We start from the raw sequence: 72,089 nt of genomic DNA on the forward strand, positions 1-72,089 counted from the left end.
TACATTCACCAGTCATTAAAATACTCAAACTATTAATCCACCACCACTATTTCTTCTTATCGCCATGTGTACAAAGGAAGGACTGGACTTGAGTCTGTAGGGGCTGATTTATAAGGCCCTTGCGGCTCTTTTGCTCCATTGTTGCGTGACTTTTGTGACGCAGCGACAGCACAAAAGAGGCGCAATGGTGCGGCGTATATTAACAACGTGACGCATCTGGGAGATGCATCACGTTGTAAAGCCCTGCGCCAATAGGGGTGTTCCGGCGCAAGGGAGGGCGTTCCTGCGCAGGAACGCATCCTAAAAGTGGCTGAGGGAAATCTACAAGATTTCAATCAGTCACTTTGAGGACAATGATGCGTGACTCAAACCCTGCGCCTGCTTGAAGCAGACGTACGGCTTGACGCAGCATTGGGGAGATAGGGCACCCCAGAGAATTGATGGAGCTGCACCATCGTTGCGACGCAACTCCAGCAATGCGCCACCTTTACGGCACAGATGCGTAACGCTTTGGTGACGTTTTGGGCCCATGGCGCGCCGCATTGTAAATACGGCGCACCATGGGTGATGGTGGCGTGACGCACAATTACTGGCGCATCCCTGCAACTTTGCAGGGATGCGCCGGTAATTAAAAATCTGAACCTTAGTGTGTAGCATTGCGCAGTTCTTTCAACTACACTCATACATAATTTCACAGGCCAATGAAATGAACACAAAATCTAAAACAAATAAGCATAGTAGCAACACTACGAGAAGGAGAGCAGTGTACCTGAAATGCACAGAAGATTTTGAAATAAAATGTACCTACAATGTAATGAGCAGCATTATTGCTCTTGGTAAAAAACAAAAATTTGCAATATAATAACACAGCAGGAGAAAACATAGTAGTAAAGACATAGCTACTACTACTCACCAAGCCCGGGGATCTCAAGGCCAAGGAGGTCGAGCAGATCTCGCTCACGGGTCAGGACATCCGTCCAGCGGTGGGTGGCCTGGTTGTAGGTGCGCCAGACCCGAGAGTGGTGGTAAATGGCCTGGCACACCTTCTCCCACCGCTTCCGGCGCTCCCGGGCCCCGTACCCGGCACTGATCTTGCCGCCTCCCATGATGGTCCTGGGGAGGCGGCGCTGAACATAAAAAATGAGTTGGGCCACCTCCTCCGGGGTAAAGATCTCCCGTGGCATCACTAGCTCCCCCCTCAAACGCCCGCACGGGAGCCGGACACGGGGTGCGGGACCCTTCCCCTTCTCGGGATGCTTCCCGGCTCCCTTCACCATGGTCTGGGCGGAAAGGAATAAAGAAAATAGAATAGGGAAGAGAAGAAAAGAAAAGAGTTTACAAAAGTAGTTTAAAATTAACCAAAAGTAGCAGTAAACACAAAAATATAGGGCTAGAAAAATAGAGGGATAGATAATAAGTAAAATAGATAAAAAAAAACTTCAAACAAGCAAAGGATGGCAGAGATTGACAGAGGATACAAAGACCATGCCCAGAACCATAGCAATGAATGAGAAACAAGATGGCCGCGCCCGTTCACGACCGCGCGGGTAAGTTCGCGCGAGATTTTCCTTGCGAACACGCGCGAGACTGTACTGGCAAGCCGCAAACTTTGCGAGATTACACTTCGCGCCCGGAAACGGAAATACGTCAGGCAAACAAGATGGCTGCGCCCTTGAACGACCGCGAGGGTAACTTCGCGTCTTGCGCTACGAGCGGCTCGCAAAAACGCACAAAACCTTGCCAACTAACACGCCGCAAAAAAAACAAATAGCATATTCGCACGAATTTGCGGCTTCCGAATCCGATCTTGCGAGTGTTCGCACCCCGCGAACCCCGCGAAATTGCAGAAAAACGAGTTTTTCAAAAGTGAAAGCACTCGGCAGGGGCAAGAGTTCAAACTCATCATTAGTAACAATTCCCGGTAGTGCTTCCTGACTGGGGCCCCTCCAGAATTCAGTTGCTAGTTGCAACAATTGTATGACCCTGCTCTGACCCTCACAGCAGGCTCATACAATAGCTACAAGTAGGCCACAAAGAAGGTCCTGGGGAAAAAAAATGCACTGCAACAGAAAGCAAAATTACAGATAAGGAAGCAGGTGCCAGACAGTGACACATTAATAAACTAACCCCAAATTAATTCATCTCAGTTGAAGCAGGGCTGGTGTGCTTGCTTTTCCCCCCCATAATCTACAGTAATGATGAACCAGAGGGTGGCATTGATGTAACAGAGGGTTGCAGTGGTGAAACAGAGGGTGCTGGGAACCTGTGATGATGAACCAGACGTAGAAACAACATAATTCGCGACCGTTGCGCGACGAAATGTAAGTTCGCAATTGCGAACTGGTACGAAACCCTCGCGAACTGGCAGAAATCCTTGCGAACACAAAAAAAATAAAAAATCCGCAAATTCGCAAGAATTCGCGGATTTTGCGGATTGCGAGTTCGCAAATCCGCAAATTCACGAACGCGAGATTCGCAAAATTCGCCCATGCTTAGTCCGGAGGTGGCTGGAGAGCGGCCGTGACTCAGGAGAGTTACGGCGGAGCCAGGTTAGGGATTGTAAACTGGGAACAGTCGGGAGAGGGTGGTAACGCATGGGTGGAGGTAGCGTTCAACAAAGTAGTAATTTATGCGTTCTTTGTGAAAATAACACTGCCTTAGGTTGAGTCTTATGTTATTGCCAGCCCATCCTGATAATCGAACCTTAGAACTAAAATAATCGGAGACTATCATTTTGAGGGTGATAAAACCTATCGTGTTTAATTTTTAGTTCTTACTGTGTGCAGGACTGTGCACCAAAACGCTGAGATTGTAACGTTAGGATGGTATGACATTTTTTACGGACCTAATACTACTTAATTCTAACGGCTCCTTTTCATTTCTTTCTTTCCTATGAGCCTCCGGGGAAAACATCACGATCCCGGACACACCGAAGGTCGAACTTCCACATCCTCGTCGGACTCGGACGACGCCGTACAATCTCAAAAGCCTATAACTCAACAACCTTCAACTTCTTTACCAATTCTTAATAAACCTTCTTTTAAACCCATTCTGCAGCCTCCTCGCCTGTTTATCAAGCCTGCCTCCCACACGTATGTCGATGACATCTATCTTACAGATGATGACTTGGACAGGCACTTGAACAGGGTGAACACCATAATACTTGGCTTTGTCTCTGAAGGGTATAAATTCAACTTTAAAAGATCAAGAATTGCCCACCTCAACGTCCAATTTTTGGGATACAAACTTTGAAGTGAAGGCAAAAGCCTGGCAGCAAACTTTTTAGGAAAATGTGCGCTGTTCCAACCTCCAAAAACGGTGAAAAACTTGCAGTCAGTTCTAGGATTCCTGAATTTCGGAAGAACTTACATTCCAAACTACGCAGAAAGGGTTAAACCTCTCTACGAATTAATCAAACCTGATTTCAAACCTACTAATTGGACTCAGAAACACACAGAAAATTTGCGTTCAGTGCAAGCAGACATGTTAGCAACAACACATTTACAGATACGCGTAAATGAACGCAACCTTGTAATCCGAATCATCCCAGGGAGATGTGGTTTCACATGCCTAACCTTTAATGAAGGTGAAAAGGTACGAATAGCTTAAAAATCACACTTGTGCACACAAGCTGAAATGAAATTCACTTCAACAGAAAAAATTCTGACAGCGGTTCAGACTGCAGTAGCAAAAGAGAGAGCCCTTGCGCAGGGAAAACGCATAAAAGTCGTTACTCCTGTACCTTCCTTAGTGGCAGTGACAAAGGCAAGCATTCCAAATGCAAAAGCTCTACATCCAAGATGGATACAATGGGTTAATTCTCTTGCTGCGACAGACGTTGAATACGTTTTTGACCCGTACTTGAAGACACAAGAATTTCTACAATACAAACAAGAATGTCCTCTGCCCACTGAAATTCTGCCTCTAGAACATTATGGCTGTATAATATATACAGACGGATCAGCACAGCCCGCGATTGGGGGAAAACAAGCTTTTTTTTTTTTTAAGTTTCCAAAACCTTTATTGTAGATAAGAAGGTACAGTACATTAGTGCAATAAGGACATCCAATACAAAGACGGATATTCACAAAGGCGAAGGGCACCTTCCCGTACATGTTGGTTTGCATCCGTAGAAACAAGAAATTACAAATTCAAACGCAGTTAACAAATTCCCTCCTTCCCCCACATAATTTGTGCATGCATTATACCAAGGTGTCCTAGGACTATAGATAGCAATCTAGAGAAGAACAGTACGACAGGTGTAGCAGTGCCCGATACTGGTGTCACTTGTGGTGCGCCCGGGTGGCTCAGCTATGGTAGGCCTGCGTCAAGTACCGGTTCAGGTTCATCCCCTGATCGGTCCAATCCATTCTAGTGTATGAGGTGCAACTTGCGGTGTAGTCAGTCCGTGTGTGTCACGCTCAATATACAGCAGTGTGTGTGTAGACGAGATCTGGGAAGATCAGTGAGCTGTCTGGGTGTCTACTGCTGGTGTATCTCCTGCCTCACCGATCCCGCGTCCTCATCTTCCTGCCATCTGAGAAGGTAGGTGGTGAGGGATCCCCAGACATCTTTTAGGCGTATTTTTGTGGCAGTAGTTCCGCATAATTGTGCAGCTGGTCTTGCCACGTAGTCATAGTGGATATCCAGGCCTTGAATTTGGGGGTGCTACCCCGACCCCATCTACACGCCACCTAGCGCTTGACCAAGAGCAGACTCAATGCCAGAAACATTTTGTGTGTAGTCGTAATGGTGTGCACTAGGCCTAGTAGCGCCACTAGTGGGAACGGTGTGAGCCCCGCCCCTATCATATCTGACAGGCCCTCAAAGACCTCAGTCCAGTACTTGGCTACCGCGGGACAGGTCCATGCCAGGTGAAAAAAATCTGCTCCTTCTCTCCCACAGCGATAGCAACAATCATTATCTTGTTGGTGGAACCTATGCAGTTTGGCAGGGGTGTAGTATAGGCGGTGTAAAAATTTGAAATGTACCAAGCGCAGCCGAGCATTGCCGTCACTGCATTTGTTTGAGTGCAGCTGACCTCCCATTGCTCGTCCGTCAGTGGTATGTCAAAATCTCCGTCCCAGTCAGCGCGTGCTCGCAGTGTGGTAGTCATTGGTGCGTTCTGCACGTGTTTGTAAAGCAGTGACACAACGTGCTGTGGAGCGTCTTTCTGCAGGAGAGCGTGCAAGGGTGCCAGTGTGTCGGGTTCGTCAGGGAAGTTGGGGGTGACGGCTTGTACGTTTTGGCGGAGCCGGGTGTATAGGAACGTGTCCATTATTGTGGACATGTGGTCCCCAAAGAATTGGTGAGATGTGCAGAACTGTTATGTTATGTTATGTTAGCCAGCATTTCAAAAGCGCGCAGTTACTCAGAGTATCCCGGCGCTGAAACTGCCACTGGATATATAAGTCTCCCCAAGTGTGGTATGCTAGCTTAGTTAACATTTTGCGCCCGATTTCTTCACGGGTTACCTGCAATCGGGGGTCATTCATCAGAGTCATGCAAGGCGAATACAGGAACGAAGTTCCCATGGCGCTGGCCAGGCGTTTCCACGCCGTCACCGTGCAGTCCACCGTGGACGGATCGCGTTCTCTCTCACGTACTTTCGTGTAAATATATCCAGAGGCTTTCTCGGGTCTCATGTACCCATCCTCAACCGCTAGATGCGCCATATATGGCGGTGGGTGGAACCAATAGGTGACAAAGTGACTCTGAGCACAGTCCTAATACCGCTCGAAGTTAGGGACCTCAAATCCACCTTGGTGGTACGGCAGCATTAGCGTAGCCAGACTAATCCTCGCCTGCTTTCCACCCCATATGAGCCTCGTCAATTGAGCCGTCGGGGCACGGAAAAAGTGTTGCCTCGGGTTGTGTGGGATGTTAGTGAATAAATATAGAAGTTTAGGCAGCACCATCATCTTGATGAGGGAGATGCGGCCCGCCATTGAGAGCGAGAGGCGTATCCACTTGGTGATGTTATCAGTGATTTTATCCAAGGCCGTCCCATAATTGGCCCTGATCAGGGTGTCTCACTGTCTGGTAATTCGGATGCCGAGGTATTTTAGTTCCTCAGTTTCCCACACAAGGGGCTAGTCTAGTTGGTACAGTTGTGTTTTTTCCGTTAGAGGAAACACCTCCGATTTGGTCCAGTTTATTTGTACACCAACGATGCCCCCAAATTTAGTAATTTCGCGTAATATGGGATTAAGATTGTCGTGAGTTCTCTTGACATAAAGCGCCATATCATCCGCGTCTAGCGAGATGAGTAACTGTCTCTCGGGGTAGATTAGCGCCCGATGGTTAGGGTGCTGTCTGAGTTTAGCTGCCAATGGCTCAATGATCAGCGCGATGAGGACCGGGGATAGCCTGGTGAGTTCCTCTGTGAATGTTGAATGGGGTAGAACGAGACCCGTTCAGTAACACGGTCGCGATCGGCTGGCAAAATAGCAGCCACACCCAGTCCAGAAAGCTAAAAGGCACCCCCATGCGCTCCAGAATGCCTATCAGGTAGTCCCATTCTAGCGAGTCGAACGCCTTTGTGGCGCCAAGAAATATGGCGGCTGCTTCAAAATTGGGGTCTATATCCTGTAATACTGCATGAAGCGTGCATAAGTTGTGGGCCGTCGCACGATTGGGGACAAACCCTGCCTGGTCCAGTAGGACCAGTCGTTCCAGCGCCGGGATACTCCGTGGAGTGGCCGTGCGCTATAGAAGTATAAAAATAACATAACATAACATAACAAAATATTGAGGCGCGTGGCCAGGACTTTCGCCAAGATTTTGATATCGCTATTTAATAGCGACAGGGGACGGTATGAATCGCACTGTTCGGGGGGCTTGCCTGGTTTAAGCAGGGATGTGATCAGGGCTTCAGGCATGGAGCCGGGCAAACTGCCTTCCTCCAATGCTGCATAATTAACCTGCTTAAGGATAGGGGCAAGTAAATGGGCGTATGTTTTATAAAAATCGTTCAGAAGACCGTCCGAACCGGGGGCTCGTCCGGACTTCGTCGCCATGATCGCTTCGGTTATTTCATCAAGTTCTAGTTCCAGGTTAAGGAATTTTTGTTGAGTTGGTCCCAGCCAGGCTATGGCGTTGTCTCCTAAGTAAGTGCTTAAGTCCAGCAGCGTGCTCCTATGTGTGATGTAAAGTGCAGTGTAATACTCTCTGAGGATTAGGAGTTGGTCTAGGAGGTTTCTGTACACGGTACCCTGTTCGTCTTGTAATGCAGTAACATAGTTAGCAAACAGAGGAGGCCTAACTTAGGATTCTAAAGCCTTCCCCGGGTGGTCCCCTTCTCCGTAAATGCGTGCTGTGTGCGGCTTCCCACGGAATTTACACTCCCTATCAGCTACCGTCTCGTATTCGGTTAACTTGTGCCTCATTTGGGCTTTAATCTTGTGGCCTCGCGAGTTATTTTCCAGTGAATGTTCTAGGTCGCGCAGCTCAGTTTCCAGCTTCCTAAGGTCTCCCCGCAGAGATTTAAGGATCCCTCCCCCTTTGGCGATACACCAACCCCGCACGGTGACTTTGAATGCCTCCCATACTGTTGTGACGCTGGACACTGACGTTAGGTTGCGGTCAAAAAAATCTTGAATGCCCTGCTCTAATTCGGCCTTAAAGGCAGAGTCACTAAGGTGAGAGGTATTGAGTCGCCAGTTCAGATATGGGGACCAATCTACGATGATCTGGAGCTCCACAAGGACTGGGGAGTGGTCCGAGAACGTGTGGGGCAGGTGGAATGGAATGGAATGGAATGGAATGGAATGAGGATTTGTAAAGCGCGTTGGCTACCCAGGGGTGTCCCAGCGCTGATAGGAGCTTGAGCTGAGTCGGAGAGGCTGGAATAGGAGAGGTTGAGTGAAGTTTTAAGCCGAAGTTTTGCCGAATAGCCAGGTTTTAAGAGTCTTCCGGAAGGTGACGAGGTTGGGTTTAGATCTAATATGGAGAGGGAGGGAGTTCCAGATCCTGGCTAAGTTGTAGGAGATCGAGCGGCCTCCACATCTGGCCTTCCTAATGCGTGGTACTGAGGCGAGGTGGGAGGTCGCGGATCTGAGGGAACGGGTGGGCTGGTAGACTTTCACGAGGGGGAAATTGATGGAGGGGCCTGTTCCCCAGAAAGAGCGATGTGCAATGTACATGCTCTTAAATTCGATTCTGGATCTCACCGGGTGTACCGCTTGTGTCAACCAGTGTGTAAGTCCTACCGTCAGAAAAACATACTCAATGCACGCCCAGGTGGAGTGTACCGCCGAGTAATGAGTGCCTTGTTTGAGTGTGGGGTGTTTGTGTCTCCAAGTGTCCAGCAGGTAGTGATCTCCTACTATATCCGTTAGCGTTCTTTGTGTGTTCGTATAGTGTGCCGAGAGGGGGTGAGACCTGTTTGCCTTTGGGTGCAGTGCCGTGTTAAAGTCGCCCTCTAATATGACATGCGTGATGTCCAGTGTCTGTATCCTACTCTACAGCAAAAGTAGGGCATTAGGATTGTCAATGTTGGGTCCATAGTAGCACGCAAAGAGGATGTTGTGAGATAGGAGTCGCCCCCAAACTATGCAGAATCTGCCGTCTGCGTCGGTGTTCGTTCCCAGTGGCGTAAACTCCACTCCCTGCTTAATTAAAATAGTTACCCCTCTGGAATAGGTGGGACAGGAGGCAAACACTCGGCATGAAGCCCAGCGGGATGCAAATTGGGGGGCGCCCCCCGGCGCTAGGTGTGTTTCTTGCAGCATGGCAACAGTCACCCCGTGCCTATCTTGATAATCCAGTATTTGTCGTTTCTTCCTGGGGTCATTAAGTCCCCGGACATTCCACGAGGCCACCTTAATATGTCGGATTGCCTGTGTGTCACCTGTAGTCCCCATGTCGATGCATAAAAGTCAACATACAGTAAAAAATATGCGTCCCATCCTTGGTTCCTAGCAGTGCATTAGTGAAGGCTAAGTGTCCTCCCACCCACTCCGGCGTCCCCAACTTGCCGGGTACATAATCCCCACCCAACAACATTAACCACATTTCAAAATGAAGGTTAGCCCCCGCCAAAAGGGGGGGGTTCCAGGGGTTCACCCTCAGGGGGAAAGAGCCGCTAGGGGCGCTCGACCTGCCCATACACCTCCCTACTTGCACCCACAGGCCCCTGTGCTAGTAGCCAGGTAGCCAGCCGTGGGACGAAGGTGGGTGGCCGAGCAGTATGTATTTTGTAGACCATAAATTCATGCCCCCATATATACGTCACCAGAAGTGGAGTAGTCCATCAACACATTAGAGTTCGTGGGAGTGTTCCGTACAGCGATCACCTAGTCTGTATGTTAGTCTTGTTGGGACATGGGTGACTGCGATCTGGAGCGGTTCCGGTCCACTTCCTCTCTGGAGGTCGCCTTCCTGTGCTGCTTAAGGTAGTCCTCAGCCTGCTGCGGATTATTGAAGAAGTGTTGTTTCCCCTGATGGTTGATTTTCAGCTTGGCGGGGTAGAGCATTGCATAGGGGATTTCCTGGGTCTGGTGTTTCTTTTTGACCCCTTCGAATTTGCGTCGTGCCTTCTGCACCGACGGTGTAAAATCCGGAAAGAATGACAGTGTTGTGTTTTCATATCGGACTTGACCCTTCTCACGGGCCAGGCGGAGGACAGCATCGCGGTCACGGTAATTCAAAAACCGGGCTATGATGGGCCTTGACGCTGCTCCTGGGGAAGGGCGGGCAGCAGGGGATCTGTGCGCGCGTTCCACAGTGAGGTGTGCCGATAAGAATTCTCTCCCAAAGAGTTCTGCCACCAGATTTTCTACAAAGTCTTCCATTCTGCCCGTATTGGTGGATTCCACCAGGCCCAGGATACGCACGTTATTCCTTCGAGACCTAGCTTCTAGGTCTTTGTTTTTGCCTGCAATGATCTTGAGTAGTTTGTCCATTTGCATGATGTTTTGCCCGCTAGAGGTGGCGCCGTCCTCCAGGTCCGAGATTCTGCTCTCTGCTTCCTTGATGCGCGTGTCATGTTGTCCTAGTTTTGTAACCACAGTGTCCATTCTCATATTGAGAGTATCTATCATGGAGTCGATGGCTGTGAGGCTCTGTTTCATACTTAGAAGAAGTGCTCTCCAGTCCTCCTCCGGAGGGGTGCACGTCACGGACTCCCCGCTCTCCACCGATTGGGACCTGGGGGCCTTGTGGGATTCGAAAGGGATCTTGGATTGTTTAGCCTTGGTCCGACCCATTGCGAGGTAAGCAGGCCGGACTCTCAGCTCACCTCTTTCCGGGGTTGGAATTTGTTGTGGCCGCGTCCCGAGGAGTACGAGGGGTCTTCTCCAGGGGGAGGGGGGGGGGGGGGGCAGAGGAGATGCAAAGGACTTCACAGGTTCTGCCCAGCGCCCAGCAAGGTGTATTCCTGCCGAGGTTGTGGAGGCGTGCAGGAGGGTAATCTGTGAGTGTCTCCTTGGGCTCTTGGTGACAGGCAAGCGAGAGTATGCGGGAAGCTCTCTCCATAAGTATCTTCGAAGGATGCGTTTCGGGGGGCCGGCCTCCTCCGGCCCATGGGTTTCAGGCGCTCTACAGGTATAGGCTGTGGGAGACAAAATGGCGGTGCAACAGGGGTTGGCGTAGCAGCGAGATGGCATTCCAGTCTTCACTCAGGGCCTGTATCTCTCCCAGAGTCCCTTATGCCTTTATGCACTCAGTCCCTGAGGTTGCTTCCTGAGGAGCCCCACGAGTGTTGCCAGAAAGGAACAAAATGGCGGCGTGTAATAGTTAGGCGCAGTAGTGCCCCGGTCCGTCAAGCTCCACAACGGGCCCTTCAGCACCTCGCCACAACAATCCCCGTGATTTCTCTCCTCTGGGGCAGGTCAACTGTCTCTCCGCAGTATGCCGCAGCGGTCTACTTTGTATGTAGTACCGTGATGTGAGCGCGGCCTGTGTTGCCACAGCTTCCCACCGGGGGCCGAATGCATTGGCCTCAGACGATTGTTCCACTGGGGGGGGGGAGCCTAGGGGGGTTAATTGCCCTTCGCGGGGGTTTAGGAGAGTCTCTTCCCCGCGGCTCCGTAGTTATGCGAATCGAGGGCCAAATCTCGGGCACCTCGGTGGTATGACTGTGTGGTGTCGGACGTGCTGTCAGGGATAGGCACCTGTTGTTTTGGCCACCGGGAAGCTTCTCTTTGGTTCAAGACGCGGCACCTCCACAGGCCGCCGATCCCCGGTCTCGCCTAGCAGGTCTCCATGTTTCAGTGCAGGAGTCCGCGGGCAGGCATCGGCGCTGGTAACACGCACTCCGCCGGCAGCAGGCAGGCAAGCGCAGTATCGCCAAGTTCCCTACAGCATCACGGTTTCATTTGTGTCGGTTACAGGGAACCTAATCAGGTCAGGATGTCATTAAAGGATGTTTGAAGGCTCGGCCAGGCAAGAGCCTCGCTAACGCTCAGCCATCTTGGTCTGGCGCCACCTAACGCCCCCGGGAAAACAAGCTTACAGTGCTGCGTGCACGATTGTTAAAGGTCGCTGGCGCGATGGTAAATTCATACCTATGGTCACACAAACTCATTCTCTCGGAGACTGCACAGCTTAGCGAGCTGAACTACAGGCTTTCAAGATGGCACTTGAAAATTTTGATCACGAATATCCCCACACTCATAGTGCGCGATTCGTATTACTGCGTCCAGTCTTACAATGAATATCATAAGTCAAATAAAGTGTCCCCCTTGGGTAAAATTACATATCAAACATTACAAACTTAACATAACATACATTAATGACTCAGTCCATACAGCCCCACAAGAGCAAAAATGATGCAGGTAGTTAAAATTAAAAATTGTGTACAATTTATTACAACATACATAAGATAGGAGAAATTACAAAACATTAATTGTGTATATCTACCAACATAATAAAGCAATCCTGTTAAAAATTCTAACACAGTGGGAATCAGGACATAGAAAATGATTCTAATTAAAAAAGAAAAGGACACAAAAGTCAGACATAATTAAAGCAACCTCCAAATTGTACAAATATCTTAGATGGAGAAGTTATTTGGTCCAATAACTTTATGTGTCACAGTTCTAAAATAGCATCGATGCGTTTCGGTTTTGGCAACTTCATTAAAAGCCAGCACCTTCTTCAGGATTAAAATATAGTTTCCCACAAATTACGATAAATCTTCTTTGGGACAACAAAAGCCCTCCTAAATATTCAGTCGCTCAATCAAACGCTCCTTGTTGTATAGGTCGCGCTGAGTGGATAGATCTTTTAGGTATTCCTAGATCGTAAATTATGTTTCCTTTAATTCCATCACAAGACGAACCAACCATAATGGAGCGTTATTAATTCTAAAAACACGGCTAGTATGCGTGGTGTTTATAGCACCATAGCAATCTTGGCTCTAGTGTCCAAATATTATCGGGGTTAGGAATCACACTCCCGTAGACTATTAAACCGCACGCCGTCTCATTTAAAGTAGAGCGAAGCGACGTACGATGGTGTCTGTGCTTTGTTTCAAAGTGCGGGTGGTCTAATAGTCTACGGGAGTGTGATTCCTGATGACCTGAGTGACAACATGCCAAGTGTGTAGGCCCAATATCTGTAAAGCATTAAGGTAACTCAGCTGATTAGAAGAGGCAGGTGACCCATTGACTCTGCACTGCTCACGTGATGACTATTGCTAAAAATACAACCGATTTGTGTGTTCATCTGTATTGTACACAACTAGTCATTGGAATGGTCAAATACACAAGTTACCTCTTCACTGTGTTGCTTTAAATGTTTGGGAGATGTCATGTTCATTCCTTAATCCAAACTGTAACATATCAGCACATCTAATGAGCTGCTCAATTCTAGTACATGTATTGAATGTCTCAAAATGTCTTCCTAACAAGTGCTATACCAGGGAAATATGTCACAATAGTAATCTCTACCCATTTTGTTTTTCCTAAGTCTCTGCTTACTGTGACACAAAACATTTGGATGTATATACCACACTTCCACCAATAACAATGTTCTCTATTTCACAACAGGTCCATCTGGCACAGCACCTGGACAGAGCTTGGCCACCGAACAGATTCCCACTCCACCTCGGGATGAACCCTCTGTGATGACAACACTCCTGAAGATGTGGACGTGGATGATCATCCCAGCACATCTGGTTAGCATGGGCAACTGGCAGCAGTGAGTCTCACTTTGTCCACAACACCTTCCACCCCAACTGCAACACCTCAGCCAACCCCAGTCCCCCCAACCTGTGTACCGGGCAAAGTCAACACTATCCTGTACCCCCCAGTCCTGGATCCGGAGGTGAAAACAGCCACCTAGTCACAGAGGAACCAGGAGCCAGTGGAAGAGGACACCATGGGCCAAGGCTTTGTGGGGGAGTAGCTGTGGGTCTGCTGAGTGAGGCCACTCACACCCAGTCCACCATCAACCAAGTCTTGGGAGCCTATCAGAAATCTCAAGGCGTAATGGGCCAGGTATTGATGGAAATCTGAGAGCTGAAGCAGCTGCAGAGGGACATACACCAGAATCTGGCCATCCACAACACCAAGATGGGCCAGCTCATTGGGGAGCTGCAGGACATCAACACCACCCTCTGCAGAGCTTTTTCACCACCATCTACCTCTTCCTAAGCTCCAACTACATCCGGCCCATCTACATCTACAGATGCCACAGGAGGGGAGTCTGTCAGAGGACGACCCATCTGCTGACACTCCTGTCTCAGCAGCAGCGAATGCCCCCCACGATCGTAAGCAGGGATGTCCATGCAAAAATCCATGAGGGGCGGATGGCAAGACATCAACCTCTGCCAGTAAGAGACCTTGATCTTAACTTCCTACAGTGTGTTTAACACATTCACTTTGTGGACTATTTCTGGACACTTTCCCTTTTCTGATGGGAGTAGTATTTTGGACTTTAGACTTCAAACAATTTGGATCTACAACTATGGTTTCATCCACCATTACTGACTTCTTCACTTTTGGTTTTCCCTGTTTGGTTTTACATGATGTTTATTTTCTCCTTGTTCACTGCAATAAATACACTATTCACAAACCCATTGCCTGATGTAGCATATTACACATGTAGGAATGTATATATATACTCCCATGTGAACTTTACAATGCTAAAATAAGCTACTTGTGTAAGCATGGATATATTGCATGTACACAATGTTTAGCTCAGGATCACAATCATGTCACACAAACACATACATACAAGTGTCTTGTCTTATAACATCTTTATTTCATTGTTCCAATCATAGGCTGACATAATGTCAGAAACATAGCAAATCATATACAACTCAAATAGTCTGTGTCAGTGATCACATTTTCAGGTGCAGACCTCAGCAACATGGATAGATTAGACTATTTCCAACAGAATGGGCAAATTCAATTGGTCTATGTCATCAGCTGGAGCCCTATCGCCTACCTCATAAAAGGAATCCCACATCATTTAAAACAATAAACAAACGCATGGCAGTACAACAGATTCTGATCACAGGCTTACTCCAATCTGGTGTTGCACCATCTGATAGAATGTCACAAACAGTTGTCAGTGATGTGCCACAAACACTTTGGCCTACGATGAGGATATACATCAACAGCTACATACAGTTTCTATACAATGAGGATTTCTCCAATGAGTAGGGAGGCTAGCATGATTTTGTCCCAGAAAAACATTTTGTTGGTGCACAGGATGCCACAAATACTGCATTAAGACCACCACACAAAGAACACATCCAATGGATTACTTCCATCCTATTGCGGTGCAAGCTGCCTTGGTACAGGATTTGTACACACAAAGTCTGTGACAGTCAATCTCAGGAACAATCCATGTCCAATTTGTATGTCCAAAAAGCATTATATACCTGCTAATGTCACAGCTCCGAAATGTCCATATGAAGATGAAATGGTGAAGCTACCTAAAAAAGAACAAAACAAAGTGATCTGCTGTGAAACCATACATATGACACAATTCACCTAGTCATCTTCTGGAGAATATAGTCCATGACAAAAATCGAAGCTAAAAAAATCAGCACCAGCAAAGTGAGCATGTGTCAAAACCTTCCTCTACAAACACATTTCACCAGAATTTGTCAGAGCTTTAGCTTGCTCATATTTTCCATAAACATACTCCTCGCATCAAGAGTTGCTTTAATAGTCAAAGTCATGATATCTCACAGCATATTTACACTAATGAGAAGTTGTCGATGAGGTCTTGATGCAAGTCAGCTCCATCCTCTTCACCACTATCATCATCATTTGCATTTCAGGATCCTCCTTTAGTGGCACATCATGGTCCCCATTCTCTGTGATACAAGGGATGTTGTGTTGCAGGGCGATGTTTTGGAGCAAGCAGCAGGCCACGGTGATTTGCCACAACTTCACAGGTGAATTGAGGAGGGCTCCCCAGTCTTTTCCAGACATCTGAATCTGGCCTTCAGGAGCCCAAAAGCCCGCTCCACTTTACTCCATGTTCTTTCATGTGCCTCATTGAAGCAGACTTCCCCTTGAATAGTTGGATTCCTCAGAGATGCCAACAACCATGGACGGTTGGGATACGTTGAGTCTCCTAGAAAGAAGAATGACATATGTGCACAATAAGTTACATACTTTGTCATTACACAACCTGATATACCCACACAAAGTTAGGACAGATCATACTTACCAACAAGCCAGGCCCTCTCCGGTAGTAGTTGTGACGTCAGCTGGTGTATTGTGCTGTTCTGCAGTATGAGGGAATCATGGGCTGATCCTGGGAACCAGGCACAGACATTTGAGATATACAAATCCTGTAAGTTGACAACTTGCACATTAATTGAATGGAAGTTCTTCCTGTTCCAATAAACGTGTTCATTAGCTTGTGGTGGCACTAAAGAAATATTGGTGCCTTCAATGGCTTCAACAAAATGTGATATGTGGCCAAATCTATAGAAATCCCCCTTCACATTTGCTAAATCCTCATGTCTGAGGAGCTGGATGTGGCAGTCAATGTGTTTCATCATTGCTGAAAGCACACCTTGTAGTACAGCACTGGACATTGGTTGTGACATACCACCAGATATACCCACAGTGTATTGGAAGGAACCTCTGGCCAGAAAATGCAATACTGCCAGAAGCCTTACAAAATGGGGGATACATGTGGGATTAGTTTGTTGAGGACGGAGCTCAGGCTACAACTGATGACATAAATCTTGCATTGTTTTCCTATTTAAATAAAACCTCTTGACAACATGCCTTTCTTCCATGGTATGAAGGTCTGGAAATGGGTGGTACACTGGAGGCTGTTGTCTCTTCCCTCTCCCAGCGTACTTATCTGTGGAGTTAGAATAATTTTGAACATTGATCACAGTGTCTAGAGTAACATAAATGTAGAGTAAGCCAAAAGTCATGTAACAAAACATAACTGGTTCAGATAGCATTACACATAATTCACATAATAATTGTCTACTGTCCAACATCCACCTATAATCCCCATTGTGGTCTTCACTTGTATCTGTTACAGAAATGTACACATTTTACATCCAAACATGTGTCACGAAAATGCTAATATTGTACATTTTGAATTATACTCACAAAATACCATCACATATATTATTATGCGGGATTGATGTAAATGGAAAATTTTTCTAAACAAATGCCTTTTTCCAGAGGTTAAACAAATCAAGTTACATTTGAATAACATAAAAGGCTGTATAATGCAGCAGGCAGAAAACTAGTATCGTTGTGATTTACGCAACGTTGTGTGCAGCGTATTTCACACTATTTCTGAGATGTGGGCCACTCTCGGCTTCTGGAACTTCACAATGTCCACAAACATTTTTGCCCATGTTAGAACTGGCTATTTCTGGTAGGCTAAGGCTGACGCCAAAGCCAGGCAGAAACCACCATTCTAGTCAGGGCAAGGAAGTCACACGCCAAGATAACCCCTGCTCACCCCCTTGGTAGCTTGGCACAAGCAGTAAGGCTAAACTCGGAGGCAATGTGTAAAGCATTTGCGTCAGCGCACAACAGCAAGAACATACTAGGCACACCACAAAAGAGACTCCACACAAGGTTATTATAAAATAACTTTTGTATTGTAAAAACACATATCAGATAAACATCACACATGTACATTGTGCCAACTGGCACGGGCAACATTCATAAGGGATTATTTACAAGACAGGGCCACATGGGCCACTGTCAGATTCAGATATAGCACTTCTAGAATAAGAAATAATAAACCTAAAATGGTAATCACAAAGATCACAACCAGTATCCACTGGTAACAGGAACCAGGACCTTACTAGGACCACCTGTACTAAAAAGGACAACCACCTAAGAATAACATACATTTAGGGGTATACCAGAACACATTACCCATGATGCATGAACCACATTCAGAGGAGTAATAACGAGAAACACATGATGCCTAAAACATTCAGAGGTGTTAAGGATAAAGCACATGATGCAATAAAATACATTCAGGGGTGCAGCGCAAGAAGACACATGATGCCTAAAACATTCAGAGGTGCAGCGCATGGAAAGAAAGACACATGATGCATAAACCTACACATTCAGAGGTGCCAGAACATAATTCAATAGCGCAAAAACACACAGTAGGCAATTACTATTAAAAACATAGGAATCACATTGCGCATAACTTACATAAGCCACCACCTGTGGCAGTCCCTAGGCCAACTGGCCTTGTGGGGCAAGGATGCCATGAGTCCAATGTCAGAGCGCGCTGCCATGCAGCGCCAGTCACAAAGTACAAAAGCCTAAACGTGGCAGCTGCCCACAAAGTGCTGGGCAGCTGGGGAATCACAAACTGTGGCAGGGGCTCTGAAATAAAGGGGTGCCCCTTGACCACAAACTGCAACACATTGAGCCACACAGGCTCTGAAACTACTGTGCACCCAGCGTTGAAGCCTCTCAGGGCTCTAAATACAATGGTGCCCCCATGAGCCTCACCGGACTCTAACCCTAACACTCGGAGGCAGGAGGGGGCGGGCACCGGCAATGTGCCCCGACGCCCCCTCGTAACTAAAATGGCCCCCCAAGAGCCAAACAGGCTCTTAAACAAAATAGGGCCCCTCTGAGCCTCTCTGGGCTCATACACGTTGGGGCGACCCACTGCCAACCGGGGCCGCCCTTGAAGCCTTCATGGCTTCATACTGCCAAAGAGCGCGGGCTTGCGCTACTGGGGGGGGGCGGACACCGACAATGTGTCCCGGCGCCCCACCCCTTTGTCTGCCCCACTCACGGGGCAGCTCCCTTTGATCTCGCCGGTCTTCGGTGCGGCGGGGGCAGCTCGGAAGCATCTGAGGAGCTCCTGCTCCTCGCAGACTCTCTTTGCTTTGCCCGGTCCCCCGTCTCGGGACCGGGACTCAGGGTGGAGCCAGCAAGGCTCCCGGCGGCAGTCTCTTCTCTCTGCGGCGGGGGCAGGCACCGGCAATGTGCCTCGCGCCCCCTCCGCGGCCGCTCCGCTCCTCCAGGGTTCCCTCAGCAATGGGAGCCCTGCACCGGCGACACCAGCCGCCATCTATCGGGCGCCTTCTTCCTGCGGCGTCCTCCTCACCCGGCAGCTTCTTTCCTCCTCTCTGCTGCAGGGGCGGGACTTCCGGCCGGCCGCGCTGGGATTGGCCGGCCAGCCAACCACTTCCGGGTCACCGCGGGCAGCGCGGCGGCCCTTTCCTTAGACAGGCAGGCGCAGGCACAGTTTCCCGAGGAGTGGGCTCCCTCGTGGAAAGTAAACAATATCGCGGCAAGGTCCCTGGCAGGGTAGGCACCTGCCAGAGGTCAATAAATCCAAAATAAAAGAGGTGGGCACTCGCAGGATAGATAATCCAAATAAGGGCAACATCGCAGGGTAGGCACCTGCCAAGTCTCACGCATCGGGCGTGAGACGCCAAAACGCCCGTAATATCGCAAAGAGCGCTCTCAAGGCGCTAGGGGCATAGACAATCCCACAGGAACGACCCCTGCATCAAGAAGGGTCCCAGGGACACAGCAAGTCCATCAATAAAGTCTCCCCTGGAACAAAGGGGGCAGAGTCCAGTCAGCCCCCAGCAAGGACAGCACACAGCAGGTCCCAGCAATAAGTCCTTCAGGAGTCCAGTAAGCAGGGGGACAGTCAGGAAGAGTCCCCCATCAGTCCATCAGGTGTCCAGGAGCTGGGCAGGGCCCAGGGATTCCCCTGGACCCCGGCAGCAGCATGCCCCTGCCAGATTCAAGTTAGAAACAAGAACATTTTGGAAGGGGGCACGACCCCTTCCTATACAGTGAAAAGTCTTTGAAGTCCTTTGAAGTCCTTTGAAGCAGGCAGTGTGAGAACCAGCTAGAACTGGTTATAGGGAAGTCCCTTCAGTATCAGGGACAGAGGTGACAGTCGCCCAGTGGGAGGTGGAGCCAGCTTTGTAGTTAGGCAGGCACAGCCCTTCACTATCAGGTGCCATCTCCTCCCACTTCCCTGGCAGCAGATGCTGCCTTTCATCCATGGGCTGACTTCAGACAACCTCCTGGGCTCTCCAGCCCCTGTCATCCTCAAACCAGACAGTTAATCCACAAGCAGGCCCAGGCACTCTGGGCCAGGCTCACCAGCCAATCACACGCCAGCAACAACTTACACAAATATGCCAACTTCCAAAAGTAGTACTTCTAGACTAGACACAGTCATGCCGCATATATCATTTTGCAGCATTCATTCTCACGAGTTCATACATACCAAACTCGCCCCTGCACTCCCCACGCATCAGGAACTACCATGGGCATACATATTCCCCATTCATTCCTATGGGAGGGCAGGTCACTCACCATACATACACAGAGAGCTCCAGCACTTTACACTGTACCACAGTGAAAAAGTGCGTAGAGGCCTAAAATCACCAACACCAGGTTCCAGAAACAGGCTAGGAAAAAGCAAAAAGTCTAGGGGTGAACCTGCCTAAAGGGCCGGGTCCAACAGCCCCAAATATGGTTTCTCTCCTGAATACCCTCTACTAAGGTCTTGCCTTTTCCATATGCCAATATCTCCCCCGCTCTCTCCACAGCTTCTCTCTTAAGTGATGTCAACACTTTCTCTTCCAATCTTGCCACTGCAGCAGAACAAAAGCCTCATCATCTCTGTGTTGATGTTATAGGCTTAATCATGTCAAGCAACAGGATATGCTCCACATTTTGTGCTCGTTCCTGTTAACATGTACCTTTATTTGGTTACATTTTTCAGATTAACATCGAATTACAGCAATAACCAATGTAAAAGTGACGAGTCAATGTTTGTGATGGGCTTTCCACAGTGCAGTGACACATGTTGTTCCCCTTTTAGTAACGTTTTATTTGTTTGAGCTAGAATCAACTTTTTTTTGTTAAACTCTGCAGTTTATGCAGCAGATGACGGATTATAGGGAAAACTCTGCAGCTGTAGAATCTCATTATTCCAGTGGCTCTGTATATAAGTCACATGCATGCACACGATCTTTCACCAATGCCTACACAATATGCCATTTGAAGAAAGAGCTTCATAAAAATGCCAACGGTGATGTTGCAAGCTCCTGCGTCATGTTGGAAGCATAGCAATGCTGCATTATGCTTTGATTTCTACCTTCCACTGTGGTCTCGATGATCTCCCAGGCCATTGCCATTAGGCAGTAGGGGAGAAAAATATTGGGCGACAGGGTTAATTGAATTATGCGAAAAGAAAAGGCAAATTATGCAGCACAATGCTTCACATTTTGTGATAATATTACTTCATTGTTTTATCATGTTTTACTCATTCTAATGCTGTGTGGGCAAATATTTATCTCTTGTACCAGTTTAAATATTAATATAGTGATAAGCAATAGAAAAATGACCATTCGTCCTTTGCGTAGGACTTTCCACTGTGCACCAAGACACATGTTGCCACAGTATGAGGCCATGGAGCACTCCATTGATGATAGGGATCTTTTGTGACCTGGATGTGACCTTGTGAACAAACTGGTGTTGGTTTGAAAGGTAGGAAGAGAACCAGTTAAGGACATTGCTGGTGAATCTAATTCGGGACTCCAGGGTGCATATGAGGGCGGGATGTCGACTGTCAAACACTGCTGAGCGGTCCAGTAATATCAAAATGCAAGGGTCATTTTCATCTATGGTAAAGATGTCATCGTCTATGATGTGTAAAGTAGCAGTTTTCGTGCTGTAGTATTATCTGAAGCCAAACTGGTAACTGCAGGAAATGGTTAGAATTGATGTGATCTTGGGGTTGAACATAAACTGCTTGTTAGGTGCCACCTAAGACAGTGCATGCGCTGTCGTTTGTGAGACATTTTGTTTACTTATCGGTGCCGTGCCATCTAACTTCACACTTAGCCATGTGCAACAAAACTCATCTGTTCACATGCTAACAGCACCTTCCACTTCCTTTTAATTCCACTCATATAACTGTATCACAATACTAATCACTTATCTTACTAATTCACTATAACACCCTCACAAAGCACCATTCAGCCACTTGCAGTACTACACAACAATATCAGCTAACACTGATTACTCACTCACAGATACGACCAGGCCAACATTGTAATGTGTAAGCAGATTCCTACTAGCAGTGGAAGTGAGAAGGATGTTTTGCGGCTCGCAAAATAGAATGTACAACAGTGTCTCAGACACTGTTTGAGATTCCTAATGAGGTCGCAAATTACTTGCCTCATCAATATTAATGAGGCAGGTCCCAATTTGTGACCCATTGGGAATGGCCAGCACTCGCAGGGAAGGTGGGCTGCTGGGTTCAGCAGTCCACCAATTCTGTGACTGCTTTTTCAATAAAGCAGATTTTTTTTAAATGCAGACCATTTCCTTTAGAGGAAAATGGGCTGCATTTAAAAAAGAAAAATTAAACGTTTCTGTTTCAATTTTGAAGAGTTGACAGTGGTCCATGGGACCACTGCCTGCTCTTCAAAAATATTTTTGCATCCATCCACAAAGGGGAAGGGATCACGTTTGCAAGTGGCTTACCACCTACTTGTAGTAGGTGATAAACTGCAGGTGTTTTGCGACCAGTGTGTACCAAAACAAAATGGCACATACCATTAAGACTCGGTATTGGGAAGGCAAGCTCCTTCTTAATAGCGACTCCCAAACACTAATTTGCGAGTCACTGACTAGGAAAATATCATTTGTACAACACCCTTTTTTTGCGGCCGCAAATGAGCTGACTTTCCATTTGCAACCCCAAAAAACGGTTGTACATCTGGCCCTTACACTTTACTAATATGGTTGACTGGTGAAACTTGCTGGATATACCCTTTATATTGCATGGGGATGCATGTGAATAGTTCTCTGTAAACTGCATTGGGCAGTGTGATTGTTAGAAATGGGATCTCTGGTTGGCTGAGGCTCGCGCCAAAGCCAGGCAGAGACCACCATTCTAGTCAGGGCAAGGGAGTTACACGCCAAGAATAACCCCTGCTCACCCCCTTGGCAACGTGACACGAGCAGTAAGGCTTATCCAGGAGGCAATGTGTAAAGCATTTGCACATGCACCCACCAGCAACAACCTCCCAGGCTGTCCACAAAAGGAACTCCACACAAGGTTATATCAAAAATAGCCTTTGTAGTCTCAAAACACATCAGATAGTAATCACACCATATACATTGTGCCAACTGGAATGGCCAATATTTACAAGGGATTATGTACACCTGACAGGGCCACATGAATCACTGTCAGGATCATCACAAAATGAACTTGGTAAAAGTGAACTAAATCATAAACATACAAGTAAAATAGGTCGTAGAATGTACAGCCAGTAAACACTGATAATCACTATACTTTGCAACAGTCTGTGACATGAAATCCATCATGCACAGTATCCCAAAAGTCTAACTATATTAGACCCTAGCCACCTAAGTAAACATTACACTAGGGGCGTAAATCACACAGGGAAGTATAATCTCCCTAACACAAACCAAAACAGGTAAAACAACCTCCTATGAATAAACCATATCTAGAGGTATCAAAACAGGGTGCGCAAAACATACTATACACAATACATTTCCTAACACCCAAAGCATTAGCACATAAATCACCATAGCACATAAACACACTAGGGCCTGCGCCCTACAAATGTAACAATCCCCCCTGGCCAACTGGCCAGCTCAAATAAGGGGGCTTAAACGCCCTATGTCCATAAAGTCAGGGCTGCTGCCTAAGCAGCGAAGGTCAAGGTTGCGCCACTGCGCCAAGCCTAAACGTTGCAGCTGCCAACTACTTGCTGGGCAGCTGAGAACAATGCACTGGGGCCTAAACGCTGCAGCTGGCACTAAGTTCTGCACAGCTGTGGAAGGCCAATTTAGCGCGAAGGGAGTTTGACTCACTCCTAGGTTCACAAAGACCTGTCCACTGAAAGAAATGCCTAACCGGTGCAGCTGCCCACTACTTGCTGGGCAGCTGGAAAATAAACTGCGGCATGGGCCCTCAGTGGCCCTTTAGAACAAAACTGCACCAAATGCTGGAGCCCTCAAGGCTCTGGAAATAAGTACCGCGCGCATTGGAGCCCTCTAGGCTCTTAAAACAAATGTACCCCAAAAGGTAGGAGCCACAGGACCCAGCACGGGCTTCTCTGGCCCCTCACGGGCTCTAAAACAACTTCTGTGGGGCGTGGGAGCCATCTGGCTCTGAGAACGCTGTGCCCCCACGGAGCACACTGGCTCCTAAAATCATTATGCCGCCATCACTGAGCAGCCCCACTATCAATCGGGGGCTGCTTGAAAAGAAGCAATCCCATGTGGTGCCTTCTCTGGCACGCACACAGGGGAGGCAGGATGGAGCGGCCCACTGTCAAGCGGGGCCGCTCAGTACTGCTCCAGGATCGCTCAGGTACTCTCCCCCCTCCCCTCCGGGTAGCTCTACTCACTGGATGCTCTCCGGAGGCCGCGAGGACGCTGTCTTCTTCCGGCAGTCTGCCGGGGCTCTCCCTCACTCATGGGAGCCCCGGCGGAGGTCATCACGGCAGCGAACGGGGTTCTCTCCCCCTCCCGAGAGCCTCGCTGATGGCGGCTGCATTTTTTTGTGGCGCGGGGCTTCCCTTTACCTCTGGGAGCCCCGCGCTGCCATCCGTCATCGCTGCGGCATAGCACGGCTTTCCACCGGCAGGGGGAAGCGGAAGTTGAACTCCACAGGCCCCGCCCACAGTCAGGCAGCGCAGGCCTGGCTTCCTGTTTTCCACGAGGGCCGCGGCGGTGAATTTCCCGGCAAAAATGAGGGGTGGGCTCCCTCGTAGTTAAAAACATAAAGCAGGGTGGGCTCCTGCTATATCTAAGCAACCAGCAGCGGGGTAGGCACCCGCCATACGCAAGCAGGTCAGGGAAATCCCTACGAAGGGGATGGCAGCCCGGCGCTGCGAATGAGAGGCAGGAGCGCCCCCCCCCCCATCAAGCATAAAGCAAACACAAAGCGCTCATGAGGCGCTGGTGGGCACAACGGCCACAAAGACCATGATGTTTCCAGGGGCAATGCAGGAGGAGCTAGGTGCCCCAAAAACGAGGTCAGCACTCACAAGTTGCTGGTGTTGCCCCCAAAAGTCTCCAAAGGACCTGAAGGTAATGCAGCAAAGGTGGAGGGTCCCACCAGGTCTCCAGGGCATCCAGGGGCTGGGCAGGGCCCAGGGAGGCAAGCCTTCCCCTGGGCCCCAGCAGCAGAATGCCCCTGGTAGGTTTGAGTACAGGACAAGAACATTTTCATGGGGTCACAACCCCTCTTTTATACACAGAAAGACTTTGTTTCCAAAGGTGCAAGCAAGGGGCAAACCAGATGCAACTGGTTCTGGAGCACTTTGTTTTGCTCAGTTCCTCTGCCTATTCACTGGATGAGTCAGGGGCATCAGACACACCACAGGGGGTTGAGCCAACATTGTGGAGAAAAGGCCCAGTCCTATTCAGGACCCAGGTGTACTCCTCCCTCCCATCAACATGCAGATCTCTCCATTCACCACCAGGCAGACCCATCTTGACTCCTGGAATCCGGCACACCAGCCAGCTCCAGCCAATCCCAAGCCAGACAGTCAATTCATATTCACTGCACAGACATGCCAACTTCTGAAAGTGGCACTTCCACACTAGACACAATAAATCTGCGCACATCATAGCGCAGCATTTAAACTCACGAGTTATCACATACCAAACACAACCCTGCACTCCCCATCCATCAGGAACTACCATGGACACACATATTCCCCATGCATTCCTATGGGAGGGCAGGTCAATCTCACCAGACGCACTCAGACTGCGCACGCACTTTACACTGGAACACAGAGTTAAAGTACACAAAGACCAGAAATCACTATAATGATGTAATATTAAAAAGCAACATGTCCAGGGGTGAACCTGCCAAAAGGGCCAAGTCCAACAGTGATGCACTAGTTTTTATCTTTATTTTTTATCCTTGCTTTTTAAATTTTGAGCAATTGGCTGACTTATAATGATGTATTTATGTATTTGCTTTTATGGTCCTAGTGACCGAAATAAAGTGTTTGACTGACTGAAGCACAGCACTAATAATTTGCATCATAGACTACCATCATCCCATTACACCTGTTGAGACACTAAACACATGAGACTCAGTAACACTTCCCTCTATCATCTGTTAAGACACTTCACAACACACATTGAGCTGCGTTCAATACCAGTCATCCCTTCAGAACACCACTTTGACACACACTCTCAGCACCATCAATCACTCACTCCACTCTCTAGCCTTCAGTCATTTGAAGCAGTACTTAATTTTTGCACCAACCACTCATGCTATCACACAAACACATGATAACTTGTCCACACAACTACCTCTCACCTCCACCACTAACTTCCCCACTCACCACCTTACTCTGGCATTTGTATAATTTGACTATTAAAACAAATACTTTCACTTGAAGAGGGACTTGACCCCCTTTTAAAAAAGAACAAATTCTTTCCCTCATGCTATTTTTTACTGTTTGTTATCATAATTATTTTAATTACGCCAGTATTCACCCACCTACAAGGGAAGCCTTGCTGATAGGTTCGGGGCTGCTGGGCTCCCATTTATTTTCTTTGCTCTTCCCAAGCCACACTCATTGGAAAGCAGGCTATTGGTTCATGGCCAGTGCGCAGATACGCTGGACTGCTCAAAGTAGGAGTGTTATATCTATCAGATTAATTCAACTGTTTGCTGAGCATCTGTGTGCATTTCTGTGTTTTTAAAATTACTTTCCTTGTATGCGCTTACCGCATACAAGGAGGTACCTGGCTTCGGTGGAGGGCTTGGTGGCCTCTCTTGGAGAGCGCCTTGGCCCTCTTTTAAAAAATAAAAACAAATTTCCCTCACTTTAATTTTTACTGTTTCTTATTCTAATTATGTCAGTATTCACCCAACAGCAAGGGAAGCCTTGCAGAAACGTGCAGAGTCCTGGGCTCCGGTTTCTTTTTTTTGTCCCGCCCAGGTCTTATGGCATCATGGCCATACCCCTTGGAAGTGGGCTATCAATTCGTGGTCGGTGAGCAGACGCACAGCGCATGATCCGCTGGGGGCACCTAAGGCAAGCCTATCTTCGCCGGTCCGTGCCTGGATGGCACCAGCAGCCAGGACCCCTTCCCATATATACCCCCACGTCAGACGGTTCACAGCCACAGAACTCCTTCGACTGATGCCCACTCACCCCACTGACTGTTATCACTCTCTAGACAGCTCCTCGCTAACAGACAAGGGATCTGTGTGGTGCGGTAGGTGTGGGTTCACCTTAACAGGCAAGTCTGCAACAATGTCTACAAACTACGCAGAGGCTAGCACTCATGTGTTGGCACGCTGCTTCTTTATGGTCCGGGATGCCCGCCATCCCTTCCACCACCAATCCCAATGGTAGGAGACAGACACAGTTTGAACTTTTGGAAGGCATTGGGGCCTCGCGACCCCCCTGGCCGTATTTATTAAAATATGAAACAAAATGTAAAACTTTAAATTAAAACGTTTCATTTATCATGTACAAAATTCAACTTTCATTACACTTGATGAAGACAGGTATCCAGGCTAACCTTAACAAATCTCTAATACAAAGATTTTCCTAACCGAGTCTAACATCATTTCATAATGCATTGTATACGAATTTTGTACATCCTATCGTTAGGGGCCAACGGCACGGTCTTAACCGGTGTCAGATCCCTATCACCAAATTTCCGCCCTCTCCTGTGAGTTGCAAACAAAACAGGTGATGGACCGAATGTGGATCAATGTCACACATTCCACCCAGTCCAAAGATCTGGGCCCAAATCCATCGTTTTTTTGCACTCCACACCACCCTGGGTTAGACAATGGCGATATGCAAATCAGCACTGACCCTGTGCCCCATGGGAACAGTCCAGTCTGAACTACAAAAGCCATGTCCTTCCCAGAACGGAATCAAGCATCCGAGGACCGGACCGGTTTTGAGGTAACACCTCTCATCAGCCCGGCTAGCTTGACTCCAGTGGTGTGGAGTGCCTGGGGCCCACGTCTGAGCATCCCCAGCACACTTGTGGCGGCAGTTGCAAACAAAACAGGTGATGGACCGAATGTGGATCAATGTCACACATTCCACCCAGTCCAAAGATCTGGGCCCAAATCCATCGTTTTTTTGCACTCCACACCACCCTGGGTTAGACAATGGCGATATGCAAATCAGCACTGACCCTGTGCCCCATGGGAACAGTCCAGTCCGAACTACAAAAGCCATGTCCTTCCCAGAACGGAATCAAGCATCCGAGGACCGGACCGGTTTCGAGGTAACACCTCTCATCAGCCCGGCTAGCTTGACTCCAGTGGTGTGGAGTGCCTGGGACCCACGTCTGAGCATCCCCAGCACACTTGTGGCGGCAGTTGCAAACAAAACAGGTGATGGACCGAATGTGGATCAATGTCACACATTCCACCCCGTCCAAAGATCTGGGCCAAAATCCATCGTTTTTTTGCACTCCACACCACCCTGGGTTAGGCAATGGCGATATGCTAATCAGCACTGACCCTGTGCCCCATGGGAACAGTCCAGTCCGAACTACAAAAGCCATGTCCTTCCCAGAACGGAATCAAGCATCCGAGGACCGGCCCGGTTTCGAAGTAACACCTCTCATCAGCCCGGCTAGCTTGACTCCAGTGGTGTGGAGTGCCTGGGACCCACGTCTGAGCATCCCCAGCACACTTGTGGCGGCAGTTGCAAACAAAACAGGTGATGGACCGAATGTGGATCAATGTCACACATTCCACCCAGTCCAAAGATCTGGGCCCAAATCCATCGTTTTTTTACACTCCACACCACCCTGGGTTAGACAATGGCGATATGCAAATCAACACTGACCCTGTGCCCCATGGGAACAGTCCAGTCCGAACTACAAAAGCCATGTCCTTCCCAGAACGGAATCAAGCATCCGAGGACCGGACCGGTTTCGAGGTAACACCTCTCATCAGCCCGGCTACCTTGACTCCAGTGGTGTGGAGTGCCTGGGACCCACGTCTGAGCATCCCCAGCACACTTGTGGTGGCAGTTGCAAACAAAACAGGTGATGGACCGAATGTGGATCAATGTCACACATTCCACCCAGTCCAAAGATCTGGGCCCAAATCCATCGTTTTTTTGCACTCCACACCACCCTGGGTTAGACAATGGCAATATGCAAATCAGCACTGACCCTGTGCCCCATGGGAACAGTCCAGTCCGAACTACAAAAGCCATGTCCTTCCCAGAACGGAATCAAGCATCCGAGGACCGGACCGGTTTCGAGGTAACACCTCTCATCAGCCCGGCTAGCTTGACTCCAGTGGTGTGGAGAGCCTGGGACCCACGTCTGAGCATCCCCAGCACACTTGTGGCGGCAGTTGCAAACAAAACAGGTGATGGACCGAATGTGGATCAATGTCACACATTCCACCCAGTCCAAAGATCTGGGCCCAAATCCATCGTTTTTTTGCACTCCACACCACCCTGGGTTAGACAATGGCGATATGCAAATCAGCACTGACCCTGTGCCCCTGGGAACAGTCCAGTCCGAACTAAAAAAGCCATGTCCTTCCCAGAACGGAATCAAGCATCCGAGGACCGGACCGGTTTCGAGGTAACACCTCTCATCAGCCCGGCTAGCTTGACTCCAGTGGTGTGGAGTGCCTGGGACCCACGTCTGGGCATCCCCAGCACACTTGTGGCGGCAGTTGCAAACAAAACAGGTGATGGACCGAATGTGGATCAATGTCACACATTCCACCCAGAACAAAGATCTGGGCCCAAATCCATCGTTTTTTTGCACTCCACACCACCCTGGGTTAGACAATGGCGATATGCAAATCAGCACTGACCCTGTGCCCCATGGGAACAGTCCAGTCCGAACTACAAAAGCCATGTCCTTCCCAGAACGGAATCAAGCATCCGAGGACCGGACCGGTTTCGAGGTAACACCTCTCATCAGCCCGGCTAGCTTGACTCCAGTGGTGTGGAGTGCCTGGGACCCACGTCTGAGCATCCCCAGCACAATTGTGGCGGCAATTGCAAACAAAACAGGTGATGGACCGAATGTGGATCAATGTCACACATTCCACTCAGTCCAAAGATCTGGGCCCAAATCCATTGTTTTTTTGCACTCCACACCACCCTGGGTTAGACAATGGCGATATGCAAATCAGCACTGACCCTGTGCCCCATGGGAACAGTCCAGTCCGAACTACAAAAGCCATGTCCTTCCCAGAACGGAATCAAGCATCCGAGGACCGGACCGGTTTCGAGGTAACACCTCTCATCAGCCCGGCTAGCTTGACTCCAGTGGTGTGGAGTGCCTGGGACCCACGTCTGAGCATCCCCAGCACACTTTTGGCGGCAGTTGCAAACAAAACAGGTGATGGACCGAATGTGGATCAATGTCACACATTCCACCCAGTCCAAAGATCTGGGCCCAAATCCATCGTTTTTTTGCACTCCACACCACCCTGGGTTAGACAATGGCGATATGCAAATCAGCACTGACCCTGTGCCCCATGGGAACAGTCCAGTCCGAACTACAAAAGCCATGTCCTTCCCAGAACGGAATCAAGCATCCGAGGACCGGACCGGTTTCGAGGTAACACCTCTCATCAGCCCGGCTAGCTTGACTCCAGTGGTTTGGAGTGCCTGGGACCCATGTCTGAGCATCCCCAGCACACTTGTGGCGGCAGTTGCAAACAAAACAGGTGATGGACCGAATGTGGATCAATGTAACACATTCCACCCAGTCCAAAGATCCATAGACAATGGCGATATGCAAATCAGCACTGACCCTGTGCCCCATGGGAACAGTCCAGTCCGAACTACAAAAGCCATGCTACAAAAGCATCCGAGGACCGGACCGGTTTCGAGGACCGGACAGTTGTTTTTGCAATTGCCGCCCTAAGTGCGCTGGGGATGCCCAGACGTGGGTCCCAGGCACTCCACACCACTTGGAGTCAAGCTAGCCGGGCTGATGAGAGGTGTTACCTCGAAACCAGTCCGGTCCTCGGATGCTTGATTCCGTTCTGGGAAGGACATGGCTTTTGTAGTTCGGACTGGACTGTTCCCATGGGGCAACAGGGTCAGAGCTGATTTGCATATCCCCATTGTCTAACCCAGGGTGGTGTGGAGTGCAAAAAAACGATGGATTTGGGCCCAGATCTTTTGACTGGGGGAATGTGTGACATTGCTCCACATTCGGTCCATCACTTGTTGTTTTTGCAATTGCCGCCCTAAGTGCGCTGGGGATGCCCAGACGTGGGTCCCAGGCACTCCACACCACTTGGAGTCAAGCTAGCCGGGCTGATGAGAGGTGTTACCTCGAAACCGGTCCGGTCCTCGGATGCTTGATTCCGTTCTGGGAAGGACATGGCTTTTGTAGTTCGGACTGGACTGTTCCCATGGGGCAACAGGGTCAGAGCTGATTTGCATATCGCCATTGTCTAACCCAGGGTGGTGTGGAGTGCAAAAAAACGATGGATTTGGGCCCAGATCTTTTGACTGGAGGAATGTGTGACATTGCTCCACATTCGGTCCATCACTTGTTGTTTTTGCAATTGCCGCCCTAAGTGCGCTGGGGATGCCCAGACGTGGGTCCCAGGCACTCCACACCACTTGGAGTCAAGCTAGCCGGGCTGATGAGAGGTGTTACCTCGAAACCGGTCCGGTCCTCGGATGCTTGATTCCGTTCTGGGAAGGACATGGCTTTTGTAGTTCGGACTGGACTGTTCCCATGGGGCAACAGGGTCAGAGCTGATTTGCATATCGCCATTGTCTAACCCAGGGTGGTGTGGAGTGCAAAAAAACGATGGATTTGGGCCCAGATCTTTTGACTGGGGGAATGTGTGACATTTCTCCACATTCGGTCCATCACTTGTTGTTTTTGCAATTGCCGCCCTAAGTGCGCTGGGGATGCCCAGACGTGGGTCCCAGGCACTCCACACCACTTGGAGTCAAGCTAGCCGGGCTGATGAGAGGTGTTACCTCGAAACCGGTCCGGTCCTCGGATGCTTGATTCTGTTCTGGGAAGGACATGGCTTTTGTAGTTCGGACTGGACTGTTCCCATGAGGCAACAGGGTCAGAGCTGATTTGCATATCGCCATTGTCTAACCCAGGGTGGTGTGGAGTGCAAAAAAACGATGGATTTGGGCCCAGATCTTTTGACTGGGGGAATGTGTGACATTGCTCCACATTCGGTCCATCACTTGTTGTTTTTGCAATTGCCGCCCTAAGTGCGCTGGGGATGCCCAGACGTGGGTCCCAGGCACTCCACACCACTTGGAGTCAAGCTAGCCGGGCTGATGAGAGGTGTTACCTCGAAACCGGTCCGGTCCTCGGATGCTTGATTCCGTTCTGGGAAGGACATGGCTTTTGTAGTTCGGACTGGACTGTTCCCATGGGGCAACGGGGTCAGAGCTGATTTGCATATCGCCATTGTCTAACCCAGGGTGGTGTGGAGTGCAAAAAAACGATGGATTTGGGCCCAGATCTTTTGACTGGGGGAATGTGTGACATTGCTCCACATTCGGTCCATCACTTGTTGTTTTTGCAATTGCCGCCCTAAGTGCGCTGGGGATGCCCAGACGTGGGTCCCAGGCACTCCACACCACTTGGAGTCAAGCTAGCCGGGCTGATGAGAGGTGTTACCTCGAAACCGGTCCGGTCCTCGGATGCTTGATTCCGTTCTGGGAAGGACATGGCTTTTGTAGTTCGGACTGGACTGTTCCCATGAGGCAACAGGGTCAGAGCTGATTTGCATATCGCCATTGTCTAACCCAGGGTGGTGTGGAGTGCAAAAAAACGATGGATTTGGGACCAGATCTTTTGACTGGGGGAATGTGTGACATTGCTCCACATTCGGTCCATCACTTGTTGTTTTTGCAATTGCCGCCCTAAGTGCGCTGGGGATGCCCAGACGTGGGTCCCAGGCACTCCACACCACTTGGAGTCAAGCTAGCCGGGCTGATGAGAGGTGTTACCTCGAAACCTGTCCGGTCCTCGGATGCTTGATTCCGTTCTGGGAAGGACATGGCTTTTGTAGTTCGGACTGGACTGTTCCCATGGGGCAACGGGGTCAGAGCTGATTTGCATATCGCCATTGTCTAACCCAGGGTGGTGTGGAGTGCAAAAAAATGATGGATTTGGGCCCAGATCTTTTAACTGGGGGAATGTGTGACATTGCTCCACATTCGGTCCATCACTTGTTGTTTTTGCAATTGCCGCCCTAAGTGCCCTGGGGATGCCCAGACGTGGGTCCCAGGCACTCCACACCACTTGGAGTCAAGCTAGCCGGGCTGATGAGAGGTGTTACCTCGAAACCGGTCCGGTCCTCGGATGCTTGATTCCGTTCTGGGAAGGACATGGCTTTTGTAGTTCGGACTGGACTGTTCCCATGGGGCAACAGGGTCAGAGCTGATTTGCATATCGCCATTGTCTAACCCAGGGTGGTGTGGAGTGCAAAAAAACGATGGATTTGGGCCCAGATCTTTAGACTGGGGGAATGTGTGACATTGCTCCACATTCGGTCCATCACTTGTTGTTTTTGCAATTGCTCTCCTATGAGTGGCGCATGCGCAAAGGGCTTTACCCTCGTAGCCAACCTTAACTTCCCTTGTAATGGGGGCCCCCTTCCACTCGGCACCATATTAAGGTCGTCCGAGTTCCCGTGCGGGGTAACCGTAAGAAGGACAGCGATGACTCCCCCCCTTTCCCTGCACTCTCTTCCGCCGGAGCGGATATCTGGCCCCCGGGAAATTCGTGGGAGGGGCATATAGCCATCTCCCCCTGGGAGGGACCTATGGCCGTCTCCCCCTGGGCGATCCCATCCGTAATGGGTGCCGCCCCCCCCGTGGGAGGGGCCAATGGCCACCTTCCCCCGGGCGCTCCCATCCATAATGGGTGGCGCCCCCCAACTAGGGACCTTGAAATCACTGCTCACCGATCATGACCTTACCGCCCGACCGAAGACTAAATAAATACGACAGTTAGTTACCTACTAATGGGGAAAATTAAACAAAACAAACTTATGCCTAATCATAGCTAGATATATCCCTCCCTGCCACCCCGCCCTTGTAGAGCGGATGTCCCAGAATAGTATCCAATTTACTATAAACATTGCTACAAAGGAGGAAAGGTCATATAACAGAGAAACCATTTTTTTTTGCATACAGTTCATCACACTTCTACAATGTAAAAAAGGCCTATAGACAAGTGTTCAGTTGCATACACAATCTTGGAATCAGTCTACAATGGGGAAAAAAACGGCCTAAACAAGACGTTTTATGCATCACAATCAATTGCAAATCACAACTTTGTTTACTCCCAAACTATTGCAACAGGGGCTGGTGGGTGGGTCAAAAAACTGCAGCTTGTTCCCTTGAGGGCTCACGAGCGACGAGTAGTGCAGCCTTCAGAGCGCGGGAACAAGAGGACGCCTGCCTGGACCCCCGCGCCTTTTAACTTGTAGCGGGGAGGCGGGGCAGCATCCCCCTCCCGCCCAAAAGTGTACGGACTTCCGGGCGGGTGTTAGGACAACCCTCTTAGGTGGCAGGGGCGTGCTCCAACCATGCCACTTTGGGCATACCGGCCGGGAAAACACGCCCCCGCCTGCAAAGGTTTCCCGGGCGGTCAGGGCACCCAGCCATACGTACGGGGTGACCGAGAGGTCTCCCCTTTCCATATGGTCCGGGATGCCCGCCACCCCTTCCACCACCAATCCCAATGGTAGGAGACAGACACAGTTTGAACTTTTGGAAGGCAGGGGGGGCCTCGCGACCCCCCGGCCATACTTATTAAAATATGAAACAAAATTTAAAACTTTAAATTAAAACGTTTCATTTATCATGTACAAAATTCAACTTTCATTACACTTGATGAAGACAGGTATCCAGGCTAACCTTAACAAATCTCTAATACAAAGATTTTCCTAACCAAGTCTAACATCATGTCATAATGCATTGCATACGAATTTTGTGCATCCTATCGTTACAGGCCAATGGCAAGATCTTAACCGGTGTCAGATCCCTATCACCAAATTTCCGCCCTCTCGTGTGGGTGGCGCATGCGCAGAGGGCTTTACCCTCGTAGCCAACCATAACTTCCCTTGTCATGGGGGCCCCCTTCCACTCGGCGCCATCTTAAGGTCGCCCGAGTTCCCGTGCGGGGTAACTGTAAGAAGGACGGCGTGGACTCCCCCCCTTTCCCCGCACTCTTTTCCGCCGGAGCGGATATCCGGCCCCCGGGAAATTCGTGGGAGGGGCATATAGCCATCTCCCCCTGGGAGGGGCCTATGGCCGTCTCCCCCATGGCGATCCCATCCGTAATGGGTGCCGCCCCCCCCGGCGCTCCCATCCATAATGGGTGGGCACCCCCACTAGGGACCTTGAAATCACTGCTTCGATCATGACCTTACCGCCACAGGCCAGATAGTTGACCGACTATCTGGCCCCCCCACAACTCCTATAGGTCATGTCTCCTCAATCCCACTAGCCAAGCTATCATGTCTCATATCAATATGTCATTCCACACCCTGGACAGGTGTACCCCATCCTCTGAATAACAGTGGTCTCCCCAGATGCACCCGCGAGGTATACTTTGAAGGTGGGTAGAACGAAACAATTTCTCCATTTTATTGTTGAACCTCTTTACCGAATGGTTCAACGCTGTCGTGGACCACCCAACCCCTCCATACCCTCCTCGGAATCATGTGTGACCAAGCTATCGTGCACCCCGGGAGTGTCTTTGCTAACCAACTAACTGCTGAAAGTATGCGTTCGATTAAAGCCCGTCTGCCCAACTTCACCAAGTCATTGTCCCCAATGTGCACTATGACTACTGATGGCGGTGACCTGTGCCGCCCTAACAATTCTTCCACAAAACTTTGCAGTCGGTCAATACACAAACCGCCTTTCCCATGGAAGGACACCCTGAAACCATATTCCTCAGATGTGTGGATCGCATCACCTGCCCTGAATATTTCTGCGGCACGCCTCACGTATGAGTGGCCCACGACCCAGACCACTCGTCTTCCATTCCTTGTTCCTGAAGTGGTGGTTAGCTGTACTGGGCCGGTCCCAATTTCCGCCCTGCGTCACAGGCTCGGGAAACTGTAATCCAAACAAAAAACAACAAGCGTGAGTGCACTTCTTCAGTAAATTACAACATGTGCAACCGCACGTATCGTTTGAAACAGTTTGAAGACCAGCGCCCCAACCGTTTAACATTGTCTGCCTGCAGACCGGCGGCCGTCGCTTCTGTAGCCGCCCCTATCCTGAACGATTGAGTTCCAAAATCACTCGGGTTCAAGCCCGCAGCTGCAATCGTGATCGCCAGCACCCTCTGGAACTGAAACTTTGTTAACGGGGTGCCGTCAGCATGCCGCAGCAAGGTCCCCCCCGCCCATGTCGACACCCTTTGTTTTAGGTAGGCCTCAACGTGCCTCACTGGACAACAGGGACTACCCGGAGTGCGCTGCAACACAATGCTACTCCCCTGGGCCTCCTGGTCTGTCTTTGACCTGGCAATCGTGATCAGCAGGGAATCCCCCCTCACTTGCGTGTGGCCCCTGCGCAGACCCCCCTCGGTATCCCTTTTACTGGCAGCCACTAGTTCGCCTACCCGCAGGGCCCCATAGAATGCCAACGCAAATGCTGCCCAGAATAAGACAACCTCACTAGGTGAGGAGCATGTCATGTCTAGTTTAGCCAGCAAAGCGGTCAACCTGTCAAATCCTATCGGATGCCTGGTATCCTTTTTGCGCCCCTCTAGGTGCCGCCAGCCGCGCAGCGCCTTTCTGACTATAAAGGAGTCCGTCGGGTCTCTGATCCCCTGGAGCTGAGCCATAAACGATATGGCGGCCTTATACCGACTGGCGGTTGCCGCCGACCGGCCCTCCTCATGAAGTGCCACTAAAAATTGGGTAAAGGACACCTCCTGACCCCATCTATGCTCCCATGCAGGGCCCAAAAAGGCGCAGTACGAGCGGAACGTCCCTTCATAAGCTTTTCTTGTCCTGGGCACTAAACTGGCTGCCACGAGGTTTTGTAGTACGGGGCGCCGATTTGCCATAATGCTTCGGGAAATGACGCTGCCACTAGCTCCGCTGAGCGTAAATAATCCCTGAATGCCTGCATTTTAAAACGAGAGAGCGCATCAGCTGCATTATTCAGTACTCCCGGCACATGTTTTGCCCTTCAAGCATTTTAACACAATTTCTTTCAGCAATCGCAATATCCACTTACAGCGTGCTGCCTGCTAGTTAATGCACTCAACCACAGTCATGTTATCAGACCAAAATATGACTCAGCGGTTTCAGAACTCCTCTGGCCAGGCCGACAACGCTACCCAGATGGGGAATAACTCTAGGAAACCAATGTTGCTCGTCAAGACACTTGTTTCCCACCATGCTGGTCATTTCTGGGCCGACCATCGGTTACCAAGGATCGCGCCAAACCCCACACTGCCCGCAGAGTCGGTCCATAAACCTAATTCTTCTGACGAGGCCGGGGCTTTGCTCCAGACTACCCGGCCATTGAAATCCACCAGGAATGCCAGCCAAATGAGCATGTCCTGGCGAACCTCTGCCGACAGCCTCGTACGATGGTGCCCCTCTTTGAGGCCAACCATGGCCTGGGCAATGGATCGGGAGAAAGAGCGAGCCATCGGTATAACCCTCAGTGCAAAATTCAGCTGTCCCACTGTTTGCTGTAGTTGATGCAGTGTCACCTTGTCGTTCCGAAGACATTGCAACAAGGAGGCCCTGAATTTGGCGATCTTCTCCGCCGGCAGACGGAAGCAACCCTCCACGGAGTCTAGTTCAATACCCAGAAACTCCAGGGAGGTAGTTGGACTGTCTTACCTGGTGCCAACGGAACCCCGAAACCCCGCATGAGCACGCAGAATTCTTGCAACGCCCGTGCACAGTCCCGAGAGCCCGCCGGGCCGAGAAACAGGAAATCATCAAGATAATGCATCACATGTTGGTGCCCTGAGGCCTTCGAGAATGCCCACTCCAGAAATGAGCTAAACATTTCAAAATAGGCACAAGAAATTGAACAACCCATCGGCATGCACATATCCATGTAGTACTTCCCCTGAAATGCGAAACCCAACAAGTGCTGATCCTGGGGATGCACCGGTAGTAACCTAAATGCGGATTCAATATCCGATTTTGCTAACAATGCTCCGGGGCCTAGGCTATTCAACATTACCACTGCGTCATCAAATGATGCATACCTTACACTGCAAATGCCTGCATTGATTGCCTCATTCACGGAAGCCCCCCTTGGTGCAGATAGATTATGAATGAGCCTGAATTCTCCCAGCTCCTTCTTGGGAACTACACCTAATGGGGAACACACAAAATTGGCCGTTGGTAGTTCACCGAACGGTCCCGCAACCCCCCCCCAAGCGAACCTCTTTTGCAATTTTTGTGGCGACCACCTTCGGGTTGTGCGTAACAGACAGTTGGTTTTTGCATAAGGGGGCCCCCGAAAATCACCCGCCGGGATCCTGAAGCCATACGAGAAGCCATCTCGCAGGATCCCGGCAGACACATGATCAGGGTATTTGTTCAGCCAGGGAGTCAAAGCCAAAATATCCACAGGCGATTGTTTAGTCATCCGAGGCACCGTGTCAATCCTGCTTGGTACCCCCTTTTCCCCCAGTACTATTGCCTCTGGATCGGCAGCTAGTTTCGGGGTGGGAGGTGTTACCACAACCTGTGCAGGCATGCCTGAACCTGCATGTTCCCTGCGGCCTACTTGTTAAAACCCAACATACCACTCGCTTATTCCCATTCCCGCCCGATCTAGACTGAGTCTCTCCCCCGTGGGCTGGTCGAAAGGGCTGTGGATGTTTCTGCTGAAAGGCCCTGAAGCCGTTTGCACTCGACCCTGATCCTCCCGCCAAGCCCGGCGTGAACTGTGCATGCCAAGATACAGTGTCCAAACAATCCCAAGTCAGTGATTCATTAAACTCTTTCGCTTTTCTAAACGACACGTCATACCCTTTCCATGCGTCCCCTCCATATTTCTCATGGAAGCCCGTGATCCTGCTCTGGTAGCAAGCAAGGTCTCCCAACAGTTCTGGTGTTCGCTCACCCATAATTGCTACAAAAACAGAAAAAGCCCTGATCCAGTTCATCATAGACTCTTCCACCCTGAATTCTGCAATTTTTGGCCTGCATTCATTGGGGTGCCACAAATCTTTCTGGGTCTTGGCATATTCTAACTCACGATTGTCCGTCAACAATGAAAATATATTAATGTATTTATTCGCCCACACCATCTCTTTCGTGGCCATCGGAACATGTTGTGCCAGGCATTCCCGCCTTGAAGGTACAGCGCCCTCCCCCATTATTGGGAGCGACCTCTTATCGTTTTCTGTCGTACCTCCGGTCGTGTCTGTCGACTTATTCTGATTCTCGACCGCGGCCGCGTTCGCCACCTGCAGAGGAATAGAAGGCACGTTCGCCTCCCCAGAACCCCTTGCCTGCCTGAGCTGGTCGATAATTTGCCTAGCCTCCTCAGCTGGATCTTCCGCAGCCGCGGATCCCCCCGCTCCCTTCTTCAACCAAGGCAACACCGCCGCTAGATGCATCGCCAGTTCGGGGGGTACTTGATCCTTATCCAGCGGTGTGATAATCACAGGAATTGGCAATCCCCCATGCGGTGCGGGTACCGGGCTGGCCGCTGGGGTTACTGGGACCAGCGGAACCTCCATCGGGACTGGGGCCTCGCTAAGACCCCCTTTCCCTTTCTTCTTTTTCCCCTTATCCCCCCCTGGAGTAACGTTCGGCAAAGCAGGCCCCACAATCCTCTTAGGTCTCCCTGAGGGCCCCGCCTGAGCCTCCACTTTCTTCTGGAGCGCCGCTAAGCTGCGACCCAGTCGGTCCACTTTACCAAATTTCCTGTCCATCGCCGACACTTGGTTTACCAGTGTGCGAAGCATCCATTCCATCTCGGAGCTCTTTCCACTCTTCTTTCCAGGCATATCCGACGTTCTGTTTCTCTCTGCCTGTTTTCCAGCAGCTCCTCGGATCCCAGCTACGCCTCGACGACTGAAACAGAAAAAACAACGATTACCACGTTCAAAAAACTGCAGCTTGTTCCCTTGAGGGCTCACGAGCGACGAGTGGTGCAGCCTTCAGAGCGTGGGAACAAGAGGACACCTGCCTGGACCCCCGCGCCTTTTAACTTGCAGTGGGGAGGCGGGGCAGCATCCCCCTCCCGCCCAAAAGTGCACGGACTTCTGGGCGGGTGTTAGGACAACCCTCTTAGGCGGCGGGGGAGTGCTCCAACCACGCCACTTTGGGCATACCGGCCGGGAACACGCCCCCCGCCTGCAAAGGTTTCCCGGGCGGTCGGGGCACCCAGCCATACGTTCGGGGTGACCGAGAGGTCTCCCCTTTCCAAATTAACTGCCGCTCACTAGGGGTTGCAATCATTTTTAAGCAATCTGTCAGTTGAACCATACTTGACGCTAGAATCACAGACTGCGAGGCCATCATTTTTAATCTCCATATGTTGAGCAACAACACGTTAGCAGGCTGTCCAATTTATTGTCCACTCGAACCTGTCCTAAAGTTTGCTTCTTCTTTAGCTGACCTTCTGCTCTCCATTGCGCCACTCTAATCTAAAAGTCCTCGGTGATCTGAATCTACATTTTCATGATACCACCTGTCGGCCTGCATCTGTCCTCATGGAGGATTTAGCGATCCTTCAGATGACCCAACGTGTAACCATCCACACCCTTAGTTATGGGCATCTGTTGGATCCAGTCTTTTCCAACTCCATCTCCCACATGGCCGAAGACCCCATCCTGGTTATTTGGACTGATCACTGTATCATCCCGGTAACCTTTCCCTTGACTAATCTCATTATATCTCGCAAGGACTGTATGAAAGCAAAATCTAGGAAATGGGCTAGGGTCACTTCTGAGATCCTCCCTACTGCACTTCTGATCGAAGGCCTTCAGCCTGACGTAATACTGAGTCGACCACTCAATATTTGGATGACTGGATCACCGGGCCCTCGATAGGATTGACCAAAGTAAAGAACTTTGTATCACCGCTCCAAACCATCTCCAGAATGGTTTGATGTGGATCTCAGGTTAAACAAAAAATCCTGTAAAAGTCTCGAACGCATCTGGCATAAGGACTATAGCACCAATTGTAAAGCCATCTATTACTCATCATCTGAATCTAGCTCTTCCAAAGAGCTCTTTCAAATTGTGAATCTCGGTCATCCTTAGATCGTGTCTCTGCCCATATAGTTCCTTACTTGCAGAGTTGAATTACCAGTGTCAACAGATCTGGTTTTGATGATTACGATGATGGCCTCGCTACCTCCAACTCTCCCTCACAAGATGAAGTCTTCACTCTTTTTAAAAAAAAATGTTATTGACATAATCAAAAGAAAAAGAGATCAGGTGACGTACATTGCTATCACAGTCTTCGAAAATACATTTCCCTATTACAAAATGATTTTACAGGATAACATTTAGGGATCATTGGGACTCCATCGCTACTTCCACTTCCCTAACCTCTGGAGGTGTGCATATGTCCCCTCTGTACCCATTCCAAGCACCCCCGACTTTCCCCCATTTCCCGGGGCAGCCCCTGGCAATATAGACAGACCTCTTCCTGAACATGCACCAGTCCAAATCTTCCATTCACTTCCCAATCTGGGGCGCTTGACTGGCTCCCCACAACTGAGCGATGTTACGTTTCGCAATCATGCATGCCAGGGTCACCCACAGCTTCCCAAATGAGTTCAAGTCCGTAGGTCCCCACACATTCAGGACACATCTACGGGTCTCCAACACCAACTCCCCCCCCCATCACCTCACGGATCTTGTCATCGATCTTGACCCAGTAGCCCTGTATGTCAGGGCAATGCCACAATATATGCATAAATGTTCTATCTCCCTGCACCCTCTCCGACATTCCCCGCTATTCGCCAGACCCATACGCACTAACCGAGGTCCTGTGGTGTAGGATCTGTGAAGGATCTTCAATTGGACAAGCCTAAGTCTCATCTGGACAGCTATTACTTTTGGAGAGGAAACTGCCTCTCTCCAGTCCTCATCATCCAATACTAGGCCATCCGCGCCCCACTGCTCCCTGATAGCCGCCAGTGGATCCCCAGTGTGATTGACGAGCTTCTTATATATTAATGAAATCGTTTTTTCTGGGAGGTGGCCGTCTAGTACCCGGTCCTCCAAAGGGGAGGCCTCCGGGGGCGTTGTATCTCTGAGGATATTTGCCGTTAGGGCATGTCTGACCTGGAGATACCGGTAACGCTCACTCGCCTGTAGATTATATTTTCCCTGTAGAGCTTCAAATGTAAGGATCTCATCTTTCCCCCAGACGTCCCTAATCTGTGAGATCCCTATGAGGTCCCATTTATCAAAGCCCTTCGTTTTCCACAGGCTACCCAGTTTCTCCGAACTCCACAACGGAGTTGCCAGTGTTAGCCTCCCATCCCACTTAAGGTGTCGGATAGCCGCATGCCACACTTGTACCGCATGTGCCGGCGATCCGACAAGTGGAACCGACTATTCCTAGCATACTGGGCCCTTGTAATATACCCCCCGGCATCTGACCACAATCCATCGCATATCCGGGGTCTAATGTAGACCCATAGACTGCGTGATTAATCGCCGCTAGTTGAGAGGCCCAGTAGTATTTCCGGAGGTCTGGCAGACCAATTCCCCCCGTACTACCAGGGAAGAGTAGGCTTGAGAAAAGCAATTTGGGGTCTGCCCTCCCAGAGAAGTTGCCTTTGGAGGGATTCTATTTCCTTGAAGTATGAGGAGCATACCGGATCCATTGAATTCTGAAGCGCATATAGGAAGCAGGGAAGGGCCATCGTTTAAAACAGCACAGCTCTACCGAGAAGGGAGAGCGGCAACGATCTCCATCTCGCCACATCTCTGCGGAACCGGGCCAGTGTGGGTCCCAGGTTGTTCTCATATCTCAGCTTCGGGTCCATGGTGACATATATGCCCAGGTATTGCAAATCCAGAGTACCTCCCGAATATCGTTAGGACATCCAGAAAATTGATTAAGGAGTCTCCTGGCATTGTGAGATAAAGCAGAATGTCGTCTGCATATAGCGAGATCTTGTCTTCCCACTCAGATGTCCAGCGCAGCCCTCTAATCGATCGGTCCCAACGGACCCATGCCGCCAACGGCTCGAGCGCTAGAGCAAATGACAGTGGGGACAGCGGGCACCCCTGTCGCGTGCCTCTGGCCAGCGCAAAGTCGGCGGATTCGTGGTTATTCACCACTACCCTGGCAAGGGGATCCGTATACAAGAGACGGACCCAACCTATGAACTCATGGCCAATACCCATCTTTCCCAGGACTGCGAATAAATAGGTCCACTCGACCCTGTCAAAGGCCATGGTCGCATCTAATGACAACAGGGCCGCCGGTTCTTATCTTTGATGCGCCTCCCAAGATCCCATGCAGCCTCCGTAGGTTTAGGACAGTGTGACGGCATGGCATAAAGCCTGACTGATCCGGGTGGATCAGTGTGGTAATGACCTTGGCCAACCTAGTCGCTAGCAGTTTCGCCAGCACCTTAGGTTCAGCGTTTAAGAGTGAGATTGGTCGGTAGGAAGAACATAGTGTCCTGGGCTTACCTTCTTTCTAAATGGCGGTAATATTCGCCACTCTTTGGTCGTACGGGAGGTGGCCCTTCCCCTTGCTCTCTACAAACATGACTCAGAGAAACGGTGCTAACTTATTCGCGTTGAGTTTATACAGCTCTATGGGGATTCCGTTCGGGCCCGAGGCCCTCCTGGAATGAACTCCCCTGATGGCCTGTGCCACTTCGTCATTCATTAAAGGGGAGTCAAGATACTCCTGTCCTCTTCCAACAGCACAGGCATTTGAATGTCTTGTACCATTGCCGCATTTTCGGCCTCCGTATACGTTCTAGCAGACGTATACAACGATCTATAATAAGCTGCGAACTCTTATACTATCACTTGCGGATCCGTCACCCTGCCCGACTCTCCTGTCTGTAACTCTGGCTCCAACCTCGACGCCCACTCCCCTTTCTCAAACCACGCAATCAGTTGCCCTACTTTGCCACCATGCTCAAGTACCCTACTCTGGGTGTCCGCGTGCTGCACTTTGGCTCTGTCTCTAGCCAGGCTCTTAAATTCATCTTGGAGGAGTCGCAAATGATGCATTCCCTCGGGGGTAGCATCTCTTGACACTTCCCCCTCCACAGTTGTCAATTCTGCCTCCATCCTGTCCACCTCCGCCCGATCTTTTATCTTCCGCCCCAAGACCAGTGATAAGACTTCCCCTCTGATGACCATTTTGTATTCCCGTGCCGACTCGACTGTTCCCACATTTTCTTTGAAATATCTTTCCGTGACTCGCACCACCTCCTTTGTGGTGTCAGGGTCCCTCAGTTGCCATGCATTAATGGGGGCAGTCCTCCCCACATCTCTCTGCCCCACCTCCACCTTGAGCCAGACTGGAAAGTGGTCCGATACCCCCCTCCCCATATGGCGAGCCTCACGGATCCACATTGCCTGCGATGCTGGTACGAAGACATAGTCTATTCTCGATAAGGAGTGGTGCGCAGCAGAGGTGTGTGTATAGTGCACCACGTCCGGGTTCCTCAATTGTTGCTACGAAATCCGGCAGCAACCTCTGCGACGGCATCAGAGTTCGAGCTGGGTGCCTATCCATTTCACCATCCAGCACAGCATTGAAGTCCCTACCTACAATCAGTATCCCCACAGGCAATGTTAAGAAAATCGTACACAGGTCCCGGAAGGTGTCTGTCTGAAGACCGGGCGGAACATACACAGACAAAAAAGTGACAATTTTCCCCTCCCACAGCCCCGATATGCCGAAGTATCTGCCTCGTTTATCAGCCCATGTGGCCAGTATAGTCAGTGGAAAGGAATTTCTCATTAGGATGCCCACCCCCCTGGACCCTGTGGTGAATCCGGCATGCGCCACCAATTTGTAACCTCCCCGGTGCAGTGCCATACAGCGATTGCTGACCAGATGCATCTCTTGTAGCAACACCACATCTGGGGAGTGTCTCCTGATCAACTGGCTCACCATTCCCCTTTTTATCTTGTCCCCAAGGCCGTTCACATTCCAACTGAGCGTGGATATCCCCAGTCCCTGCCTACCAGAAAACATTGTAATGATAGATCCTGTCCAGGTCACCTGATGTTGTAACAAAAGAAAAACAAATTGCCAATAATTCTGCGCCTAATTGAAGCTTAAATACAAAAAACCCAACTCCCAGCCCCCCTCCCCCTACCCTGCACCCCTGCACATAGCTTACGCTCATCCCCAACTAGCAGTGTTCCTGTCGCCCCCACACTTATCTACAACTAACTCAAGGTAGGAAATATAGGGAGGGCCCGGACCATCTACATGATTTGACTTGACTGATTTCATCTCACCAAGACACTCGAAACATGCTCTGCCAGTTTCTAGTCTACAGCCCTGGCGAGCTAAGATCTCCCTGGGCAGCTAATGGGCATGGAAACTGGACCTTCTAATGCCTTAGCCTCAACGCACCTATTTCTCCCAGCCAAGGGACAGCGGAGGACCCTAAGTAACAGCGCCTCGCACCATAATTCGTAACAGACTACCCACCTCTTGAAAACGCTGGCCTCCTCAGAGCCTATCTTACCACTCACCTTTAGGACGAACTTACATTCTGCCCCGATTCAATCAACCCGGCACCTCCCCATCCTACTCCCCCCCTTCCTGCCCCAGAGATCTGGCCCTCTTGCCCTCCCCAGCCCATCTAGGATGCCGCAGGCCTCACAACTGGACATGCATCTTTGCCCCTCTCCGAACCACCTATCTCTGCAAGGGCAAAACACCTTCGCCATAACATTCCCACCCACCCTCTCCTTCAAGGCCAAGAAACGCTTCAAACAGAATTTAATCAGGCAACAGCCCGAAACGCTAGTTGTTGACACTTACCACTGCGCAACTAGAGGACAGAGGAAAATGGACTTCATTTTCCATACCAACAGACCTAACGTATGGGTCACCATATTTAACTCATTTCTCCCCGTCTCCAAAACCACCTTCACTGAACTTAACCGCAATCTAAATATCGCCCCCCTGAACCAACAGTCACTGACAGGAGACATCTCCATCACCATCTATGCCAATGGCACCATTCTAATTCAGGCAAAAGACGAGAACCTAGAGTTCTTCGACTCTCTCTTCCCCTCTCTCAAGATGGCTACTGCCCATTACCCACACAAACCAACCCCCCCCCCCTTATCGGCTCCCTACAAACTCCTAGTCTCTAGAGCAGGTCCTCGCCACCCCAGCGTCCCCTCCCTACATTGCTTAGTCACTCCGCCAATCAGATGACACAACCAGCCCTAGCTCCCCCTATTTCCCAACTCCCGTGCTCCACCCATCTCACCCAACCTCCCAGGACCCAGCTCCCTTCGCATCCCCGAAGGACTCCCAACCCCCCTCTTCCTAGCTCCAGACACACCACTAGCTCTCAGCCTCCCCCCCTTAGAGACCCCAGACCATTCACCAGCTCCCGAAGCAACATTAGCTTTCAGCCTCCCCCCTTAGATATTCCACACCCCGTTACAACTCCGTTTCTCAGTCCCCCCTCCAACCCTCACTCCGCTAGATCACATTGCCCCCGCAAACGAAGTGAACTCTCACCCCCTCTTGGTCAACAACTCTCCCCACTCTCTAGCCCTCCCACAATTGATATGTAGACATGCCAACTCTGAGACACAACCCCCCAAACAGCCAACCCGCTCTCCCCTAGTTCTCACCACCCGCTTCAATGAAGATATCTTCCACCCCCGAAGGGACCGCAACTCCCCTCTCCTACTAGCCTTCCCACAACCAAACCCCAAACCAGAGCCAGCTACTTCCCCTCCCATGAACCTCCCCAGTAGGAACTCGCCCCCAAGCCCCTCTCATCAAGGGTGTAGCTCCGCCCACCCTCCTTCTCCCCATCACCCAAGCTGTCGCAACGCCTCGACCTTATTGAAGCGCAGATCACGACCCTGATCCTTGGCCTTCAGGAAACCTTATCTGCCCTCCCCCCTCTCTAAAGCCATGACTGCGTCACGAGCAATCAGTCCCAGAAGAAATATAACCTCCCTCTCCCCCAGGAAGTGAGCACTCTCGTCGCATCTCATGAACTCCCCCCGAACCAGCCAGCCCAGGCCCCACTCCTGAACTCGACTCTCACCTCCTCAATCCAAGTCATCACCAGAGTGGGTAGGGACAGGCCCCTACGCAGAGCCACTAGACCCCCTTTGTTCCTATCCTCCATACCCAGAGCCAAGCCTTACAATTTGAATTCAAAAGAAGACACCCCCATGAACTGTATGCTTATCAACAGCCGTTCCGCAGTCAAACATGCAACAAAAATAGCTGAAGTGTGGAAAGTTGATTTAAAGCTTCTTTCTGGTGTCCCATTATGCACCCTATCCACCATATTACAGACCGGGTAAACCGGCTAACGAAATGTGAGTACCCTCCTTTGCTGGCACTTACGAAGAACGGTGGCCAGCCACCATGAATCTTGCAGGTTTTGTCCTGTCCCATTGCTCACAAAACAGACTCAGGGAGAGGGTTGGCCCGCCATCTTCTTTTCTCCCTAACGCTAACAAAGGACGAACAGCTCTCGTTCTATGCCGCTAGACTGAAGGTGTTGTAACCCAAACCTGTGCCATTAACCTCACAGCTTGGGGAAGACGTTCAGCCGCGGGTTGGGTCAACAACTAAAGGTAAACGAATCAGACCGCCGAGACAGACACGAATAATATAGATACATACGGCCTATTCTTCCCCTTCCAGTTGCACACATATATCATTGTGGAACATCACTGCCCTTGTGTTGAAATAAGGAGCACACAATGCCTCGTTTTTCTTTTCCTTCCGGATAAGGTGACCCTGTGACAATGCCTCATTTCGTTGTCCCCAGATACCAGTAACTCTGTAACTTTCCGCACAATGCCTCGTACTTGCCGCCCCAATCATCCTGATACCATATGTCTGTCTCTATCTAACAAACGAGACTCAGGTTATCTCTTAACAACCCAAGCCTACTATGACTCATGTATGATTGTATCACGAAGAATCAAATTGTGCTCGGGGGAGCTCCTCCCTTTAATTGTAAAGTAATGTATAAAAATGTTGTCATTCTTGAAGTAAAGCAGACTACTCCTGAGCCTTTTACGGTGACGGAGCTCTCCCTTAACTCGAGTTACTGAATAAAGGCTCCCGAATTCTAACTACCACGGACTCTGGTCTTCATACTTGATCCTATTGCTATTATAGAAATTATGATCCCGGTAAATAGAAATTATTTAACACAGTAATGTTTGCGCCCGAACAGGGACTTTCCTTTCTCCCCACCCGCCGGAGAAGTGGACCCGAACCGGCCCCTCCAGACGCTGACGGACTTCAAGTGCACACGGCAGGGTGTTCCTGCCCGAACTCCTTCAGGCCGAGGGGGTGCTGTATCGCGGCCTGATCATCCATACGAGGCGGTGAGGACGACAACGGATCTCCCAACCCAGAGCCAAAACACTATGAAGTTGCCGAGTCCGAGGTTTTTCAGACCCCAATAAGCCCTTTCTATCAAGAGCGCAGCGCTACCATTCCGGTGACCAGGTCTTCAAGCTTTTCTCTGCATCTCGGTGAGTACTGCTGGGGATGTCTCAAGACGGGTTCTGATTAACAGAGCATGGTCAAGACGAGTCTTAGTGTTAAACTTAGACACGGTATGATTATTTTTGTTGAAACTGTTTAAACTATCATACGAAAGGCTAAAATCTTACAAAGTACCTCTATTCTCGAAACTACATAAGTTAAGCACCCGGAAGGGTTTACTGGAACAACCTGTACCACTCCCCCCAAAGGTTACTCCAGGTTACTTTATGTACACAAAGTACGGAATAAGTGACATCTTGTATCTAGACCTCTGGGTGGATTATACTAAGGATTTAGAGAATGTAATTAGATGGCCACTGAGTGGCACTTGGGATTTGAATAGTATTATGGCAGTAGAGAACAAGTGTTTTGAAAAGAAAGCAAGACCGTCGATGCTAGAAAGTATTGAATTATGGCGAAAGGAAGCGCATCGAAGGGTACTGAAGGAACAAGGCACGTTAGAAAAAGGAAAGAGAATGTCGGAAGCAAGTAAGATGAAAGAGTTACAGGATCAAGATAAAAATATTGCACACGAACAAAAGGAACGGGAGGCCTCGGCTTCCATAACGGGTATATACCCCGTTCTTTCACAAGAGTTAGGGTCTAATAACACTCCAAACCCTGACATACCTATCATTTCCGAAACACCAAAAGCCTTTCCCCATCTCAAGATTTAATTTCCGCTTATTTACTAGAACCTCCCCAAGTATTCACAAATCCAGGGTCATTAAAACCACAACCTGTGCAAGCTCAAGATCAGACAGAATCAATTCCGGCCCGTCAGACTTCCCAGATATGCCTTCATTAGAATGTAAGTACGACCCGACACTGGGGGAAGGTCCACAAGCTGAAGTTTCCCGCCGTTTACGTACAGCCTTAGAAGGCCTAGAGAATGTCCCCAACATTGACTTCTGGATAAACGGAATATATGAAGCAATAAGGACAGGAAACAACTTAGATGTCTTTTCAAAGGCCATAATTAACAGAACAGTGACCCTGAAATGAGACCTTACACGATTCATGGTTACCTGTTTTATCCGCCTGCCGTCAAGTACGGAACAAACAGTGCCCGAGGATCTAATCCAACTAGATAGAGCAGTAGTTATTGGAGATTATAAAACACAGAAGGCAATAGACCTTTTTATCCCTCTGTTCACTGACAAGGTTTCCGAGTTTCACAAGGGAAAAGAACACGAGGGGGAGGAGGAAGATGTTGAAGCAAGCTTTCAAGGGATAGCGCGAGGTTGCCTCCCTCTAGGCCGGAATCACAGAATACTAAAAAGCAAGACTAAAAAGTCATTAGTGTCTTCAGACAAGCAGTTTCGACACACACAGACAGCTGTGGAGGACTGGTTAGACCAAGAGCCTCCTCTCACCCCACAAGAAGAAGAACTGGCCTACACATGCACGCAATGGGTGTCTCAACACCGCATCTATGGCCCAGATATAATTGCACCAATGTTCCTAGCCCTACCGGTACCACTTCGTCAGCCCGCATGCCCTCCCCTCCGCCGACTACATCCTCCTGGGAGACCTCAACTTCCATCTGGAGAACAACAACGACCGCAACACCAGCACCCTGCTCGACAACCTCGCCAACCTGGGACTCAAGCAACTGGTGTCCACCCCCACCCACCTCGCCGGACACACACTCGACGCAGTCTTCTCTTCCAGCACAGACATCAACTTCAGCCACGCCACAGAGCTTCAATGGACGGACCACAGCTGCGTCCACTTCACCTTCAAGAGAACGACGTCCCACCACCACCAGAAACAGGCCGCCCGCAGATGCTGGAACAAGATCACGGCAGACCAGCTCGCCACCTCCCTGAGCCAGCACCCTCCTGCCAGCTCAGCGAACCCCAGCCAGGCCGCAGACAACCTCACGAAGTGGATCAACAACTGCGCGGACGAACTCGCCCCACTGAGGACCCCGCCCAGCAGACCCGGCAGCAAGAAGGCCCCATGGTTCACCGACGAACTCAAGAGCTCCAAGAAGAACTGCCGAGCCCTCGAGAAAGTCTGGAGAAGGGAACCGACACCGGACAACAGGACCTCCTTCAAACTTGCCACCCGGAAACACCACCAGCTGATCCGCGCCGCCAAGAAAACAGCTTTCAAGGACCGGCTGGACAACAACGCACACAACTGCAAGGAACTCTTCAACATCGTGAAAGAGCTTTCCAACCCCAGCGCAGGAAACAACGACATCACCCCATCGCAAGACCTCTGCAACTCCCTCGCTTCATACTTCCACAACAAGATCGCCGGCATACACAACAGCTTCAACAACCAACCAACGCACACCATGCCCCAACAACCACCCCCCACCACCACCCTCCACGCCTGGACCCCGATCAGCACCGAAGACACCATCCGCACGATGAACTCCATCCACTCCGGATCACCGACCGACCCCTGCCCTCACCACGTCTTCAACAAGGCCGACGCTGTCATCGCACCCCACCTGCGAGACATCATCAACACATCCTTCGACACCGCCACCTTCCCCGAGAGCTGGAAGCACGCCGAACTCAGCGCTCTTCTCAAGAAACCCACAGCGGACCCCACCGAACTCAAGAATTACCGCCCCATCTCGCTCCTCCCGTTTCCAGCCAAAGTCATCGAGAAGACCGTCAACAAGCAGATGGCCGCCTTCCTCGAGACGAACGGATCCCTCGACCCCTCACAGTCCGGCTTCAGAGCCAACCACAGCACCGAGACCGCCCTCATCGCCGCCACCGATGACATCCGAGCCCTGATGGACAATGGAGAAACAGCGGCCCTCATCCTCCTAGACCTCTCCGCGGCATTCGACACGGTCTGCCACCGCACCCTAGTACGGCGCCTCAGCAGCATCGGCATCCAGGACAAGGCGCTGGAATGGATCATCTCCTTCCTCGACGGAAGAACACAGAGAGTCCGCCTACCACCGTACAAGTCAGAGGCCTCCGAAGTCATCTGCGGCGTCCCCCAAGGATCATCTCTGAGCCCCACCCTCTTCAACGTCTACATGAGCCCCCTCGCGGCCATCGTACGCAAACACAACCTCAGCATAATCTCCTACGCCGACGACACCCAGCTGATCCTCTCCCTGACCAACGATCCCGCCGCCGCCAGAGCCAACCTGCACGAAGGGATGAAAGAGGTAGCCGAGTGGATGACGACCAGCCGCCTGAAACTGAACTCGGACAAGACGGAGGTCCTCATCCTGGGCTCCTCACCCTCCGCCTGGGACGACTCCTGGTGGCCTCCCGCCCTGGGCACCGCACCCAAACCGACTGACCATGCACGAAACCTGGGCGTCATCCTGGACTCCTCCCTCTCCATGACCAGGCAAGTCAACAACGTCTCCTCGGCGTGCTTCAACATCCTACGCATGCTACGGAAGATCTTCTGGTGGATCCCCACCGAGACCAGGAAGACCGTCACCCAGGCCCTCGTCACCAGCCGACTGGACTACGGCAACGCCCTCTACGCCGGTACCACCGCCAAGCTCCAGAAGAGACTCCAGCGGATCCAGAACGCCTCAGCCAGACTCATCCTCGACATCCCACGAACCAGTCACATCTCCGGACATCTGAAAGACCTTCACTGGCTCCCCGTCAACAAAAGAATCACCTTCCGCCTCCTCACCCACGCACACAAAGCCCTACACGACCAAGGCCCGAGCTACCTCAACAGCCGAGTCAACTTCTACGCTCCCAAACGCCACCTCCGATCAGCCAACCACGCCCTCGCCGCCGTCCCCCGCATCCGAAGAGCGACTACAGGAGGAAGGTCCTTCTCCTACCTGGCCGCCAAGACCTGGAACTCCCTCCCGACCGACCTGCGCCTGACCCAAGACCACCTCTCCTTCAGGAAGAAGCTGAAGACCTGGCTGTTCGAGCAGTAGCGGCACCCCCCCCCCCCCCAGCGCCTTGAGACCCTACGGGTATGTAGCGCGCTTTATAAGTGTCAATGATTGATTGATTGATTGACTTCAAAGATTGGCTAGTATCTACATGGTACAACACCTCATTACCCTGTATGAGGATACTGGACACCCACCCAAACCATTACACCCTCTAATGCGTGACTGCGTAGAAGGACGGTGGGCAGCCGGTGGACAGGAATTCCTCAATATTTTTCTAGAACAACGGCAACGATATGTACACCATTATTCTGATAGTTATAATCTAAATGTCCCAGAGTATGATCGGGGACAATACCCTTTACGTGAAGTCCACCCTATTGTAGACACTGTGGGAAAAATGCAAAAGGTATTTGTTTACACCCCATTGACCAAGTTAGAGATCCTAGAAATTAAGAAAATGGTCCCTCCACATGAGAAGGACCCCTCTGGTGTCCATAGGGAACTTAAGGACATCCTTCAAATGGGGTCATTCACCTACAAAGACCTCTCAGTAGTCCTGAAAGTCCTTTTACCAGAGGGGGTATACGATAAATTAAAAGAAAAGGATTAGGATGTGGAGGGTAAATCAATAAAATGGACCGATCTAGAAGCAGTAGAGGCCTTTCGCTAGCCCGGAGACGGCCTGGGACCTTTCGTCCTGGAACTACCCGCCTCCTCCCGAAAATACTATCCCAACTACTAACTACTAAAAAGGAAGATTGGGATGCTATCTCCGCATGTAAGCAAAAACCAGACGAGGACGTAGGGGATTATTACACAAGAATAGAGAATTTTTTTCTCATTAATAGCGGTCTCCCTACAAAAGGAGACGCTTATGGTCGATTATTTGTTTCAAAATTGATTGAAAATGCATCACTAGAATAGAGTACAAAAAATTGAGAGTAACTGGCAAGCTAGTTCCCCTTCACAAGCACTCCAAATGCTCCAATATCATCAAAATAGAATTAGAGAAGAACAAGAACAGGAAAAGAAAAAAATTAAAGATACCAAAATCAAGGTCCTGGTAGCACAAACAACTACAATACCACAGAATAGTAAGCAACAACTACATCAGGAAAAAGCAACCTGTAACTACTGTAAAAAGTTTGGCCATTTCGTACGTGAATGTCCAGTCTTACAACACAATATTGCTACTGGTAAGACACAACCCCATACCCATCCATCTCGTACTTCCACATCGACTCCAGCTACTGCCCCCAACAATATGGTAGACACCCAGCTCTACCAATTTCCCGCATCACCATATCCGGAATTTCCTGAACATTCATGAGACAGCCAAGAGGGAAACGACAGTCGCCCACTCATCCCGGTACCAGTAGACCAAAAGGGTCCTCATGTACACGCCAATCTCTTGGGGAATAACACCAAATTTCTCATTGACACCGGGGCTAGTAGGACGACAGTAAAGCATAATGAAATTCCCGAGGTACCCCTCTCTGGCACACACAGTATTTTCTTGGGTTTTTCTGGCACCCCAGTAATCAACAAAGTCTCGGAGCCAGTGTCTATCAAAATAGGCCCCCTCGAAACATCAACTGATCTGGTATTGACCAAATCTTGTCCTGAAAAATTTGCTTGGTATCCAGACCTTGAAAGCATTAGGGGCGGTAATATGTTGTTCTGCGGAAGGGATTCGACTATACCTTCGAGATTTTAAGGGCCATTATACAACACGAGAGCTAGATAAAAGATTGAAGAATATTCCAGTCACATTATGGGCCACTGATTCGACCGATGTAGGATTCATGGATATTAGACCACATGAAGTTACGTTAAAAGAAGGTGTCATCTTGCCCCGCATCCGGCAATATAAATTACCGCCAGACGCGGAACAAGCCCTTGTCCAAATAATTGATGAACTCATAGCAAAGGGAGTGGTCAGGGAGGTGCCGTCCAACATATGTAATTCCCCAGTTCTGCCGGTCCGCTAGAAAACAGAGGAGGGTATGACACCTGTGTACAGACTTGTAGTTGATCTAAGGGAGTTTAATAAATGTGTGATACCTCAATACCCTGTGGTCTCGGACATTAGTTCTTTGTTAACAGCTGTAGACTCACATGCTATGCACTTCACCGTTATAGATCTCAAAAATGCTTTCTTCAGCATACCTATTCACCCAGATAGTCAATATCTCTTTGGGTTTTCACTACAGGGACGTAGTTTCTATTTTACAAGAGCTCCTCAGGGATACACGGAAAGTCCAAGTATATATAGTCAAGCACTGAAAAGACAGCTGGATGATATTGTCCTACCCGAAAATACAACACTGTTGCAGTATGTTGACGATCTACTTATCACTGCGCGAACCGAACAAGATTGTGTTCAAGCATCACTCATTGTACTAACATTTCTAGCACCACATGGCCACAAGGTATCCCCGTCTAAGTTACAATTTTGTTACAGCAGGTGGCGTACCTAGGGCACCTGCTGTCAAAGGAGGGTAGGGCACTCAGACCTGAAAGAATCCAACTAATTTTCAACATTCCTATCCCTACCACACAAAAGGAGGTCCGTGCCTTTGTTGGCCTCACTTCCTATTGCAGGCAATGGATCCCTCAATTCGCCTACTTGGTCCAGCCCTTGATACACTTAACCACATCCGATTTTTCCTCCTCCTCCCCGTTGCCATGGACACCTGAACACACTCTCGTTTTTGAGACCCTAAAGCAAGCATTATGTTCAGCACTTGTCTTAGCCATTCAAGATTGTGCCAAACATTTTGTCCTCTTCGTTACTGAACGAGGATGCACAGCTTTATCGGTACTAACACAGACACAAGCTAACAAACATCATCCCTGTGCCTATTTCTCCAGTACACTTGACCCTGTAGCTCAAGGTCTGCCAGCCTGTCTAAAATCTGTAGCGGCCACTGCCCTAGCGATCCGACAAAGCGACTCCATTGCACTGTCTGCTCGCAGCGCCGGGACGCCCCTTGGCTGGGGCAGCCGCGCGCTATACAAATTACCATAACATTAACATTAACATAACATTAACATTAACATTAACTTGGACACCCTCTCGAAGTTCAGGTCCTGCATGCAGTAGATTTATTGCTGAATAGAACACAGACACAACACTTGACCATAGCCCGTCTCACTGGTTACGAAATCACGTTATTCCAGCCTCATATCATCATAAAACAATGCAATGTTCTAAACCCAGCTACATTGTTACCATCTACTCCAACGGATGGGCCACTCCACGACTGTCTAGAAATAGTTAAACAGATCAAGAAACCACGACCCGATCTTGTCGATGTACCCTTAAACATGCCAGAACATGCACTCTTTGTAGACGGCTCTTGCTTACGTCTCCCGACAGGTGACCTATCAGCAGCATATGCTGTCACCACAGAAGATACAGTTCTCCTAGCAGCTAGAATACATGTACACTCAGCCCAAGCTGCAGAACTAATAGCTCTTACAAGAGCATGCGAATGGGCAGAGGGAAAACGGATTAACATCTGTACTGATTCACAATACGCTTTCGGGGTGGTCCATAATTTTGGAATACTATGGAAAGAAAGAGGTTTTTTGACCTCCCATGGAACCAAAATACAGCACGGAGACCTTATCCTCCAGTTACTGGATTCAATACACAAACCAACTGAAATAGCCATCCTAAAATGTAAAGCACACACAAAGATCACAGATTCTGTCACGAAATGAAAAGCCCTGGCAGACGCTACAGCCAAAAACACAGCACGAAGTGAAACACTACATACTGAAAATTCTGCTAGCACTGTTTACACAGTTACAGACCCAATCAGAGATGTAATAGACAGTCAGGATCAGGCTACCGAAGAAGAGAAAAAGAAGTGGGACGAGGAAGGGGCTTCCAAACCAATCAGGGTTAGGTAACAAAAGATAAGTCAAAGTGGTTTCTTCCTGACACCATGGTTCCTGTGATGATAAAAATGGCCCATGGTCCAGCACATCTTGGTGTGAAAGGAATGTTAGACAGCCTGCACATAGTCTGGCATAACAAACACTTGCGGGCAGCAGCTAAAGAAAAGGTACGAACATGCATGATCTGCTGCCAGTTCAATCCAGGGAAAGGTGTCCCTGTAGAGCAAGGAGGGTTTAACCCCCCTAATTTCCCTTTTGAAGTCCTTCAAATGGACTATATACAGATGGACCGATGCCGGGGACACAAATATGTCCTCGTAGTGGTCTGTACTCTGGCACGATGGACTGAAGCATACCCTATTCCGGATTATGGTGCCCGGACAACAGCTAAACAACTAGTGAGGGAATTTTTCCCTCGCTATGGGTTGCCAAGGGTCATCTATTCAGACAATGGGCAGCCTTTCTCTTCTAAACTAACGGAGGCTGTCTCTCTTCTACTGGGATACTCCTGGAGGTTTCACTGTGTCCAAGCAGCAGGTCTGGTAGAAAGACATAACCAAACGCTGAAAACAAAACTGGCCAAGATATGTGCAGACAAAGGGATGGACTGGGTCACAGCCCTCCTGGTCGCTCTCTTTTACATGCGAATGTTGGCGCATTCCCGGACGGGTCTGTCCCCCTTCGAAGTAACATTCCGTAGGCCTCCCAACATCTGGGGTGTCCCTTCTCCTAGGAATTTAACTGATATTGATTCTAATATGTTGACAGATTATCTGGCCTCCTTGATGTCTGCACTTCACTCTTGTCGTTCACAGGTTGCTGCAGCTTTTCCAGATCGCACCACACCTGAGGACCATATCATCAAACCCGGCAACTGGATTTTGGTACGCAATTTCGATCGTAGCAGGCCCCTGGAAAAGAGGTGGACGTCTCCTAAGCTGGTTCTTTTGATGACAAGGACAGCAGTCAAGGTGGAAGGAAGGAAAGGATAGCTCCATGCCAGTCACTGCAATACCGACTGACAACGTGCCCCGTCCAGTGACTATAGACACTGAAATAACAAACTACATTTCTCCACTTCCTGAGCTCACTTCTCAGCAAGAATACAGATCGCAGTTGCGATCCCACCAGAAATAGACTAAGGACATTACACCTGATCATAACCAACCGGTGGCTAATTAAGTCCAAGAACAAGCTCTTGGTGAAGCGGCTGCTGGGAAGCATTTGGTCTCGTGTATAGATACATTGGACATTGATTAATAGACAATATGATGAATAATGACGTGATGCAGGAATTGAAAAGGTCTAATTACGTGAAATTACTGCATAGTAGGTTCTCGATTTTTTTATTAATAATGTTCCTTATTTGCTGTTTTTCGGCTTGTCTGGGTTGGATCTTATATACGGCTTTCCCCTCGCCCTCTTCCACGCTTGTAAAGAATGTAACTATGCATTCCCATGTTGATCTCCCCCCACACCTCGAGGACAGAAGAAAGGAATTTATAAATAATACATTCATTTCCACTCTCCATCAACACCAGCTAATTGTCAATAAGACAAACTGTTGGGTCTGTGGTTTGATGCCACATTCCGTACATAGAGGAATGCCTTTCTTCCCTCTCCCGTTCAGTTATTCAGGGTCTGCCTATGCATTATCTATGATATTTTCTGCTTCAGTCAGAAGCATTCCCCAGACCAAATTAAAGAATGAGAGTAACTGGAACGAAGTAAAGACTAAAGTAGCAAGGGCTGTTTCTAAAATGGTGGATCTTACTGAGACCTGGGAGCAGGCAGACGGTCACGAAAATATCAGTTACTCTCTGTTCCATGATATCACTTCCTTCAGAGAAACGTTTTCCGTCACACAAAGACAAACAGATCAAGCAGGTTGGGCGGTACCCCATCAGGGTCTGTTTTGTATCAGAGGAAAAGGGAAGGGGGAAATGATGGGGAACAGCGAGTGTAACAGAGCATATACACTGCCTGGTCCTGATTTTTCGACCATAGTAACTGCTCCAAACATTTATTTTATCTGTAGCCCCCATGTGCGTACTTGGTTGCCACAAGGTTGGTCTGGGAAATGCTACATCGCATTCCTTTTACCACCAACTTACACAGCCCCTGCTGATTACCATCTGATTGATCCTCTGACCCAAGTTAGAAGGCAACGAAAGGGGGTCATAGATGCGGAAGATACACCAGGACAAGAAGTTGGAGATTTTTTCAAAGGTCTCCTCCCTTTCTGGGGACCCATGGCCAATAGTCGCCACATAAGGCAATTAACTTGTGTAGTCCAGGTAGCCATAGACGAAACAACTGGCGCCTTAAGCAACATCACAGCTGAAATGGCTTCTGACAGACTCATGACCCTACAACACCGTATAGTTTTAGACATCCTGTTAGCCGACCGTGGTGGTGTGTGTGCGGTGATCGGGTCTAGCTGCTGTGTATATATCCCAGATAACACACCATCAGTTTACTCCGCTATTTCACGCCTTCATGTACTTTCCAATAAGTTGAATATGGACACAGGCACGTGGTCCCTGGGGATGGAAGGTACTAACAGTCCTAGGCCTCCTCTTGGCCATTATCCTCACTTGTTGCCTCTGTGTCCAGTGTGGTCCTGCCCTTTGTGGGCTGTGTGCAACTACATGTACTTCTCGTCCACAAAACAGAGGAAAGAAAAATGATATGATCATGTTACTAGAACAAGTGCTTAACTTAATGAGCATAGAAATTGATTAAAAATTTCTGTAATAGGGTTTACTATGGGGCAAGGAGGGAATGTGGAAAGTTGATTTAAAGCCTCTTTCTGGTGTCCCATTATGCACCCTATCCACCATATTACAGACAGGGTAAACCGGCTAACGAAATGTGAGTACCCTCCTTTGGTGTTTTTGCCCGGTCTCCCTTGCCTGCCTTTTGATATACTGGCACTTACGAAGAACGGTGGCCAGCCATCATGCATCTTGCAGGTTTTGTTCTGTCCCATTGCTCACAAAACAGACTCAGTGAGATGGTTGCCCCGCCATCTTCTTTTCTCCCTAACGCTAACAAAGGATGAACAGCTCTCGTTCTATGCCGCTAGACTGAAGGTGTTCTAACCCAAACCTGTGCCATTAACCTCACAGCTTGCGGAAGACGTTCAGCCGCGGGTTGGGTCAACCACTAAAGGTAAACGAATCAGACACACAAGACAGACACGAAAAATATAGATACACACGGCCTATTCTTTCCCTTCCAGTTGCACACATATATCATTGTGGAACATCACCGTCCTTGTGTTGAAATAAGGAGCACACAATGCCTCGTTTTTCTTTTCCGTCCGGATAAGGTGACCCTGTGACAATGCCTCATTCCTCTGTCCCCAGATACCAGTAACTCTGTAACTTTCTGCTTAATGCCTCGTACTTGCCACCCCAATCACCCTGATACCATATGTTTGTCTCTATCTAACAAACGAGACTCAGGTTATCTCTTAACACCCCAAGCCTACAATGACTCATGTATGATTGTATCACGAAGAATCAAATTGTGCTCGTGGGAGCTCCTCCCTTTAATTGTAAAGTAATGTATAAAAATGTTGTCATTTTTGAAGTAAAGCAGACTACTCCTGAGCCTTTTACGGTGACTGAGCTCTCCCTTTACTCGAGTTACTGAATAAAGACTCCAGAATTCTAACTACCACGGACTCTGCTCTTCATACTTGATCCTACTGCTATTATAGAAATTATGATCCCGCTAAATAGAAATTATTTACCACAGTAGCCATCCTCTCTCATGACCTGAATGTAGCCTTCATCACGGAAACTTGGCTAAACACCCTATCCCTCCCCATTACTGACATGATGGTGCCGCCTGGTTTCTCAATCATCCGCAAAGACAGGCTCATACACAAAGGCGGCGGCATAGCTATTATCCACAAAAGTGACCTCTCCATTTCTGAAACTCCCTCCTGCATATACAATTCCTTCGAATGCCTGTTGGTCAACATCAAATCTCACTCTCATAGTTCTCGTCAATGCCATCTCCTCTACCACCCCCCAGGCAATTCCAACGAATTTAGAGCTCAGCTGTCGGATCTGATCACCCAATCAGCACTCAATAGCGACTACAGCTTAATTCTGGGTGACCTAAACCTAAGATGGAACGAAACCACTAACCCGCAGATTCAATCTCTCAACACCCTTCTGCAAGACAACGATATGATCCAACACTGCTCAGAGGAAACGCATTACAGAGGAGCGATCCGGGATGCCATCATTGCGAACAAAAATGCAGTCTCGATTGATCACACCATCCCGGTCGACTGGTCAGACCACCACATCATTCTCTTCCATATCAACCAGCCGGCCCTTTCCCTCCCACAGACTCAAGCCCCCCCCTAAGTGGGTCAGGAACACTTCCAGAGTCCCCCGAGACAAGCTAGAAGAAGGACTCAACACACTCCTCCCGAACACGACGGAGTCCCTCTCAACCGCGGAACTCACCTCGCTCTATCACTCCAACCTGCAGCTCACTGTGGATTAGCTGGCACCTCTGAAACTAAATAAAACCCAGAAACATTCCCTCTAGGTCATGGTTCTCCACTGACATTAATGAAGAAAGACGACACCTCAGATCCTTGGAAAGAACCTGGAGGAACAACCCCACCTCCGTCCATCAGGAACAACTCAAGGCAGCACGCAAAAACTACTATATTCATATCAAGAGCAAAAAGTCATCCTTCTTCTGCTCTGCATTTGACAATGCCAACAGTGCTTCCTCTTCCTCTCCTGCTCAGCGAGGCTGGATGGCCCTCCACAGCTTCCCCCGCACCCAGCTCCAACCGCCGGCGGGTCGGGACAGCCGAGCGGGCCCCCGGCAGGTCGGACCCGGCTGTTCTCCTCACTATGCTGCCACCCACTTGTCTTCTGTCGCTTGCGGGCCACCTCGATGCGGGGAAGCCTCCTCTGCTCCCCAGGCAATATCACCACTGGGCTCCTCAGGGCCGGGCCATCTCAGTGCTCCTTGCACCCCTCCTGTCTGCCTTCACCTCTCCCCCGCGGACAACGGGCTCCTGAAGCTCCCCAAGTGCGCTCTCCGGCAGTTTTGGGCAGCCTAATATTGGCCGGTCCCTAGTTCCCGTTCTGTGACTCCCAGGTCACCTGCGGTCTTGTGCGGCCCCGGCGGGCCAATCCCTCAGTCCGGCAGTCATGCCTCATTGCTCTCATGTCTCCATCACGCAGCTCTGCCTCAGTCTGCCCACGATCGGGCTCACCAGTTGCCCCGAGTGTTTAACACTGTTCGGGCCAGCCCGGTGCAGGCCAGTCCGAGGCCCCCACTGTTTACCCACTCCGGGCGGCCTCACTATCACGCGAGGCCCCCGGCTTGCACGCCAAGCAAGGCCTCGTTCCTCTGGCCAGTTTTCCTCCGTTGTCAGGCCACGGAGACGGCCCGGAGCGGCACCGATGGGCGTCTCTTCAGTTCCCGAGACCGGGAGTAGGGCTCAGGCCCAGGATGGGTATCAGGATTTTGCGGCAAGGAAGGGAGGTCGGCGGAGCCGATTCCCTACGCGGCCATCTTGGTCGCCGGCTTGGCTGCTCCCCCCCAAACTCTTCACTCTTTTAAATAAAAAAAAATTGGGATCCCCTTCTGACTCGGCTTCCCCAAAAATTCATATCTATGAAAAGGAGGTGATTCTGTCTAGAATGAGCAACCTGCTCGATATCTCCTTCACAACTGGCACAGTTCCATTAAAATGAAAGCATGCAATAGGAAAACCCCTTTTCCAAAAACCCTCACTAGATCCGACCTTACCTGAAAACTTCAAGCCCATCTCGCTCCTCACTTTCTTTTTAAAGGTAGCAGAGAAACATATTAATGCCCAATTGATGAACTTTATGGACTCAAACAACATACTTCATGGTTCCCAATAAGGCTTCCGTGCCCAGTACACCACTGAATCAGCCCTACTGTTGGCCTCCGAGTCTCTTACAATGTGTGCTGACAGGGGCAAAAAGGCTGCCCACATCATGCTCGATGTCAGGGCAGCATTTGATACCGTATCTCACGGCCTCCTGCTAGATCACCTGGGAAGCTAAGGGATCAGGGGCCCAGCGTTAAAGTGGCTAGCCTCCTTCCTCTGCGATCGGACCTTCTCAGTGATGCAGACTCCGCTCACCTCAGAGGTACTCTCCCTACCTCAGGGGATGCCTCAGGGGTCGCTTTTGAGCCCCTGTTAGAAATGGGGGTCTCTAGTTGACAGAGGTATGTACCTTTGTCAAAATAGGGATCCTTGCTTCTAATCAGGGTAAGGGGGATACATACTTTAGATAACCCCTGCTCACCCCTTGGGTAGCTTGGCCCGAGCAGACAGACATCCCAAAGGCAATATGCAAAGTATTTGTACTCACACACAGTAATACAGTGATAACACCACACATGGACACCACACAAGTTTAGAAAAATAAAGTACCTTGATCTAAACTCAACAATACCAAAACAACAAAAATCCAACATACATGAAATACGATTATGACTTTTCAAAGGTTTCAAGCAACTGGGTCTATAGAAAAATATGGATGCGTGATTCTACACAAAGTACCTGGACATGCGCCAAAATTCACGCGGCCAAACAGCCACAGAGAAGGGAAGCGTTGAGGAACAAGGAGCTGCATCAGTTCATGAGTCCTTGGGGAGGCGATGCGACAGTTCTGCTGCACCAAGAGAAGTGATGCATCAAATCCAGACTGTAGGGGGTAGTGATGTGTCGACTCCCAGACGGTTCTGGCCCATGGGTGATGCGTTGGGAAAACTTGCCACACTGGTCTGATGTGTGAAAATCCGGGATGCGGAAGCAACATGTAGCACTGCGTCGATTTCTTCAGCCGCGATCACACGTTGCGTCCGTTCTTGCAGTCGCGACAGGCGATGCGTCATTTCAGCAGTGGCGTGGCAATGTGTGGAGATTCTTCTCTCACGGCGGTGCTGCGTTGGGAAAAACAGCTGCAGGAAGAGCAATGCATTGATTTTCTCAGTTCTTCAGGTTTGTTCCAACTCCCAACAGCAGGAACAATCTCTAGAGGCCCGGAACTGGAACAGGCCCCTCCTGACAGGTCAGAACTCTCAGCAGTAGAGTTCAGTGTAGCTGGGGGTGAAGTCTTTGTGTCCCTGAGACTTCAGAACAGGAGGCCAGCACACAGAGGCCCTTTGAGATTCTTCTTCAAGCAGGTTCATAGCAAAGTTCTAGTCTTTGTGCTTTTCTTGGCAGAAACAGCAACTGTAAGCCAACCCCACACAGCACACAGCAAAGGGGCAGGACTCCTCCTCACAGCTCTTCAGCTCTTCTCATTGGCAAAGGTTCCTCTTGAGTCCAGAAATGATCTAACGTTGTGGGGTTTAAAGTCTACTACTTTTTTGTCTTTTTCTCTTTGTGATAGGGTCTCTGAGCCCATTCCAAACCAGTTCTGTCCTCACTGGTGCAGTATGAACACAAGGGGTGGAGACAGCATTGTGCAAGGGAGACAGGCCCTATTCAGGTGCAAGGAATTCTCCTGCCACTTCCCTAAAGGCAGCTAAGACCCATTCAGCTCAGCTCTGAGTTATCCAGGAAGGGCCAGGTTCACCTCAATCCCCCACCCCCAGTGGCTGTCTAGAGTGAATGCACATCCCCAACCCCTACATTCGAAAACCAGGCAGTCAATCCACAAACAGGCAGAGGCACACAGAATAGTTAAACAAGAAACTGCCTACTTTCTTAAAGTGGGATTTCAAACACACAAATTAAAAAACATCTTTACCAAAACATGGGTTATTAAATTCTGAGTTCAGAGAGCCTTAACTGTATTTCTCCATCTTGCCCCAACTGGAAGTTATACTTGTGAGATGTTACAAAGTATATCCCATTCTATCCTATGGGGCAGATAGCCTTTCAATAGTGAAAAACATAATTGGCAGTATTTCACTATCAGAACCTGCAACACACACACACCAGTACATATCCTACCTTTCACATACACTGTACACTGCGCATGGGGGTACCTTGGTCCTACCATAGGGGTGCCTTACATGTACGAAAAGGGAAGGTTGAGGCCTGGCAAGTGGGTGCACTTGCCAGGTCGACATGGCAGCTTACAACTGCACGCAGACACTGCAGTGGCAGGTCTGAGATACCTTTGCAGGGCTACTCATGTGGGTGGCACAATCAGTGCTGCAGGCCCACTAGTAGCATTTGTTTGACAGGTCTGGCCTACCCAGTGCACAGTACTAGGGGCTTATCAGTATATCAAATATGCCAATCAGGGAGAACCAATTGTAATAAGAATAGACACAGGGAGCACTTGAACTTTCAGCAATGGCACAGTGCCCAAAGCATCTAAGGCAGTAAAAAATAAATCCAGCACAGCATCAAAAACACAGGAGGAAGAGGCAAAAAGTCAGGGGAAACCACGCAAAAGATGCCAAGTCTAACAGTCACACTTTGTTCAATATTTTTGTGCGCCCCCCGGCAGATGTCATCAAGCAGCACAATGTCACCATGGTGTCCTATGCGAATGACATGCAGCTTATTGTTACCTTATCCCAGGAGAAGGAATGGGCTGCCCCCAATTTCAGGGAGAGGTCTGGGGCAATGGCCAGAGTGGCTGACTATGGAGCGTGGGGCTCAGGATCGATCCCCGGCAGCAGCTAAGCTAAGCATCATGTGACTCTTGGCAATAGCTCAATTAATCTCCCGATGCCGAAATATGGATTATTATTATAAATACTGCTCAAGGGATTTTGCAGAATGAATGAATGCTGAATGCTAACAAAATGAAGGTTCTCATTGTCGGGAAACGACCTTCAGTCTGGTCCTCAGCATGGTGGCCAGAGAATTTGACCTAACCTCTGACCCCAAGATCAAAGTAAAAAACGTAGGTTTTCTGTTTGATTCCAATCTTAACATTGAGAACCATGTTTTGGCACGCTTAGAATTCTAGCTAAAATCATGAATCCTATGCTTATATCAGCTAGGAAAATGGTCATACAAGTTATGCCCCAACTGGACTACTGTAATTCACTTTACATTGGAGCTGCTCAGGGCAAATTATACAGACTTCAGAGGGTGCAAAATGTGTCAGCAAGCCTTCAGCTTAAACTTCTGAGACCCAACCAAGCCAGCAGACAACTCAGATCATCTGACGCCACGCTGGCAAAAGTGGCCATTATAAAAAGAACCTGCCTGGGTGGCTCTTCTTTCGGCTTTTGGACATCCAAATTGTGCAAAACCATACTGCTTAAATTGCGCCAGGAACCCACTGAGAAAATGTTCAGAAGAAAACTCAAAACCTGGCTATTCAGGCTTTAAGTTTCTACCTGTTCCTTAATATTACTCGGCGGGTGGGTTTCTCGTCCTTCTTTCCTCCTACAATCCAGGGCAGCCTTAGCACGGGGACGCTCTGTTTAGGAGCAACTGTGCGCATTAAAAACTTTTCACATAACACTCCATGCATGTTCAATAGCCATTCACCTCTGCTGCTTTATTAGTAAGTCATTACACCAATCCTTTCAAGAACTCTCATCATATGCTTACTACCTCAAAACCTTTAAAACCTTTTGATCAAACCACTCTTCTTCAGCTGCAGGCATCATTGATTCTCAGCTATTCGCAACACCTGTCATCCGTACCACCCACCAGCAACCATAGGCACAATCACATCCTTTTACTCACACCAGCAATGATCTGCAGCTACTCTCTGTCCAGCTTGCTCACACCATTTACCTACCTCAGAATGCCACTCACACATGCAATTAGTCCCATGAGCCATTCAGTCAAATCTCACCCACAGATACGTGTAACTTTATTCTGCCTCACAACGTGACACAGTCTCTCAACGTTTCTTGCAACACTCATTCACCACTTCAAAGTATTTGACCTCCATTCCACTCATTACTTACTAAAGTCCTTCACAATATGACACATAATTCATCTCCAGCAATTTGCTCCACTAAACCACTGTCATTTAGCAACACTGGCCCACCCATGTCCACTCACACTTCCACCAGCAATATACTTCTGAGTTAGTTGCAATAGTCCTTGCAACATTCTTGCAATCTGTAAAGATGAGGCTCACACAAGAGGTGAGGTAAGAAGCTGTTTATTAGCTACAGGATCCTTCAGTGCCAACTGTCAGAGTGGGCGCACCAACATTCTAAAGCGAGCTTCATACCAAAGTTCTATGCAGGGAGTACCAATAGGAGGGGAAAGGGAGGGGAGGGGGATGGAAGGAAGATACCACGTTACAACACACCTCCCTTTATAGGGGAGAACAAGAGAAAGAAATACAGAATACAGTAATCCAAAATCTGTAAGAATCAACGGAAGAAAAAGGTTACACAATTACATTACATACTGTAATCAGCTTGCCATACAAGGCATCTGCGTTGGCGAGTGCAACGCTCTTCACCATGTGCTCTGAGGATGTTCCCAAAGTCACTGTTGTCAGAAGGCTTTGAGGAATGAACATTAGTACAGTGAGCCAAATTATCCATGCTCCATAGATTACCATCTTCCAACACCACCGAGTTAGTATGAACCTTCCTGATTCTAAGGGGTTTAGAGAATGATGAAGCTTTGGATTTGAGAAGTGTGGGTTTTTTGACAACCACCCAATCCCCTACCCTCCACTCTCTGTCAGAGGTACCCCATTTGTGATCGTAGCTGTCTTTGTATTTCATTTGATGTTCTTCTACCTTTTCTAACACAGTGTTCCTGTCTACCCATACTGGGGATCCTCCATTTAACCAATTGGGAGTAAGTTTAGAACCAGGATTTCTCCCCTTGATTGAAATGAACGGGGAAACACCAGATACAGAATTAGGGGTAATGTGGTATGACCATAACATTTTCCTGATGCTATCTTCAACCGGTTCTTGAATGGATCTTGCCAATTGAATAGTCTCTTTAAGCATACTGTTAGCTCTCTCAACCAACCCATTAGATTTTGGGGAATAAAGTGGAGATTTGATGTGAACAATGGACAAATCAGTTAGGAATTCTCTCATTTCATCAGAGGTGAACTGTACCTCATTGTCTGTAATAATTTCATTAGGAATACCTTCCCTGGAAAAAACATCTCTAAGGAAGTCAATCAAAGAAGTGGTAGTGATTGTAGAAACCATTCTTGTTGTTTTCCAGCGTGAGTGGTAGTCGATAAGAACAAACAAAAATCTTTGAGAAAACTGTAGGTGATTCAATGGACCTATTATATCCATCCCAAGTTTGTCCCAAGGTTTGGAAGGTATGGAGATAGGGATGAGAGGGGCTTTTCGGACAACCTTGGATTTATCACTGGCTGCACATGCTAAACAATTCTTGACTTGATTTTCAATCAAAGAATCCATATTCAGGAACCAATAGCTCTGCCGGATCTTGCTTTTAGTAAGATTGCGTCCTGGATGACCGTCATGGCCGATTTGGATGATACGATCTCTCATTCCCACGGGGGGAACTATCTTGTGACCTCTACAAACCAGATCATCCACCACAGATAATTCATCCCTCACAATCCAAAAATTCTGGACGTCTTCCGGGACCTCATTTTTGGTTTTAGGCCAACCACTGGATATAATCATCTTTAACTTAGTAAGTGTGTTGTCTTCCAACAGAGACTTATCCCACTCGTCTTTTTTGATGTCAGGAATTTCAATCGTAAGAATGGTTTCATCCAAGGAATCCAAACAGGGATCAACAATCACAAGGGCCAATCTCGACAGACAATCTGCTACAGACTTTTTTGAACCAGAGATGTGCAACATGGAATATTTGTAACCTTAGAGCCCTAGAATCCATTTAGCAATGCGTGGTGTGGTATTTTCCAGAAGCTTGGAGGAAAATAACGGAAGTAAGTGTTTGTGGTCCGTTATCAACTGAAAAGGAATCCCCCACAGGAAAAACTTGAAATGACGAATAGCCCAATAACAGGCTAGGGCTTCTTTTTCAATAGTGGAATAATTGATCTCCGCAGCCTTCAGGGTCCTGGAGGCAAAAGCTATAACTTTTTCTTCGCCATTCACTAATTGGGTTAAAGAAGCGCTTAAGCCCTTGTTACTGGCATCAGTAGAAAGAGTCGTCTTTGGATTGGGATCAAAAGTGTGCAAAATCGGGGCATCACATATGGCGCCTTTTACCTGTTGGAATGCCTGTTGATGTATTGGGTTCCACTCAAATTTAGCTCCCAATTTGAGTAGCTCCCTAAGGGGTTGAACTTGATCAGCGGAGTTCTTGACAAATTTCGACATATACTCCAGTAGGCCCAAAAAAGATTTCAATTCATCTTTATTTGCAGGAGGTGGTGCCAATTTGACGGCATCCACTAAACTGTCTTTGGGTTTAATGCCTTCACTGGATATCATATGCCCTAGATACACAACTGACTCCACGCCTACTTTACATTTCTCTTTCTGCGTCGTGAAACCAGCTTGGTTGAGCTTGGATAGCACTTTTTCCAGGATCATGTTGTGTTCTTCTTCCGATGCTCCATACAAAAGTATATCATCTTGAAAACACATTACTTTTCCAAGACCTTGAAGAATATGTTGCATTATGCGCTGAAAAACAGTGGCTGCAGACGCAAGCCCAAAAGGTAGTCTTGAGAACTGATACACCCCAAAAGGAGTTATAAATGAAGTCAGGTGCTTTGACTCAGGATGGAGATTCACCTGGTGGTAAGCTGATGATAGATCTAAAACCGTGAAAAATGTGGCTCCTTGAATGACAGACAGCATTTCGTTCATGTTTGGGAGGGGATGTCTATCCACCCACATGTTTGCATTTATGTCCCTGAGATCAACAAAGAGACGAATGCCTCTTCCCCACCCTTTTACAGCTACAACATGGGGGCCAACCATTCTGAGCTTTCTATGCGCTCTATGATTTTGCTGTCTTCCAATCTATCCAATTCTTTTTGTAGGGGTTCTCTCAATAGTAAGGGGACTGATCTAGGCTTGTGTACAACCGGTTTGCAATTGGATTTTAGTTTGATTTTACGAAGAAATCCATTAAGTTTCCCAAGCTTATCTGTGAAAACCTCAGGAAATTTGTCACATATCTCCTTACCCACACAAGGTTTGTCAATGAGTAACACCGGTTCAGGAGCATTGGGGTCGAATTTGATACCAAGATCTCTTTGGTGTTTCTACCCTAACAGGTTAGAACCTGACTTAGTAATGTACACTTTTCCCAGAGTGGACCTGTCTTTAAAATCATTTTGCATCAATAACATGCCAACCAAGGGTATTAAGTCCCGATTGTATCCACCTGGTTTAACATCAGGGGGTAGAATGGTGTAACCTTTGTGACCAGAGTTGGCATGAAAAGAAGCTTCATTTATAAGGGTGTAGGGGGAACATGAGTCAGCAAAAACCTCATAAGAAACATTATCCAGAAAAATTTCACAACTAGGATAAGAATTAGAGGTATCATCCCCCACATTAAGAACTCGAAAAATTATGTCTTCTCTTGGTTGTGGACTCAGATCTTGGACTACCATGTGTGTAGTGTTACTCTTTTCATGGCAAACCTTCGAAAAATGACCCCTTTTTTTACATTTACTACAATTGACACCTCTTGCAGGACATTTAACATTGTTAGCTAAATGGTTAGGATTACCACATCTGAAGCATTTAGGTTTGCTCATGTGCACACTCTGCTTGTCTGAGTCAATGGGAAATGATTTAGGTCTGGTGTTTTTGTTGACTGCTTTGTATACACCCATAACAGAAACCTGCTTAACATCCAACGCTTCCTTAATCTCATTCATACAGAAATGTGTGTGCTCAATATTAATAGCAATTTCAATAGCCTTCTGCAAACCAGGAGCTTCAGCTAGAAGTCTCTCTTGAATTTTCCTTTTACATGTACACCTAACTAACTGATCCCTAATAAGGGACTCAGTAAGTGGACCGAATTTGCAGGTAGATGACAACCCTCTTAACACAGCAATGTAATTTTTTACCTTTACATTCTTCCCTTGAGGGCGTAGAAAAAACTTATGACGTTCAAGAACTATATTAATTCTATCACCAAATTGTTCTTCCAATTTCTTTACAGTTTTTTCGTATACATCAAGTTAAACAACAGCAGCTCCTGCATCAGGATTTACAACACCTTCCACCACCTCACGCAAATCCTCAAACACATTTCTTCCTTGTTTACCCAGATTGTGAAGTAAAATGTGTTGTTTGCGTACTGCAGCAAATCTGTCACCACCAATTGCAATCAAGTAAGATTCAAATAATTGCAACCATTTCTTCCAGGGAATAAGGGGGTCACCTGCATCATCAAGAAATGGTGGCGGTTGGGACAAGGAACATGCAGACATGGGGAGAAGAATGAAAACACAGAAAGTATAGGAAATGTGAAGGAAGGAAGTGAGAGATGATAAGAAATTAAGACCAAGGAAGAATATAGAAAAGATGAATGGGAAAACAGATGAAAAGAAAATCAGATCAAAAGGGTGAAGCAACAGAATGTACAGTGATAGCAAAGTTGAAAGGCAAAATAATTATATCAATAAGAGAGAATTACATAGAAAAATTTGGGAAAAAAATGGTCTTAGCTGTGACAATCAATGAAGAAAAAAAAACCTCCTGCGAATGAAACATAAATACTGTGCCACTAAGTGAAGAAAACTGTGAACAGCGATTAAAATCAATGGTCTCAACTGTGCCAATCAGTGAAGGAAACTGTTGGCAACGAATGACAGTAAATCCACGCTGTATGAAGCAGAATGAAGAAACCCTTGAGGAAAGTGTCCGAGTTTGCGGAAAGCAATGTTACAGTCACTCGAAACCCCTAGAGTGAAATTGAAAGGTGCCTGCTGGACTTTCCTCACAGAGCGTGGAGAAATAAAAATATATGAGGCAGTACAAATCAGGATTGAAATTGAGCGTGACTTGACAGTCAGGAATTTCAGGAAAAACGCTTGTCATGAAACAGACACAAAAATTGCATGAACGCCGTGAAAAACGGAATTCCAGATGATACAGGATAATGGCCGAAAGGAGGAATGAGTGTTTCTCAATCAAGGACTGACGGAGCGAGGGGAGCAGGAATTAGACAATGCACTCCTACCTTGAAGACGCCGCTACTACCGCTTCAATGAAGAGGGTGGAAAAGCGGCGCACCTTCCCACAGCCCGCTGCTCCGGAAACACCACAACCGTTGAAAGGCAGACGGAATACGGAAGAGGCGGGGTACAGGAGCCAGAAGGGAAAACAACAAATTGCTGTCAGATTTCGCTCCACCAGCCTCACACAGCCGAGGAGCAGCCAACGGGCAAACCAGATACTCCACCAGCCTCCACAAAGCCGAAGGGAAGCTGACGAGAAAAACAGCACCACTCCGAGGAAAGAGCAAAAGGAGCGTCACCACCCCAATCAAAATATCAGTTGTCAGCTGTTTCTCCGTTAACCTCCACACAGCCGTTGGGAGCCTACGAGATGAAATAAGTCGGAGCTAAGCACACAAAGTCTCACAGCCACCAATAGATACCAATCAGCTGCAGTTACAAGTGGAACACGCCAAATAGGTTCGAAAAATAAAGGGCAGAACAAACTTGCCTGCTGGATCACTTTGACATCGGTGCTCGGAATAGCTGTCCGCCGTAGTAGTTGGCAGAAGAAACTGGGGAAAGGATCCTACCGTCCCCAGCACAGTGATCGTCGCCAATTTGTAAAGATGAGGCTCAGACAAGAGGTGAGGAAAGAAGCTGTTTATTAGCTACAGGATCCTTCAATGCCAACTGCCAGAGTGGGCGCACCAACATTCTAAAGCGAGCTTCATACCAACGTTCTATGCAGGGAGTACCAATAGGAGGGGAAATGGAGGGGAGGGGGATGGAAGGAAGATACCACGTTACAACACAATCATTCACAGCACACTCACACTGCACCCACACTCACTATGCATCCACATTCCTAACAACCCAGTAGTGCTAGTCACTAACAGCAGTCACTCAGAACATCAATGACCACCAAAAAATGCTTGCCTTCACCCACATCTACCACGTAATCATTCCCAGCCTATTGTGCCCAAACTATCATTCTCACACGTCCAGCAAATCTTCATGTATTAGACCGCGCTCACACTATATACTGTCTAATGTCACTCAAGATTCCTCTGACTCACACAAAATACTTATTTCTTCACTCACAAAATTCA

General features: G+C 48.9%; 1 pseudogene; it reads left to right on the forward strand.

The window, feature by feature from the left end:
• The first annotated feature begins 11,492 nt into the window (after positions 1–11,492).
• Positions 11,493–13,598, forward strand: LOC147725383 (uncharacterized; annotated as a pseudogene).
• The last annotated feature ends 58,491 nt before the right edge of the window (positions 13,599–72,089 follow it).

Source organism: Lissotriton vulgaris, chromosome 3_2 (assembly GCF_964263255.1).
Source record: "Lissotriton vulgaris chromosome 3_2, aLisVul1.2, whole genome shotgun sequence".
Taxonomy (NCBI): Eukaryota; Metazoa; Chordata; class Amphibia; order Caudata; family Salamandridae; genus Lissotriton; species Lissotriton vulgaris.